At 35.2% G+C, this 72089-nt stretch overlaps 2 protein-coding genes across 2 annotated transcripts; both read left to right on the top strand.

Moving 5' to 3' along the window:
* The first annotated feature begins 20697 nt into the window (after positions 1-20697).
* LOC134238731 (uncharacterized) lies at positions 20698-22966 on the top strand. The gene is made up of 5 exons (XM_062720855.1): positions 20698-21403; positions 21768-21967; positions 22090-22183; positions 22333-22429; positions 22744-22966. The coding sequence occupies exons 1-5, from the start codon at positions 20698-20700 to the stop codon at positions 22964-22966; spliced, it is 1320 nt and encodes a 439-aa protein (XP_062576839.1).
* Positions 22967-23175: 209 nt separating this feature from the next.
* Positions 23176-44192, top strand: LOC134238739 (nose resistant to fluoxetine protein 6-like). The gene is made up of 10 exons (XM_062720861.1): positions 23176-23233; positions 31212-31308; positions 31442-31534; positions 39618-39777; positions 40030-40109; positions 40269-40391; positions 41400-41517; positions 41695-41881; positions 43621-43763; positions 44023-44192. Exons 1-10 carry the CDS (start codon positions 23176-23178, stop codon positions 44146-44148), a joined length of 1185 nt encoding a protein of 394 aa, XP_062576845.1. The 3' UTR covers positions 44149-44192.
* The last annotated feature ends 27897 nt before the right edge of the window (positions 44193-72089 follow it).

The raw sequence follows: 72089 nt of genomic DNA, 5'->3' as shown, positions 1-72089 counted from the left end.
GAAGCGCATTGAAGTGATAAAATTCTCCGTTTGGATGAAAAGTTCTGAGTCATGTTTTGAAGGTCAATTATAACATAATGACACGCCCATATTTTTAGAAACGAGAAAGTAATATTCGTCGTAGTTTTAGGACATCCCATTCTTCGCGACAAGCATCATGAGTTACACTGAAATGGAGCTTTAAAAAAAATAGAAGAGGGAGTTAGATACTACCCGCTTCTGTTAAACACAAATTGCAACGAATATGTACATATTTTTGAACTTATCATGTCTATTGAAGTTACCATAACACATGTTTTGGTCGAACACGTGTTTACTCGGTGTTTATTTAGACCTCAATTTGATTGGCTATTATATTTATGGAAAACCTGTTCTACAGGTATTTGAAGAAACAACTTGACCGTTCTATCAATTTCTAAAGAAATGGGCGTGTCAAAAGATGACAATAAACACTCTAAATATAGCTCAAAACGTTCCATTCGAACGGAAAATTTTACCACTTCAATGCGCTTCATTGTAGGTGCTTGCACGAAAAAGATCCCTCACTGGCCAATGGCCTTTAGTGCCGAGTATAGGACAAAATTTGCTCTTCACCGGTGGTGTCGTCTCCATATGCGTTAGGAATTCTCGAGAGGGAAGTTAAACAACATTGAACAATCACAAACCGTGGCACTGTATCAGATTTTAAAATTCAAGCGAAAAATGCCTTGCCATCAAATTACTAATTAGACTCTGCCCATTATAATTAAGAGTTTTTAGTCTTGATTACTGATACAGATAATTTTCAACTTTCTCTATTTATCCCCCCCACCCCGATTGAAAAGTGGGAGGGTATATAGTGATTGAGATGTTCGTCCGTCTGTACAAATGTACGTCCGTTCGTCTGTTACGCTTTGGGGAACCCATCTCTTATCCGCAACTCCTTTGTTACCACTGAATGAAATTTCATGAGACTTTAACCGAATCTTTCTTACATAATGTCATTGTGCACCTCCAATATTGCTTTTTGAACTGACACATATTTTGGGTTCTTAAAGCAATACATGGACACCGCCATTCAACTTTAATGTGGAAGGGTACTCATCTCTTATCCGCAACTCCTCCTAAACCACTGAATAAAATTTGATACTTTGTGAGATTTTTATTACATATTGTCTTTGTGCACCTACTATTTTACTTTTTTTATCGGACACTAACTTCGGGTCTCCCAGATCATCAGATGGACATTGCTAGTATAACCATATTGGAGGCGGGGTACCCTTTAGTAAACTCATTGCTTACAATTCCTTTATAGTTTTATTCTAGTCACCTGTGTACAATGAACTCATTTACCTAAAAATTAACATTTTGTTCAAAAATTATTTTGTAGAACTGAATTACTTTTTTAAAACCTTCAAAATGTATTTTAATGAAACGAATATGAATCTTTTGTAAGACATATGAATGAAACATTTGGAGATAACGAAAAGTATTTAAGATCAAAAGTCCATAAAACTATACAAGAGGCCCACGGGCCTTATAGGTCACCTGAGTATCATGTAACAACTTTCCAGCGATTGTATTTGGTTCGTGTTTTAAGCCAAAAGCCATGAAATTCACAAATTTTGAAAGAGGCACCATTGCTTATCAAAGGGCAGATTTCAAAGCATTAATTTATTTTTAGTCAAAGTACCCCCTTGGTACCCCTGACCCAGCACTCCTGAAATTATCTATTTTGAAAGAGGACCCTTTCTTCATTATAAGGCCAGCATTTTTTTTTTATGTTTAGGTTTGAGTTATGAACATGAGAATAAAAAAGTCCCGAAGGAAAAGGAAATAAATTTTTTTGATAAATCAATTATTAACATTTGTACATTCTTTTTTTATGCTATCCTAATAGGCTCTTTACCACTGGACACATAATGCTTACAAATAGGAAAGTAGAACATTTAATTGCTTATTTCATCATCTGCCAGTTTGGGCCAGTTATATAAATTTTGTGATGTTGATCAAAATATATTTTTAAAAATCAATTCTTTAAAAGTCTTTCAATACATCTTCATTTTCTTAATATGTGTTAGGTGAATGTGTAGACATTGTTCTAAAATTTACTTGATGCCTAAAATTATAATTCCTATCATAAAACAGACAGGAAGTATTGGGGAGTGGGTCAACATTTTTTCAATTAAGTGTAAAATAATTTTTCTGGCTGATACAAATGATACTACATATATTTGTATATTCTTGCCTTTTAATAGTTGAATTCTTTTTTATTTCTTCACTTCAGGTTATTGTTTATTTCTTCCTCAAATGGACTTCACTTCTCCCACAGTTTTATTCATTACATCTGATGCATAAGCAACAATTTTCTGAAGAATGATGCTTAGACTGTAAGCTATAACAGAGACCTAAACAATGTCCCTGGCAATATGCAATAGCTACCACGGGCAGTTTAAAACCTGGGGGAGGAAAATAATTTACAGTTACTTTTGAAACGAATACATAATTATCTCACCAGCATGTCATTGTGCAACAAAGTTAGCATTTTATTTGTCCTTTGAACGGGTGAAACGTTTTGAATGGCACTCTTATCGATGAATTTTACACTAAACCATGCCAAATTCTCTCTTTATTTACCCGCCGTTTCAGGTCTAAAAACCGGAAGTGCGAGTTCGTAAATTTGAAATCTTGATCCCGACTCAAATTTGACATCCGAAAGAAATTTTTTTTTTTCTAAAAGTTCAAAACCTTGAGCGGGGGGGTTGTAAAACTGAAAATAAAATAAATCCTGGCCCCAGATATGTAATTAGATCATTAGCATATTAACCAAGAGCAAAGGATAAGATGTTCAAAGAATTCATACATTTCACTATATAATCATTAGAGCCCCACCCTAAAACAAGAACCACTGACCCTGGGGCCATAAAATTCACAATTTTGGTAGAGGCACTCTTGCTTATCATAACTATGTTCTTAGTTAGTTTATTTAATACCCAGGAGCAGAGAACAAGATTTTCAAAGAATTAATGTATTTTCACTATATAATCACTAGAGCCCCGCCCTAACACCAGAACCCCTGACCCTGGGGCCATAAAATTTGACAATTTTGGTTTTTATTAGGCACTATTGCTCATCATAACTATGTACTTTTGGTTTATTTAATACCCAGGAGCAGAGAAGAAGATTTTCAAAGAAATAATGCATTTTCACTACCTACTTATTTAGCCCCGCCCTAGCACTAGAATCCCTGACCCTGGGGCCATGAATTTCACAATTTTGGTAGAGGACTCATTGCTGATTACAATCATGCAAACAGTTTGACTGCTTGATGTCCAGGAGTAAAGAAGAAGATTTTTAAAGATTGCACTAATTTTAGTGGTTTTGGCCCCACCCCTCAGGCCCCAGGGGGGCAGGGATCATAAAATTCACAATTTTTGTTCCCCTTCACCCATAGATGCTTTGTACCAAATTTAGTTGAAATTGGTTCAGTGGTTGCAGAGAAGAAGCTGAAAATGTTCAAATGTTAACGCACGACGAACGACGCACGACGAACGACGACATACGAAAACAGATAGCAATAGGTCACCTGAGTTTACTCAGGTGACCTAATAAAATAGGAGCAAAGCAAACACGGACCTTAAAAAAACATCAGAGGGGGGATCAGATGCCATGGATGGGTGAGCATCCCCTGTTGGCCGGTTACAACCGCCGTGTGCTCCTTGTGATGATCGGGAAATAACGGAAAAATCCGTCATCAATTGAGTGTATAAATAATGGACTAACAATTACTATTAAAAAACGTTAGTCAGCATTTCACTCAGTGATAAATTGTATTTGCTGGGAAGGTCATTCTATCGACCGGAGAACTTACGAAATGATGACTTGAAACGAGACTACTGATAATTTTGTTTCATAAACTTGTTTGTCGAAAATATACCTCGTTTTAGAAATTTTTCAAACGTAGACCATGCTCTTGCGTATCGTATCAACTGAGATATATATAAACTCTGTATGCAAATGCTGCATAAATAAGGGAAGTTGACGATAGAAAAGTTTAAAGCCATCACGTTTATCATAGAGCTCGGTTGGTAGATTACCATTAACGTCTTTTTCAACTAAAATATCCAAGTATGAACCAGATGTGTCAGCCTCTGAGGTATCTTTTATCTCGACGCACCAGGATATATCGTTTATATCGACATACGAATGGAAATTACCATTTTTAATTGACAATCTCGTCGATATATCTAAATTCTGGAATTTTTTCTAAGTCCAAGGGGCATAACTCTGTCCGAAATGGTCCAATCATACCGAAAACAGAACTTGACCTGGATATGCTTATGATAAATCTGTATAACAAATTTAATTTTAATATGTTCAACTTTTGCGAAGAAAATGAACGGAAACTGCAATTTTTTGGAATTTTTCCAAGTCAAAGGGTCATGTCTCTGTCCAAAATGATCCCATCGTACCCAAATCAGAACTTGATCTAGATATTCCTATGATAAATCTCTTTTATACCAAAATTCATTTCAATATATGCAACCTTTGCAAAGAAAACTAGTGCTAATTGTAACGGGGACCGTTACAGATGTTCCCCAAACGCTCCCCAACTCCCTTTTATAGTCATATCCCCTGTAAGCGTAATTAAATAAGACAAACTTTATGCATTTGAGACTTTAACAACGTTTACCCAAAAGTGTACCATGTTCATTTAAATTTTATCATTGCACACTTGCGCATGTGAATGCATGTGCGTAATGACCATATCATATTGTCTACACAATCTATATATTTGAATATGCTAAATATTAACGTATTTAATCCAAAAGTATTAAAAAAAATGCTCCTTCAAGTGTATTTTAGATTTTACCCATTTCACGTGCACGCACGGGCATACATGAGCACCATACCTTCCTAAAGTCCATTACATCTATCTATGTTTTAAATCCCACCCTGTTTGGTTGAAAACCAAGGGAGTGATAGCTGTTTAAAGTTTCAGTCAATCAGATTGCAGCGCACGTACTTGCACGTGTATGCGTGTGCATGGTGACCAAACCTTCTTGTAGAAGTCCATTATATATATCTATGTTCCAAATCCCAACCTGTTTGGTTGAAAACCAAGGGAGTGATAGCTGTTTAAAGTTTCAGCCAATCAGATTGCAGCGCACGTACTTGCACGTATGCATGTGCATGGTGACCAAACCTTCTTGTAGAAGTCCATTATATATATCTATGTTCCAAATCCCAACCTGTTTGGTTGAAAACCAAGGGAGTTATAGCTGTTTAAAGTTTCAGCCAATCAGATTGCAGCAGTCGTACACGCACGTGCATGCATGTGCATGGTGACCAAACCTTCTTGTAGAAGTCCATTATATATATCTATGTTCCAAATCCCATCCTGTTTGGTTGAAAATCAAGGGAGTTATAGCTATTTAAAATTTCAGCCAATCAGATTGCAGCGCACGTGCATGCACGTGTTTTCATGATAATTGCTATATATCATGTTGTATGATATCCTAATGCATGGCTATGTTCAAAATTTCAAATGATTACGTCAAAAAACAAGAAAGATATTGATACTTTAGTTTCAGCCAATCAGAGCGTAGCATACGTGCATGCACGTGAGATTTCGTGAAATTTTTTCATATTATATTGTAGGATATCCTAATTCATGACAATGTTAAAAATTTCAAAGCATTTCGTCGGAAAACAAAAGAGATATTGAGATTTTTGTTTCAGCCAATCAGAGGAAAGCGCACGTGCATGCGCGTGAGTTCATGCTAATTTGACAGTGTCATATTATTAACACTTTTAATATATCCTTATGTAATGAGTTTCAAAGCATTTCATCAAAAAATGTAAAAGTTATAGCTATATTAAGTATATCAGTCAATTCACTCATTTCACGCGCACGCACGTGCAGGCGTATGCGCGCAAAATGACCTTCGTTCCGCACACCTACACTACACACCTATTAACCCTAAAAAGGTTTTAGCTCAGTTGGGTGAACAGTTTCTGAGAACACTCGCGGACAAAAAAGTACCGGAGAACAAATAAGAAAAAAAACTAGAAAGTCTGCTATTGCAAGCAATAGCATATGTCGCCCCGTATTAGACAAGACTTTCATTTTTATCATCACTAAAACAAAAGTCCATAAGCTAAGTTTGAACAACCATTGAGTTATATCAGTCCTTTCCATTGGAAACGGAAGACCTTAATTCGGTACATCCCACTCATTATTTTTAGAATCGGTAGGAGAAGAAAGTAGTGCAGGAAAATTACAAGTTCCTCAATTTGCAGACTTGCATAAAAGAAATCTGGCAGATGTACTGAACTGAGCCTCATACTTGTTAATTGGCAGTATCTTTCCTATGATAAAAGCTTGGGAAATGTAATTTATGAAGAAGATCAGCCGAATTATTTTGTGTATTGTAACGCCAGTGAGAACTCTGAAATTTCCTTCTTTCACTTTCATTTTAGAGGTTCTACCGAAAAACGAATCTGACATGCCACCATCAATTCGAGCATTTCTGCATTGCAGAGAGCTGATGTGTGTTATGAGATAATAAATCATGTGTGAACTTTCTCAGTTTAGCGGAATCATGAACATTTTCGGCGAGATGAATGTTTTGTATACAGTGTAGGGCTGCCACGGTTCAGACATTTTTCGGTTCGGTTCGGTTCAAAAAATAAATTCTCGGTTTTCGGTTTTTTCGGTTCGGTTTTCATTTTGAGAATTTAAATAAAACATCTTTATATATATCAAAGGATAATAAGGATTAAGGACATTGTAGCAAGTACTATTTTGCTGACACAAATTTCTATCCATTTTATTCAACAGAACAAGTTGTTAAATGTAACCAAAAATAACAAAGTAATAAACTTCTTGTTTAAAATAAAATAAATATAGTTATTGACTAGAGTTATTGTGTTGTCAACCACGTCCCCTACTTTCAAAAACGTTAAATATTCCCACACTTGTGATTTGGTTTTCCTTCCACATGTGTATGCCATGTTTAAATGTCTTCGATGTTACCTGTATTTTCATTGGTTAAAGAACCCTTCATTGAAATAAACAACCAATCACAACGCGTGTTGCAAGCAAATTAGTATTATATAAAAGATAAAAAAAACCGAACCGAATTCCGGAAAACCTGACTCGAACCGAACCGAATGCCATTTCGGAGCGGTTAACCGAGTTTTCGGTTAACCGTGACAGCCCTAATACAGTGGTGATCAAGGCTTTGCGAACCATCAGGAGCGGATCAAAGAATTTATGAATGAATGAAAACTATGGAAATGACGTACCAATTTTTTAATTTATACTTGCACTATCTAATGAAATGAATAATATACAAGTGATAGATATACAAGAAAACGCCAAATGATAATAAATGCAGCTGACAATCGTTATTTTTTTTTATATAGATAAAATAAAATATTTATAAATTCAAGAGACAAAACAGAAGGAGAATGAATGATGGCAAAATATCACATGACGGGAACTGAATTTTATGAATGAAGATTTTAAAAAGTTACTTGTAAGTTGTATATGTTATATCTGTGTATTCTACTTGGCTGTGTGCTTCATAAAAAGAGGGGGGGGGGGGGGCGTCTTGAACATAGTAAATAGCCATAACGTTTGAACGGTAAGTACTAGGGCTTTCGTATTTCAAATATGTAATCCTTGTGAAAAGAACTTTTATTGGATACGACGAACTTTGACCCTTTGACCTAGACCTTGGAGAACACATGTGTACATCTGAATTTTTTTTTCTGTTTCGTTTCTATGGCAACCGTGAGCGACTCATTACAATTATTTTGAAAGTAGAAATCACTTTGACACATTGCAAGGAATAAACATTGAAAGTTTCAAAACGATTGCCTGAGTAGTTATTGAGAAAATCGAAATTAAAGAATTTTAACTTTCACCTGGTTTCCATGGCAATAATCGATTATATGAAAATTTTAAATACGAGTTGCAGAACTACAGATACTAATCATTAAAATAAGAAAAGTTTCATGACGAACGTTTAAGGGACCAGAGAGAACACTCTCGGACAAAATTTGTCGCTTTTTACAGGTTTCCATGGCAACGGTAGACATATTGGAACTGAACGACCTCACTGCACAACTACAACCAGTGATCGTCCTTGAAGGAAAGTTTCAGGAAGATTGTCCCAGCCATCTCCGAGAAACAGCCTGGATAAAAAAAACATGCGTACAATATCAATATGTCGTCCCCGACTTCGTTCGGGGCGACATAACAAGTGCTAATTGTAACGGGAACCGTTACAGATGTTCCCCAAACGCTCCCCAACTCCCTTCTCGTGTCATATTCCCTGTAAGTTTCATTAAAGAAGGCAAAATCTATGCATTTAAGACGTAAACAACGTTTTCCCAAAAGTATACCAAGTATTTCAAATTTAAGCAATGCAGGCGTGCGCATGTGATTGCATGAGCGTAATGACGATATCATCTTGTCTACACTATTTTACTCATTTGCACGTGCACGCACGTGCATGATGACCATACCTTCTTGTAGGAGTCCATTATGTCTGTCTATGTTCTTAATCCCATCCTGTTTGGTTGAAAAGCAAGGGAGTTATAGCCATTTAAAGTTTAAGCCAATCAGATTGCAGCGCACTTGCATGCGCGTATTTTCATGACAATTATTATATATCATATTGTGAACATCTTAAAGAATGTTTATGTTTTAAATTTCAAAGCATTTTGTAAAAAAACAGAAAAGATATTGAGATTTTTGTTTCAGCCAATCAGAGCAAAGCGCACGTGCACGCACATGCATGCATGTGAATGGTGACCATACCATCCTGTAGGAGTCCTTTATGTCTATCTATGTTGTAAATCCCATGCTGTTTAGTTGAAAACCAAGGGAGTTATACTCATTTAAAGTTTCAGCCAATCAGATTGCAGCGCACGCGCATGCGCGTGATTTCGTGAAAAATTTTATATATCATATTGTAGTACAACCTAATGCATGTCTATGTTAGAAATTTCAAAGCATTTCATCATAAAACAAAAAAGATATTGAGATTTCTGTTTCAGCCAATCAGAGCAAAGCGCACGTGCATGCGCGTAAGTTCATGCAAATTTGACCAAGTCATCTTATCTTCACTACTTATATATCTTTATATAATGAGTTTCAAAACATTTTATCAAAAAATATAAAAGTTACAACCATATTAAATATATCAGTCATTTTACTCATTGCACGCGCCCGCACGTGCATGCGAATGCGCGCAAAATGACCTTCGTTCGGCACATCTACACAACATGCCTACTAACCCTAAAAAGGTTTTAACTTAGTTTGGTGAACAGTTTCTGAGAACACTTCCGGACAAAAAAGTACCGGAGAAGAAATAAGAAGAAAAAAGAATAATAATAATAATAACTAGTGCTAATTGTAACGGGGACCGTTACAGATGTTCCCCAAACGCTCCCCAACTCCCTTTTGGTGCCATATTCCCTGGGAGCTTCATAAAATAAGACAAACTCGATGCCTTTGAAACTTTAACAACGTTTATTAAGAAGTGTAGAAAGTTCATTTAAATTTTAGCATTGCACGCGTGCGCATGTGAATGCATGTGCGTAATGACCATATCATCTTGTCTACACAATCTATATATTTTAATATACTAAACATTAAAGTATTTAATCCAAAAGTTTTAAAAAGTTAGCTCATTCAAGTGTTTTTTATTTTGCTCATTTCACGTGCGCGTACGTGCTCGCACGTGCATGCATGAGCATAATGACCATACCTTCTTGTAGATGTCCGTTACATCTATCTTTGTTCTAAATCCCATCCCGTTTGGTTGAAAACCAAGGGAGTTATAGTTGTTTAAAGTTTCAACCAATCAGATTGCAGCGCAAGTACATGCACGTGTATGTATGTGCATGGTGACCATATTTTTTTGTTGTAGTCAAATATATCTATCTATGTTCCAAATCTCATCCTGTTTGGTTGAAAATTAAGGGAGTTATAGTTATTTAAAGTTTAAGCCAATCAGATTGCAGCGCACGTGCATGCACGTGTTTTCATGATAATTGCTATATATCATGTTGTAGGATATCCTAATGCATGGCTATTTTCAAAATTTCTAAGGATTTCGTCAAAAAACAAGAAAGATATTGAGACTTTATTTTCAGCCAATCAGAGCAAAATGCACGTGCATGCACGTGAGATCTTGCTATTTTGACCATGTCATATTGTCTATGCTACTAATATATCCTTATATTATAAGTTTCAAAGCATTTCATCAAAATTTTAAAAAGTTACGCCTATATCAATTAAATCGGTCATTTCACATATTGCACGTGCACGCTCTTGCAAGCACGTGCGCGCAAAATGACCTTCATTCCGCAAATCTACATAACATGTCTACTGACCCTAAAAACATTTCACCTTGGTCGGATGTATAGTTTGCGAGATCATTCCCGGACAAAAAAGTACCCAGGAAGAAGAAGAAGAAGAAAAATAACTAGAAAAGAAACTCGTTGCGAGCAACGAGAGGTCTTCCGTCCGATTCTGAAATAAAAAACAAAAAATCTAGCAGAAAAAATCATTAAAAAAGTCGGACATTCGGTGGAGCGAACCCGGGTCGCCCGCGTGACAATCTAACGCGCTAACCATTCGGCCATTGAAAACACCGCTTCAAATTTTGAAATGTGAATATCTCGAAATTGCCTTTTTCGATTCCAAAAAAAATTACATATTACGCATTTGCAAATAAGTCTCTATTAAGATTAAAAATACCAAAGAAAAATATTGAAAAACAAAAAAATTGAAAATTTGCATCTTTTAAATGTACTTCCGGCAGAAACCGGAAGTGCTGACGACGCACGAAAAGGCAATTCTGCAAACCACAAAGTCATGATCTATCATCTCCAATAAGTCTCCAGTTTATATTCTCAACCATTTTCGATAAAAGTGCGCGACAAAATCGCATTTTAAAATCAGGAAATTGTCCATAACTTGGCACCAGAAGCGAATTTTCCGAATTTTTCTTTGGATGTAACAACTTTATATAAAGACACATATTTTGTGAAAGTTTCATTGAAAACCGCTGAATAGTTCTCGAGAAATCGCCTGCACAAAATATGTCAAAAAAGAATAATAATAATAATAATAAGAAACAATAGAATCACTATAAGGTCTTCCGTGAAGACGGAAGACCTTAATAATAATAAGAAACAGAGTAAAAACAATATGTTCCCCAACTTCGTTTGGGGAACATAATAATAATAATAATAATAATAAGAAACAGAGTAAAAACAATATGTTCCCCAACTTCGTTTGGGGAACATAATAATAATAATAACTAGAGCAAAGCTCGTTGCAAAGCAACGAGTAGGTCTTCCGTCCTGTTTGACCGGAAGTAGCTTTGATTTTTAACAAAAATGAGAAATAACGCCTCAAAATGGTTTGAATCCTCTAAAGCTATGTTAATTAATTCAAATATAAGATCTCTTTGGCAGCTTCCGGTTTGACCGGAAGTGATGACGACGGACGGAAAATTAATTTTTATGCTCCCAGACACATATGTTACCTAAAAACCTGTCAAAAAGGGCAAAAACACGCGTTTTTCGACTACTTCCGGTTTGGCAGGAAGTGACGATGCCGGACGTAATTTGACGACTCCTGTAGATTAAGCTTGACATTTTGAACAACTTTGCTTCTTTGACGTATTACAAATTCTAAATACGTTTTGAGATATAAAGAAAAAACTTTCGGCCCCTCTAGGCCCTTAATTTTAGGGGCCAGCCCTTTTTCCGAGCTATCATTTGAAAGATCTTTAAATTCTACACTTCTTTTGTTATACATATTTTAACAAAATATTTCTAGGTAAAAAGCTATCGTTGAAAAGGTGTCAAAATTTTTAAAATTCGCGATAGGACTATTTTTTGGCCGTAACGAGCTTCCATACAAGGCAATTTCGGTAAATATGAAATACGTTCCGCACAACTACATTTATTGCTCTATTATCACTGAAAATCTCAAGTTTCTATCTTGAGCCGTTTTCGAGAAAACTCGCGGACAAACTAACCCTGTAAAATTCACTAAAATGCAAAAATTGCGGAACCGGAAGTGACGTCATCAAAATAAAAAAATATATGTCTAGATTTTTTCATGTTCCATCATCTCTGAAAGTTTCATGAAAATCGAGCAAGCCGTTTCCGAGAACTCGCGTGCACAAAATCGGTAAGAAAAAAAAGAAAAAAACTGTGGAAAAGAAACTTAAGAATAACAGAAAGCTTAATAAGAAACAGAGTAAAAACAATATGTTCCCAAACTCCGTTTGGGGAACATAATGAGCGGAGATTGATGGTGGACCGACAGACAGCAGCAAAGCAATATGCCCTCCCTTCGCACGGGGGCATAAAAGGATGTATTAGCTATGACAAAAGAATTTACCTATAGGAGAGAAAAATTTCCCGTAAAAAGTGACAATTTAAAATTAATATTTGTTGTTTTCTACCGTATACATGTATTTGTCTAATCTTTTCAAATTTGTAATTTATACCTAAAATTTATCATTTACAACTTTACAAAACCTCCAAAGTTGGCCGATACACCATTTTGTTCGTGAAAGCGTTGATTTTTGCATGAATTTTGACCTAGAAGTCCTTCAGGGCAGGCCTGCCCCTAAATAAAATTTTGATATTTGGACAGATTGGGATGTAAGGAATAATTCAAGATAGGATTTTTTAGGGGTACCCTTGCCCTAGGGTCGTAATTAAGAAAAAAACCTACAAACCAGAAGTCTCTGTCGAGACTGTAAGTCTACTGGTTTGTACTTATAACAAAGGATGAGAAAAGAAGCCATTGCCATTAGACCAAAACTGTAGAAGGAGTAGCGTTTTAAAGGAATTTCACAGACATTTCTATTTTTAGTAACAATGGAAACACCGTTCATCGAAATCTAAAATCGATGCACTATTCCATGCATCTTAGTGTAGTCTACTTGTGTGCCAAGTAATATTGAAATCAGACCAAAATTGTAGGAGGAGTAGCGTTTTAAATGAATTTCAAAGAAAATTCTATTTTTAGTAACCATGGCAACACTGTTCATCGAAATGAAAAACCAATGCACTATTCTATGTATCTTAGTGTAGTCTAGCTGCAGATCTGTAGCGTTATGGTTGGTTTTATATATTTGTCTTTGACCATAACGCTACAGATCCCGTAGTGCAAAAAAGGTGCAATTTACGGCGCAATATTTTTTGCGCTCTTTTGGGGGAATTTCTCTACTTTCTAGCATTGATCAATCAACTACCTTTCACTCCCTAATTCTAGACACATTCTGTAGCCAATATGTATAGTTTGTCCACCTCCCAATCATTTATAGTTGTCTCTACAGGCAACAAACTCGCTGGAAGTGAATTTTCAGTAATCTAACAAATAATTTTAATCAAGCGAGTTTATCACTTGTAGAGACGACTATAAAGGGTGGCTAATTGTATTCGGCGCGTCGGCGCGCTCGCGCAACAGATTTTGTTTAATGAATTTATCGCTTATACAACATCGGGCTCGATATCCTCCACTAATTAAAGTACTGAAAGTACTGATATGTGTTGATTTTAGTGACGGTTTCAATAAAATTTAATGTTTCACACTTTTTTCACAACCTTTTCAAGTTATGTTCATTTATGATCTATAAGGAAGTTTGTTAGAATTAAATAAAAAAGAAAATGACGCGATTATACAGAGTCAAAAAAGGTAGGTTTGTTTTGATCACACTATAACCTTAGAATGTTAAACCAAATAGTATAAGACTTTTTCTTGTTCAATTTTTTTTTTCAATAAATTAATAAGGTATTTTTCTGATCAAAGTTTTTCAAGAGGGCTATTGATAGCAAAGCCATTTCTTTTACTAAAGTTTCTCCCCATCCTCAGACCTCTCTAATAAAGACAAGGTAATTCTTAGTAGTACTATTAATTTAAAACGTAACAAGGAATATGTTTTAAACACTGATACCAATGTATGGCAGCTTAAGTCTTTAAAAGTTTAAACTCTAGAGTCTAAGGTCATAACTTAATACTGGTAAATTTTAATTTGATACATTGGCGTCTGAAGCAAATTGAAAAGGCCGGGGGGGTGAAAGAGAAAAAAAATCGAACCTGAAAAATCTTCACAAGCAAAAAAAGAAAAAAAAAGAAGGAAAAATGTATCTATTGTCCAAACACGAAAATCCTATTTCGTTGGGGTGAGGGGGGGGGGGTGAGGATGGAACTTTTTTCAGTACCGATTTTTGTTCTTTCAAACACTACTACTTACCCTTCTTCGACTACACTGCAACGTGCAAATTGAAAGGGGGGGGGGCTAGACCTACGCCCCAATGTTTGATATGATGTCTATCTGTGTAAGCCCCCTCACCCGGTTCCTAGGCCTATATATATGTTAAACATTAAATAAATTTATATAAAAAGCACTCAATATTTTTAAATTCTGTAGTTAAAGTTTGGAGATATATTATATATGAGAGAGAGAGAGAGAGAGAGAGAGAAAGAAATCGAAAGTAGGCCAATATTCCAAAATTCAGGTAAATTTCGGATTACTCTTGCACGAATTGTGGTAAGGCATGCATGGATCAAAGGGCAGTTAAACTAACATAGTAAATTTAATAAAGATATGCCTTGGACCTCTTCCCTTGCGATATGAGCCACCACCTCCTAGGGAATTTTTTCTGGATCCACCTAAAAAGAAATGCAATCGGGCTCGGGCTGTCGACTTGAATATAAGCGATAACGCTTAAATTATAAAGAAAATCGCTGTCATTTGAGTGTTTTAATGCAGGTAGAAAATACTTTTGTGATATTGGGATGAGATGCCGACGCCGACGCGCCGAATACAATTAGCCTAAAGGGTTGGGAGGTGGATGAAATATACAGATTAGTTAAATAATGTGTCTAGAATTAGGGGTTGAAAGGGAGTTGATTGAACGATGTTGGAAAGTGGAGAAATTCTCCCCAAAAGAGCGCAAAAAATATTGCGCCGTAAATTGCACCTTTTTTGCACTACGGGATCTGTACCGTTATGGTCAAAGACAAATATATAAAACCAACCATAACGCTACAGATCTGCAGCTACTTGTGTGCCAAGTTATATTGAAATGAGACCAAAACTGTAGGAGTAGCGTTTACAAGGAATTTCACAGAAAATTCTATATTTAGTAACCATGGCAACACCGTTCATAGAAATCAAAAACCGATGCATTATTTTATGTATCTTGGTGTAGTCTACTTGTGTGCCAAGTTATATTTAAATCAGATCAAAACTGCAGGAGGAGTAGCATTTTTAAAAAAAATTCACAGAATATTCTATTTTTAGTAACCATGGCAACAACGTTTATCGAAATCAAAAACCGATGCACTATTTTATCTATCTTACTGTAGTCTACCTGTGTGCCATGTAATATTGAAATCAGACCAAAACTGAAGAAGGAGTAGCGTTTTAAATGAATTTCAAAGAAAATTCTATTTTTAGTAACCATGGCAACACCGTTCATCGAAATTAAAAACCGATACACTATTTTAGTCTACTTGTGTGCCATGTTATACTGAAATCAGACCAAAACTGAAGATGTAGTAGCGTTTTAAATGAATTTCACAGAAAATTCTATTTTTAGTAACCATTGGCAACACCGTTCATCGAAATCATAAACCGATGCACTATTTTATGTATCATAGTGTAGTCTACTTGTGTGCCAACTAATATTGAAATCAGACCAAAACTGAAGAAGTGTAGTCTACTTGTGTGCCAACTAATATTGAAATCAGACCAAAACTGAAGAAGGAGAAGCGTTTTAAAGGAATTTCACAGAAAATTCTATTTTTAGTAACCATGGCAACACCGTTCATAGAAATCATAAACCGATGCACTATTCCATGTATCTTAGTGTAGTCTACTTGTGTGCCAAGTTATATTGAAATCAGATCAAAACTATAGGAGAAGTAGCATTTTAAAGGAATTTCACAGAAAATTCTATTTTTAGTAACCATGGCAACACCTTTCATCGAAATCAAAAACTTATGAACTGTTTATTATATCTTAGTGTAGTCTACTTGTGTGCCAACTAATATTGAAATCAGACCAAAACTGAAGAAGGAGTAGCGTTTTAAAGGAATTTCACAGAAATTTCTATTGTTAGTAACCATGGCAACACCTTTCATCGAAATCAAAAACTTATGAACTGTTTATTATATCTTAGTGTAGTCTACTTGTGTGCCAACTAAAATTGAAATCAGACCAAAACTGAAGAAGGAGTAGCGTTTTAAAGGAATTTCACAGAAAATTCTATTTTTAGTAACCATGGCAACACCGTTCATAGAAATCATAAACCGATGCACTATTCTATGTATCTTGTGTAGTCTACGTGTGCCAAGTTATATTGAAATCAGATCAAAACTGTAGGAGGAGTAGCATTTTAAAGAATTTTCACAGAAAATTCTATTTTTAGTAACCATGGCAACATATTTTATGTATCTTAGTGTAGTCTACTTGTGTGCCAAGTAATATTGAAATCAGACCAAAACTGAAAATGGAGTAGCGTTTTAAATGAATTTCACAGAAAATTCTATTTTTAGTAACCATGGCAACACCGTTCGTCGAAATCAAAAACCGATGTTTATGTATCTTAGTGTAGTCTACTTGTGTGCCAAGTTATATTGAAATCAGACCAAAACTGTAGGAGGAGTAGCGTTTTGAAAAATTGTTTACAGACAGACGGACGGACGACGGACACCTTACAATCGCATAAGCTCTTCTGGTCTCTGACCAGTAGAGCTGAAAACTAGAGGTACTGTGAGCAATGAGAACACTAAATGATACCCCCGCCTCCCATATGATTATAATGGTAAAGTCCATGTTTTGCTGTGGCCGGGAAACCCAAAATATGTATCGGATCAAAAAATAAAATAGGAGATGCACAATGGCAATATGTAATAAAGATTCTGTGAAAGTTTCATTAAATTTCACTCAGTGGTATAAGAGGAGTTGCGGATAATAGATGGATACCCCAAAGCGTACCAGACAGACGGACGGACGGACATACCGATTACAGTATACCCTCCCACTTTTCAGGCGGGGGGTATAATAAGGAAACCTGATTTTGATAATCTGCTTCAAATTTATAGCGATCTTTATTATATTCAGACTGGCTCAGTTGACATATGCGCTGACTTTTACATCGTGGAATCTTTCTTTTTAAAGTCGGGGGTTCGAGTTTCAAGTTTTAAATTTCGCCTTTTCAAAGACTATTAAATTTTTTTATAGACTTGTTTATTATACCCCCCGCTTGAAAAGCGGGAGGGTATATAGTAATCGTTAATTCCGTCCGTCTGTACGTCTGTCCGTCCGTCCGTCCGTCCGTCTGTTACGCTTTGGGGTACCTATCTCTTATCCGCAACTCCTCTCATACCACTGAATGAAATTTGATAAAACTTTCACAGAATCTTTATTACATATTGCCATTGTGCACCTGCTATTTTACTTTTAGATCCGACACATATTTTGGGTTTCCCGGCCACAGCAAAACATGGACTTTGCCATTATACATGTTACTATATGGAGGCGGGGGGTATCATTTAGTGAGCTCATTGCTCACAGTACCTCTAGTTTTTCTTCAATTATCTATGCTTTATGAATGTCCATTCTTGATATAAGAAACACTAAAAAGATATTAAATCGTAACAATCCAATGTACAGTTGTCAGTCCGGCGGAACAAACCTCAGTATAAGCACACTTTCTCCGAGGACAAGAATAACTCACTCTGTGTTACTCGATACAGGTATTCTTGGCAGCATTGAGCTGCGATATACTCCCTTGGATTTCATATAGGCCTATATAATTTGCACACATCCATGACATTTTTTATATCCACGGATATATAGCCTAGACATAAAGAATAGAATTTCAGAGACAGTAGACATTACCATTATGCACAATAAGAAGTAAAGACAAATATCAAGTACTAGTATTACATTTGGGGATAACAAACTCAAAAAATCAATGAAAGGGTTCCTCCTACCTCTACTCAGTGAAATAAAGATTTAGGATAAACAAATTGTTTTATGTATTCAGCCTAATGTCATTAATGAGGACGGAAATCGAAAAGCTTTTCGTATAGAAAAAAAACCAAGCCCGGTCCTATAGGTCAGATCCCTGTTTATAATGAAGTGATCCTTACAATCAACCAACTCTTTAAAAATTGATTAAAAATACATCAATCTTTATCACTAGTTAAATGTTGTTGTTTTTTTTTATATTTATCTATTTATCAGAACTTCTATCTATTTATCAGAACTTTTATTTTGTACACAATTAATAAAAAACCTATCACCATTAACAAGTATTTGCATCAACCTAAATTGTATCTTAAATATTCAAATGTTCCAAGTGATCTATTTTGTTATCAGAAACAGTTGGAATATTACAAACACAATTAATCAGTTTAATCGGAAATTATGGTCCCGATTATTTGCCTTCTGAAGCAATGTGTCGGATAAAAAAAATAGCGTGTATATAAGTGTGTAAATAGTCCCGAATATTAACTTTGTACTGCAATGAGTCGGAATACAAATCTTATTTGTAATTTTTAAAAATAGATTTTTAAGGCTTACGTACAGGTTTAGATTCCAGTTTGTTGAAATCATGACTCCTGGTTTTAGGATGGGACCATATATTATGGAAAAAGTAATGTTTACATGGGTCTGTTTAAGTAGGAAAAATCTTCTCAAGAACAAGAGTGCAATGTGTTATTTTTAATATGAAACATCCTTAGGGAGGATAGATTCCTGTATGTTCAAGTTGTAACTCTCGTGGTACATGTAAGGTGGGGTCCCAAATGAGCAATTTAAGCTTGACGTAGAAACAAAAACATGAGAGAAAATCTTAATTCTATTATAATTATATGGAAATATCCCCAGATTGTGTAACTTTAGGTTTCTTCAAAGCATATGACCCCTGGGTCCAACGACAGAGTAGGGCCAACAATTGGACATCAAAATACAGTAAAACTCGGTTATAGCAAAGTCACTCGGACATATGAAATTACTTCATTATATCCGTTTTAGGAATTCTTATATTTGTATAGGTGGGGATCCAAGATAACCGATATATCCGTAAATTTGTAATCTCCGTGTTCGTACTAAACGAATTTTGACTATATTAACTTAAAACATTTTTTAATAAGAATTTTTCATCAGAACAGCGAATTACGATTGGTTATATCTATGTGGAAGCCTCCTTGGTTATAGCTGCAGAACTGTTGCTCTCCGAAAAAAATATTTTGACAGACCGGAGAGCTACAGTGCCATTGAAAAAACTATATTTATTGCGCACAAAAAGGTGCGCTGTTTCTCGATTTATTTCCCAATGTATTTAAACAGTCATCTCAAAATAGTATGAACCGTGTGTTTCTAACATATTCTCTCACTGTTTCCACAACAAAACATTCCTCATAACTGTTGTTAATAGCCCTCCTCTCCCTGAAATTTTATCCATTTTTACTACCATTTTGATTTGCAAGATAATTCGGTCTAATGCACTTCGTGAACTAAGCGCAAGTTTTTGTGCGCAATAAATAGACAGTTTTTACAATGGACGACACTGTAGAGCTCCGGTCTGTCAATGTATATTTTCGGAGAGCTACAGTTCTGCAGCTACCTTGGGTAGTGTAGATGAAAGTTTGTTCAAATCATGACCCCACTTGGATAGGGGATGGATTTTGATTTTACTTGGCCATACTTTATATAGCAAACGTCTTCAAAAGGAAAAGTTCAAGAACAACAAATCCGTTATCTCTCATATTTATAAAGAAGGCTCCCCATTTAGTGTAGATTCAAATTAGTTCAAATTATGAATCCGTGGCAGGTTTGGACTATAATGGGCAATAGAAATACTGACGAAAAATATTTTTCAGAATAAGAAAGCCTATATTTGCCATAGTGACATGGAAGCTCCTCTGGCAGTGTAGATTTAGATTTTAATCATAATCCTCTTTGGGTAGGGAGGGGCTAAAACGGGTGATCAAATTTTTACATTACAGTAAATAGGATGAAGAATATGCTGGTGCAGTTACTCAGGTGATCGTTGTACATGGCCATTGGCTCTTTTAAGTAATGCAGTGTGCGGTGTGGGCCATTGGTTCTTGGATTTAATCATTTTAAAATCCATTGTGTCAAACATGTGAAAAAGAATATTGCAAATGCAGTGAAATTGTAGTGAAATCTCAAAACAGTCATGTTAATTTATAAAATTGACTAATGTTAACATTTCGAAAATATCTATATCGGATTGGTTACGAATAAATCTGATAAAAGGTAATGTTATTGTTAAGTAGCTGTTGTTTTTTTCTCTGTATCGGTAAAAATGCTCCTAATTTTAACCTGAATTTTAGATATACATGTAGATACCCTTATTTCATACATAACGTATGTACTACATTTTACCTCGCATATTCACTATCAATAGTATTATCCATTAACACCTCATATCATATATATTTATAGCCATAAATGTACTCCATTTTACCTCGCACACCCTCTTATCAATAGCATTATTCATGGCTATTACACGTGATTTGATTAAATGCATAAAGTGTCCGAGTATATTTGTGAATATATAACTAAATCTACTATAACTGAGAAACGTAACAAGTCGAAATACTTGAGCAACAGGTAACAATCAAAAATGAGGAATATATTCACACAATGCTGTGTTATACTTTTTGTCTTGTTATCGAATTCCCACTCATTTGCACAGGATGTAGAAAGTTACGCGAACCATGTTTCTGATGCCCATACCAAGCACCAGGCTTTGCAGAAACTGAATCAATTTCTACAATCTGAAGATATGAATTCCTGGAAAAGTAGTTTTTCCAGGGAAAAATTACTTCGAAGAGCAAGTACAGCAGCTGGTAACATTACTTCGCTTAACAACATGCTCCAAACAGTACTCGGTAACAACAAAGTTCAGACAATTTTGAAGGAAATATTTCCACAACTGGCTTCTGTTTCTCATTCTCAAGAAATTTCTAAACTGTTGCAGGGTGTATTGAGCAAAATAATAAAAAATGACACAATAGGACAACAAATTCAGCTGTATTCGGACTTGATGAAAGGGAACATTACCGGACTTATGAAGGACATAGATCCAAAGGTTCTTCAAGGTGTGATCAAGTCAATAGCTGCAAATTTAACGAAAGGCAATCTTAATCCAAGTCTAAATACACTTCCAGGAATTTTAAGTAAAGGACTAAATGCCGAAACGATTGCTCCGTATATTCTTAGTATCTTGCGCTCGAAAATCATGTCTATAAAATCTTCCAATCAATGTAAAGAAGATATTATCAATACAATATCAGGGCTTTCAAAACGCCAGTCATGGGCCTTAAAAAGTAAGTATTCATAACATTAAATTTTAAAGTTTCAGAAAATGGTCCGTATTAACGGAAGGGCAGTCTATTTTGAGTTTAACTGTACTGTATTACTGTACGACTTCCTTTGATATAACAAACATTTGTATCAGACATTCGCTTTATAACAGTCTTAATATTATTAAATAATAAATCGATGATAAAAATAAACATGTAGAATACACATGTAAATCACATTATTACAGCGAAATACAAAATACCATTAAGTTTATCTGAATACATTTTTTCATGGTGTTTGATGAATAGAGACAACACATCATAGCATAATACAATGATTTTGATAATTATGATCATTATAATTTATTGGAATCAATTTCGTTTATAGTGTTGGATGCGTCTGCTAAACTTCCACCCGATATACTTGATGTCAATATCAACTGGTATGGGTCCTATGATGAGTGCATTGCAGATTCCTCTGTTCTTGACCAGGCCAATATTCTACCAAGAAACCCCTCTATCCCTGTGGTTAAGCCACAGTATTGTACCGTTAGTATATATCCACCGGTGCCCCCAGCAGCGAGAGGGGTAAGAACCAAATTGAATGTAAAAGTTCCTAAAAACTCTTCCTATTTCTCCATAAACGCAACGAGAATAATATTTACAGAAATACATATTTAAATATCTAACCTAATTTTGTTTTCGAACAGTTACTCGGAATCTTCGGTGGAGGACTTATCAAGGCTGGAGTTTGTGTTCCGAAATCGTGCAGCAACAATGATATTCTTCTTTTGTCTAGTCAATGTACGCGAGATATTCTACATAATTTTCTTTTTTTCCCTTAACCATGACTTTTTCAAGAGATAATATCAGAAATAAGAAACTAAAATAATAAAGTTAAACTAAATTATATATTACATTTCTTAATAATTTATTTCAATATTATTTAAAAGTTCTCGACTCTGTTCCGATCGGAAATCAAAAATTCTATGCAACAAATGTGGACTGTGTGAAGGACAGACCGTATGAAACAAGGGACATCGCTGTCATGTAAGTCAGCCTTTATACTTGTATCACGGTACACTATAAAAAAATAACATGGTTGTTCGTTTAAGTTGTGGAACTTGAAACATATTCCTTTCCGTCGAACGAAGTAACAAATTAATCAAGTGTTTAATAAAATCCCCCCCCCCCCCAAAAAAAAATAATAATAATGATTATAATAATTTTTTGGTTCGTAAAAGTTTAAATGATCATTGGAACTCTAACAGTGAGTGTAAAATAAATATTTAAAAACTTTATTAAAAAACATTTTCCATTAAACATAATTCACCTAATTTAATCCTCATTTAACTTTTTTGTAGAACGCTCCTAGGAGTTTTTCTTGTTCTTATGATTCTTGGAACCCTTTATGACTTTGTCAACATTCAGTATCCAATATACAAATCAGGAAAAATGGATGAAAAAACTGTTAACAATTCAATGGATTCCGATGGCATTTACAAATTGAAATCATTTGATGAAAATCCGACCAATGTGAATACAGACAAAAAGGATGACAAAAATAAAGACGGTATTAATTTATAGACAAAATATTACTTAAGTAGAATCCTGCCTTAATTCAAGAACCACAATACAAATTTTCACATTCTTTTCACAAGTTCCTTATCTCCTGAACAGGCGTTTTTGGAAAGATTCTATTATCGTTCTCAATCTACACAAACGCAAAGAAGATCTTGAACACATCACAGCCAAAGGGAAGTTTGACAGCAGTGAATGGTATTCGTTTCCTAAGTATGAGCTGGGTAATCCTAGGACACACCTGGGCCTTCACAGCCACCAGTCAATTTGGCTGTAAGTCTTACAAATTATAATTCATATCATTTACTTAAGCTGCAGAGGGTGCAACAGGGGTTATTATAACAAAATATTTAATGTAGAAATCTTTCTTTTGGAATTTTTTTTCTGTATAATATGCTCGTGGAAGAAAATCTGCTTATCGCTTTTGAATTGTACATCGAACTACAATATAATTATGGATGTTATTTAAAGTCCATGCAATGATTTTGCACAATTAAAATGCAAATTTTTTCCTCATCAAAATCTTGAAGTGAAATAAAAGTAGTTTGTTATGCGCTACACAATCTCCCTTTAGTCTAAGGAATATTCCGGTTAAAATTTCTAATATTATTCTTATTCTAAAATCATTTTACCATTTTTTATAGTAGAATTTATTTCAAAATTAGGGCCTCATGGGGCATGACATACTAGTATAACAATTATGATTCCATATATATAGACATAAATCATATTAATACAATTTTCTTATAACTAATTAGCTCATTGTTCAGTTTGTAAGGTAATTTAATGGTATGATGACTAGATATAGTGTGACTCATTTAAACAACTCACTGTTCAGCTTTTATATATAATGCAAGATGCAAAAGAGACAAAGTCAAATTTATAATGTTCAGTTTTGTTTTAAGACACTTGAACAGGCACATCTAAATTTATATGGATAATAGAAAATAAAAACAAGTTAAAAACCATTAGATAAATGATTACATAGATATATGCACTGTAAGAAACTGGATTCTTTTATTCTCTCTTAACTTTATTCATCAAGTATCATGAGTAGTACAGGTGATATAAAGGTGATGGATCCCAGATAGGGAAACACTGGTACATCAGAACGTCCTCAACAGACAAACAGACTAGTGTGACACTGTAGAATTGACTGATCTATAAAGTTCTTCTCTACAGGAGTCTTTGTTTCAAAAACAATTCACAAATGGCGCACACGAGAAAAATAATCTCAATGACCAATGATGACCAAGTTTTGACATTAATTCAAAAACTTCTCTTTCAAAACCAATATCATATTCTAAATGGAAATAATGTGAAATATAAGTTACAATATTTTCATTACTATGAAATTACACAAAACCTATTATACCTAGTTGCATTATTTGGAGAGTATACAGATTAAAAAAATTTCATTACGTAACATCTTTTCAATGACACTGAACGTAATCCGCAGTGGTCAAGTGGTTAACGCAGAGCTCCTTGAACAACAAATCACGACAACCCTGGTTCAAATCCCAGTCGTGGTAAAAACTTTTTTTTTTTCTTTTCTATATATATACATAAAATTTGTTTTAAAATATACAACTCTTACATATTCCCCCACTTTATTTTTGCTGACCACAGCAAAAGAATAACTTGAAATACTCAGGGAACAAGAAGAAAATTACACTGAAACACCCAATGTGTGTCTATAAATGTCCATTTAAGACGATGTCCAAGCCTCACTCAATTTCGTAGCTAGTGTCGATCCTAAATTGGTTATGGCATCACTAAGTTCTTGGAAACTTTTCGTTTTCACTTCTTGCAAACACACTGCTGACTTCGGCAAACGATGTGGATTGGAATGTTTTCCGGCAGTGGTCCTTGTTGAACGTCTGATCGGCTTCACAGAGGGCTCAGAATTTTGTGAAACTTCATCTGTCGGATCACAACAATCTGGGGTCGGTTCAGCTTCATCCTGACTGTTGGATTCATGTTGACTCTGTTGGATAATGCCAATAAATGATTCCTCGGAATCAGAGTCACTAGAATCCGAATTAGTAACAGGAATTTCCTCTTGTACTTCGTTAGGAATGACCTCACCAGTGTCCAAGATTTCGTGTCTTGTTACATTTTTCACAGGTCCTGATCCATCTGCTAACTGAATTGAATACACATTGTCTCCTAGTGAATCAATCACTTTGTATGGGGTCGAATCCCACATGTCCTGAATCTTATTTCTACCTTGGATTCGATTACGCTTTAACACACGGGTTCCAACTGGAATTGGATGCTCGTTCGTATTGCGGTTGAACTGTTCTTTTCGTTTTTCTGCATTATTCTCCAAGTTTCTCTTTGCATTCTCGAAAGCTGTTTCAAGTTTATCCTTGTGTTTGGTTACATATTCACTAACATTGAAGGTATTTGTTGAAGCAGAACTGGTATCGACAATTCCTAGTAAATGATCTATAGGTAGAATAGGATCACGGCCAAACATGAGGAAATAAGGTGTGTATCCTGTGGAAGAATGAATCGTCGAGTTGTAAATGTAGACTAACTCGGATAGGTATTCTGGCCATTTCCGCTTCTGTTCTACAGAGAGAGTTCTGAGCAAGTTGTGCATAGTTCTGTTGTAACGTTCAACCTGACCATTGCCCTCGGGATGATATGGAGTAGTTCTACTTTTCGCTATATGATACATGTCGCACAATTCCTTCACAATGTTACTTTCAAAATTCTTCCCTTGATCGCTATGTATACGACGAGGAATGCCAAACTTGGAAAACCAATCCTTCAACAGTACTTTGGCTACCGTAACCGCTTTCTGATCCTTGGTAGGTATAGCCTGTGTAAACTTACTGAAAATGTCAGTGAGAACAAGAACATTTTCCCTTCCATCTGAAGCAGGTTCCATGACAGTGAAATCGATTGCAAGTATTTCCTGAGGTTGGTAAGCTAACAAATTGGAAATTGGCGTCCGAATGTTAGGAAGAGGAGCTTTAGCTATCAAACATCTTTCACATTTCTTGCAGTGTGATTCAACATCCTTAACCATGGTCGGCCAGTAACAGCGCTTACGAACTAGAGATAAAGTTCGTTCGTTTCCTTGGTGTCCAGCGTTATTATGTAATGATTCTAACACATGCTGTTTCAACACTGTTGGAAGAACAATCTGTTGAATAGGTCCAATTTCTGATTCCATCCTTCTATACAAGATGTTATCATCAAAGTGTAACCGATCTCGCTGTTTCCATAGCTTCCTAACGTCCGGTTTTTCCAGTTTTAATTGATCAGCAGATGGTTTGATAGAACTTCTCAACCAATGAATGACTCGACCAATCACAGGGTCAAATTCTTGTAGTGAGGTTAATTCAGCGATCTCATAACCAGGAAATGAGTTGGTAGATTCTATCGTGGCTAATTCTGCATGAACAGAGCTCATTCGCACAGTGGTAACAGGTAAAGGTCCATCCAAGACATTCTTAAGAGGGAAACTACAAACAATATTCTGAATTGTTGCTTCAGAATCACAAGTCACAGTCCTAGACTTCGGAACAGGTCTTCGACTCAATGCATCTGCATTACGATTCGATTTTCCAGAACGGAATTTGACCTGAAAGTCAAACTGTGCTAACTGACTTGCCCATCTCATCTCAGTAGCTCCCAACTTAGCTGTCTGTAAGTAGTTCAGTGGATTATTGTCTGTATAGACTACAAAACGAGATCCTAACAAATAATCCCGGAATTTTTCGGTCACTGCCCATTTCAAAGCAAGTAGCTCCAACTTCATTGAGCTGTAGTTGTTCATGTTCTTTTCTTGAGGTCTAAGAGTTCGTGATGCAAACGCAATGACAACTTTGCCTTTGTCTTGTTGCTGGGATAAGACTGCACCTAGTCCATCCATACTAGCATCAGTTTCTACGATGAATTCACGCTTGAAATCTGGATATCCAAGTATTGGCGAGGATGTGAGTTTCTGTTTCAAGGTTTCAAATGCATCATCACAATGTTTCGTCCAAGATTCCTTAATTGATGTTTGTTTTAATTTCTTTCTCTTTGATGACTTTCCACCAGATACAAGTTCATGCAATGGTCTAGCAATTTTGGAAAAGTCTTTCACAAAGCGTCGATAGTATCCAGCTATTCCTAAGAATGATCGTAGCTCTTTCTCACTAGTTGGTTTAGGCCACGATTTGACAGCATCAATTTTCTCGGGATCTGTAGAGATTCCTTCAGAAGAAACAATGTGTCCGAGATATTTTACGGATTTTTGAAACAGTTTGCACTTAGACGGCTTCATTTTAAGTCCATGCTGTTTGAGTTTCGTAAATACAATGTCAAGTCTTTCCATATGCTCTTCAATGGTGTTAGAAAAGACTAAAATATCATCAAGATAGAGTAACAGAATTTCAAAGTTTTCTTCACTAAAACAAGCCTCCATAAGTCGCTGGAATGTCGCTGGAGCGTTACACAATCCGAAAGGCATTCGTAAATATTCGTATAACCCTCCAGTGCCCACTCTGAATGCTGTTTTCTGAATTGATTCTGTGTCCATCTCCACTTGGTGATACCCTTGAGCTAAGTCAATAGAACTGAAGTATTTGGCGCCGTGTAACAGGTCCAGAGTCTCTTCGATTCTTGGAAGCGGATATGCATCCTTAATGGTCTTCTTATTCAGTTGTCGATAATCGACACATAGTCTAATACTTCCATCCTTTTTGCGTACAATTACGATAGCTGATGCAAAAGGACTTGTGCTTTTTCTGATGATTCCTTGGTCTAGAAGTTTACGTATATGTTGTTTAACTTCTTCCAATTGATTAGGTGGTATCCTTCGGTGTGGTACACGGATAGGAACTTCGTCATTCAATTTGATGGAATGTTTGATCAATGAAGTTTGTCCTAAATCAAGATCATCTTTACAGAAAGAGTCGGAATGTTTCTTCAATAGAGCGTCAAACATTTTCCTTTGGTCTTCAGTAAAGTTTACATCACCAATGTTCAGCTTGATGTCAGATTTCACATTCTGTTCACATTTTTCTACAGTCATTTTGCGAATTACCACTTCCTTGTCGGTGAATTCTATATCATAGTTGTCACTTGTTGACCTCAAAGAATCTACGCTGTGTAATGTTCCAATTCTGCTCTTGGCTTTCAGCCAGACATCTTCACTTCCCATATTGACAATACGCACAAACACTTTTCCCATGCACACATTACTTAGAGTATCTATTACAGAAATATTTCTAGGTAGGGCTCCTGTCGATCCCTGAATAGCTTGAACTGCTGCTGCGTATTCTTCTCCTGTCTTGTTGTGCCGTGTTGACCCAATAACGACTTTCATTGAGTAAGCAGGTATACGTACATCATCCTTCCCTGCGACCTTCACAAAAGCTATACGATCACACTTACTGTCCATTTCAAAAACTGTTTTCACTCTGTTCCAATTTTCCTTATCGGGGAAATTAGTGTCATCAGTGTCACATATTTCATTTGTAATGTATTTCAATATGTTACAGCCAAGAATTCCTTCGATTGGTTTAGAACTAATGTCTCTGGAGACTAGAAATCCAACATTGTGAAATTTAACGCCACAAACTTCAAGATCAAGTTCGATATATCCTAAATAAGGAATGTCAGTATTGTTGGCTGCTACCAATTTCAGAAGTTGCGTGGTGTCATTGATTTTCACTGATGAAAAATGTTTCTCATATACAGTCTCCGGAATGGTCGACACTTCTGATCCTGTATCAAGAAGAAAAGTCATTTCAATCCCGTTGAGATTCACTTTTGCTTTTGGACATTTTGAAAATACATTATTTGCATTCTGAAGTTTATTCACAGTTTTTGAGTCGGTGTGATTACATTGCCACTCATCAGTATGACTCTCTACTGTGAGTGTTTGCCTTTTGGGTCCTTTGATTCTGTTTTCCCCTTTGAATCCTTGTTAGGGCACTCATTTTTCTTGTGTCCTTCTTGTCCACATCCAAAACATGTCACCACGAATTTTCTTCCTCTGCCTCGTCCACGACCATATCCTGAAAACTTTCCTCTATTTGACTGAGACATCTTGGTTAGAATGTCAATTTGTTTTTGTTGCTGTTCCAATAGATCCTGTTGTTTCTTCAGAATCTGTAGAAGTTCTTGATTTGAAGTCAAACACTCGACACTTTGTTTGTTTACTTTCGCTACTGTTTCTGCATTCGGTTTGTCGTCAACCCACTGAAGAATTTGTCCTCTGAATTCTAGAAATGGCATTTTGGAATGTTCGAATGCAAACTTTCGTAATTCTCGTTTTAACTGTGGATCATGCACACCATCAACAAATTTGTCTATTAGAATTTTATCAAAATGTTTCATATCACTTCCTTCTTTCTTAGCGATCCTAGTTGCCATCTTCAGTAGAGCTAATGAATACGTTTCTATGGTTTCATTTTCTTTCTGTACTCTTTCGTAGAAAGTTTGTCTTAATTGCGAAACAGTTTCTTGTACGAGATATACACTTTCAATGATCATGAAAATGTCGTCTGGTGTTTTCTTACTCTCTGCTGGTCTAAGTCTCACTTCGCTTTTTGCGGCTCCTTCCAGATGATCTAGAATAAATTCAATTTTCTTTTCATTGGATTGAATACTTTGTAAATGTTCACGCATGTCCATTAACCAGTCCTCGACATCTGGATCAGAGTCTTTTACAGGTCTTCCAGAGAATTTCGGTAATTTTCTCTCAGTCCTTATGTATACAGGTTGTGGAGGAGGTTTAGCACTTGCCAGGTCCCACAATTGTTTCTGTAATTTTTCCACTTCAGCCTGGACTTGTTCGACTTCCATTTTGAGTGAATCAATATGATAGACAGTTTGTGCGAAAATGTCAAAATGGTGACAATCTAAATTACTCACTATATGTAAGCTAATCTAAATCATGATTATCAATATGAATGGAAGAATACAACAGAGTTCAACATCAGTATTATGCTGCTCTGGTCTGTCTCCTGGTCCACCAGTCACATCACCATATCTGTACCTCTGAGAATCCCACCGCTGCCACCATTGTAAGAAACTGGATTCTTTTATTCTCTCTTAACTTTATTCATCAAGTATCATGAGTAGTACAGGTGATATAAAGGTGATGGATCCCAGATAGGGAAACACTGGTACATCAGAACGTCCTCAACAGACAAACAGACTAGTGTGACACTGTAGAATTGACTGATCTATAAAGTTCTTCTCTACAGGAGTCTTTGTTTCAAAAACAATTCACAAATGGCGCACACGAGAAAAATAATCTCAATGAACAATGGTGACCAAGTTTTTACATTAATTCAAAAACTTCTCTTTCAAAACCAATATCATATTCTAAATGGAAATAATGTGAAATATAAGTTACAATATTTTCATTACTATGAAATTACACAAAACCTATTATACCTAGTTGCATTATTTGGAGAGTATACAGATTAAAAAAATTTCATTACGTAACATCTTTTCAATGACACTGAACGTAATCCGCAGTGGTCAAGTGGTTAACGCAGAGCTCCTTGAACAACAAATCACGACAACCCTGGTTCAAATCCCAGTCGTGGTAAAAACTTTTTTTTTTTCTTTTCTATATATATACATAAAATTTGTTTTAAAATATACAACTCTTACAGCACAAAGAAAACAGCAGGAAGTAACAAGAGGCGATGCTAAACACCAGGTATTCCACATTCACTTAGAGCTATATTCCAATGTTACATATTTCCAATGTTACATATACATGTTGAAATAAAATTACATAAATAAAAATCATACTTAAAAAATCATACTTAAAAAAGGTATTTAATAATACATGAGACGCCTGGGCATGGATTTACAGCAAAGAGCAACAAAAAACGGTGCTCCAGTACATATTAGTCCACTCTTGCGGAGTGCAATTAATACATAAACAACACATATTGATAATGTATAAAATCCCACTACATGACTTTGTGATATATACATGTGTATCATAAAAAAAATCACCCATAACTTATGAGCCTAGCAACTGACAAGGTATGCAGAGAATATGATAGTCTTCACAATTCAATAGCCAATGAAATTTATTAATATTTTGTCAGTGTTAAATCATTTAATGAGTAACATTTCTTAAAAACCATGACGCTACAAATCTGCAGTTATACATAACGTAATCATATATACTTATACTCGCTTACATGGAATAACCTTTCACATTAAACCAGCAAAAATTTTCATTTATCAATTTATTAATATAATGTATTTTTTAAAGCAAACTTTGGGCCGTACGTCTCAAACTTTTTCAAAAGAAGATCAGCTCAGGCAATCCTGAATGCCCTTTTTTCTGTTGACACATTCTTTGTGTTGAGGTAGGCTTACATTAAATAAAACATTCTGAGGAAACTTTATTTCTGGCACAAATAAAGCATGATTCTGAAATTAAATTTTCAGAAATATGTTCAATATTTCTTTGTTCTTTAGAAAAAATGTTTTGTTTTCCAGCGGACTACTAACATCATATTTGACTCTGAAACAGATGAGTAAAGTAAAGGGAAAAATAAACTGGTTTCTGTTTTACTTTCATCGCTTTTGGAGGTCAGTCTAAAAAGCTCAATTGTGTTCTTCAACCAGATTTTTTTTTTATTTCATTATTATTTTTTTTCAATTTTTCGTCTACGATTTCCTTGAACAAGAAAACAAAGAACCACGAACGATAGTATTGTTCTCCCGTCTACCTGTAAGTCAATTCTCAAAAGTTAACATATTCGAATGATTTTCAAAGTTTTTATAGATATTTATATGAATTTTCATAAAACGTTACTTATTTGGGATACCAAAGAGAGATAACTCTATAATTTTGGTAAAACTTCTGTTTTCCACTATAGAAATCAACGAAAAATGGAAAATATTTTTAAAACATCTTCCCCCCCCCCCCCCCGTGAAACATAAATTCCTTTTTACAGGTAATATGGACTGTTATTTTACAGATTTTGGCCAAAGCTTTTTGTGTTTCACGGGGGGAACATATGTTTACAGACAAAAAACGACAAAAATGCTGATTTTTCACCAATTTTAAAGCTATTTACAAATAAATTATGGTATTTTATTAATTTATATATGTTTTATTTATTTGCATAAAACATAAGAAAAGATATGAGAAACATTTTATCAGATTTAAGACTATTTAAAAATATGGTGATTCTTGAAAGTTCGATTTCACTAGAAAATATCGTCTACCCCCCTTTTTTCGAGAGCTTGAATTAATAATAATTTACTACCTAGCACTGGAATTAAAATGATTAATCAATTACCATAGAAGTATACTTTGTATTATACAAAGAATTAATGGCCATATTGCCATTAACATTGAATTTAATGGGTGCAAAATGTAGGCGGGAATCAAGAGTTAGAGTTCGTAGTTCTTGCCACAAGGCCTGTCTCGTACATGTATGTGTTTACCACTGTCGTATTTGACGTTTATATTATTCTTATTACTTTAAAATTCTCAATGTTCATATTGGAGTTTTTTAGGTCACCTGAGTAAACTCAGGTGACCTATTGCTATCCGTTTTCGTCCGTCGTTCGTCGTCCGTCGTGTGTTAACATTTGAAAATTTTCAGCTTCTTCTCTGCAACCACTGAACCAATTTCAACCAAATTTGGCACAAAGCATCTATGGGTGAAGGGGAACAAAAATTGTGAATTTCATGATCCCTGCCCCCCTGGGGCCTGATGGGTGGGGCCAAAACCACTAAAATTAATGCAATCTTTAAAAATCTTCTTCTTTACTCCTGGACATCAAGCAGTCAAACTGTTTGCATAATTGTAATCAGCATTGAGTCCTTTACCAAAATTGTGAAATTCATGGCCCTGGGCTCAGGGGTTCTAGTGCTAGGGCGGGGCTAAATAAGTATATAGTGAAAATGCATTATTTCTTTGGAAATCTTCTTCTCTACTCCTGGGTATTAAATAAACCAACTAAGTACATAGTTATGATGAGCAAGAGTGCCTCTACCAAAATTGTGAATTTTATGGCCCCAGGGTCAGGGGTTCTGGTGTTAGGGCGGGGCTCTATTGATTATATATAGTGAAAATACATGAATTCTTTGAAAATCTTCTTCTCTGCCCCTGGGTTTTAAATATACTAACTAAGTGCATAGTTATGATGAGCATGAGTGCCTCTACCATAATTGTGAATTTTATCGCCCCAGGGTCAGGGGTTCTGGTGTTAGGGGGGGGGGCTCTATTGATTATATAGTGAAAATACATGAATTCTTTGAAAATCTGCTCCTAGGTATTAAATAAATCAACAAAGTGCATAGTTATGATGAGCAAGAATGCCTCAACCAAAATTGTAAATTTTATGGCTCAAGGGTTCTGGTGTTAGGGCGGGGCTCTATAGATTATATATAGTAAAAATACATGAATTCTTTGAAAATCTTCTTCTCTGCTCCTAGGTATTAAATAAACTAACTAAGTGCATAGTTATGATGAGCAAGAGTGCTTTTACCAAAATTGTGAATTTTATGGTCCCAGGGTCAGGGTTTCTGGTGTTAGGGCAGGGCTCTATTGATTATATATTGAAAATACATGAATTCTTTGAAAATCTTCTTCTCTGCTCCTAGGAATTAAATAAACTAAATACATAGTTATGATGAGCAAGAATGCCTCTTTTAAAATTATGAATTTTATGGCCCCAGGGTCAGGGGTTCTGGTGTTAGGGGGGCGGGGCTCAATTGATCATATAATGAAAATACATTAAATCTTTGAAATTTTTTTTCTTTGTCTGTGGGTATAAAGGGCCCTACTCTTGCAGAATTGTGAATTTCAAAGGCCCAGGGTCAGGGGTGGGGTGGGGGCTCTACTTATATACTGAAAATGAATTTATTGTTTGAAATCTGCTCTTTTGTATTTATAAAACATTTATTTATTTTTTGATATTAAGGGTGTCTTTTTGAAATTTGTGCAATGTGTGGACCTAGGGTCAGGGGTTTATGTCACAGTGTTAGGGGCACTACTGGTTAGTTGGAATGCATTTTTGTTCCCCTACCCTGCATATGGGTATTCAGTAACCAAGCTAAGCAACTGCTAAGTGTATTGTTATGATGATCAATGGTGCCTCATTCAAAATTGTGAATGTCATATAGCATCTGGCTTAAAACATGAATCAAATTCAATAACTGGAAAATTGTTGCATAATGCTCAGGTGACCTACAAGGCCCGTGGGCCTCTTGTTTTATTTACAATCGACGATTGACTTCAGAATCTGCAATTACACGGTGTAGTACCTAAACAGTTGCTATCGGAACAAAATAGCGTTCAGTGTTGCTATTCGAAATTTGTACGGCTACTATCAGAAATAAATATGTTGGAGTCTCTTGGAACAAGTTGTAAAACTATGAAATCGTGACCCCAAATCAATATAGCCATTGCAAAAACCAGGTGCACGGAACAAGTAAGGCATTTCTATAAATGTTGCCATGTGTATTTTGCAAAATTGTCCTCTAATAATTTAGAATTAGTAAAATCTCTGAAGTCTGTATCAAATCTCAAGTCAATACTCACACATTTTTAATGCGTTTTTAAATCATCTATTATTCAGGTTGTGTTAATTGTGGTATGTGAAGATGCGTCAATTTATAATAATACTTACATATGATTAAAAATATTTAAAAGTGTATTTTGAAAGAGATTTTTGGATGAAATTCGATTTTTTAAAGTTACGGTTGCTATCAGAGTCTTAGCATATATTGCACCGGCTATAAACTGAAAACATCTCATCGGTTGCTATTTGAAAATTACTCTTATTTCCATCAATCAAATATTAAATAAACTTATGGTAGCAAATGCCTAAAATATACATGTTAAATATCCCACATAGCATGTGAAATACGATTCCTATTATATATACAATGGACTTTTACCAACTTAACTCAGGGACGTAACTTCGATTTTGAAAGCCGGGCGGGGGGGGGGGGGGGGGCAGAAAAGTTCAAATCTATAAAAGAACTGACATGGAAAAAAGGAAAATTGTCGAACTTCTTTCAGTAACATTTTTTTTTCACGCGCTAGCGCCTATCCTTCTTTGATTATACTGAAATAAAAAGGTTGTGTGTGTAGGGGAGGGGGTAACTGTATGCTTGAAGAAAGTCAACAGGCCTTTCAATAAACATTTTAAAAATAAAGGTTATGCTTTGAACAAAATGGGGGGGGGGAGGGCGGATATGCCTGTTACTCGAATGTATACACGCAATATTCAAAACATCGATCCCCCTCGTCCTATTAAGATTTTCTCGAGTTCTTTAATTTACCTAGGTAAAAAAATGAAAAACCCAGTCCTCCCCCCCCCACCCGCCCAAAAAGAAAGAAGGGTTTTTAAGATAGACGGCTTCCACTTCTTTTTGACGTCAAATTTCTTGTAAATTGACTTAACATTTTTTCAATAAATACATAATTTTGGACTTTTTGAGAGTTGGACAATACTACAGCAATTGTTTAGTTACAGAAAATGTTCTTAACAAAAAAAGGGGAAAGAGGGGCAGACCCCCCCTCCCCATTTTCCTTAAACAAACATGTACATCATATGAACATACACAAAACGTGGACGATAATGTAAGCTAATATGTAAATACATTATTGTCTACGTTTTGCTCTTATGTGTATTGTGCACTTTACTGGAGTAATTATCGACGTTGGACACTGATCAAAACTTTATGTGAGGTTTATTCATTTTTCAATTCAGATTTTTTTTTTATCAGATAGAGATTAAAAATATGTAGGTTTATGTTTGGATATGTAGGCTAAGTAAACATTCCAGAAAAAAGAATCTCCCCTGGTTTGTGGTTCGATAATTATGATTTTTTGAATTCCAAAACTTTGTACTGTTGTTTTTTTTTTATCAATTTGACTAACACTTCCTATTCGTGGATAACAAAATGTTATCAATCCACAAACCTTAAAAATCCGTGCATTTTATCAATCTGGCATAATTACACAGTTGGAATATAATAAATTCAATGGTCACATGAATTAATGCTAACAGTTTTGCGCATGTATCATAGGCGTCGGAAGCAAATTGAAAGGGGGCGGGCTAAACAAATAAACCATAGATTCGCCCCAGTTTTCAATGCCTATTAGGCTATATTATGTATACATGTATCTTTACAAAAAAGTGGGAAGGCTAAGACCCCCCCCCCTCCCCGTTCCGACGCATATATATGTGTACAGTGTGCATGTACATAGAAACTCCACTTTTCAAGTCATACATATAAACATAAGATCGAAAGTAACATATACATGGCAAGTCAATCATTTAGAAAGAATATAGAAGGAACATTTAGAATATAGTTTCCTTAACTATAATTGCATAACAGATGTAAATTGAGGATGTGATTTCATAAAATTTGAAAACTTAAACCTTTTCCAATAGTAACCGGTGCTGTTGTCTAATAGTAGCCGTAACATGAGTTTCTCCTAATAAAAACGCTCTAGATTTTAAGAAACCAATCAGAGAGGGCAATGTTATAAAATAACCAATAACATTAACAAATACACAACGAACTGTCGATTCACTTTTAACAAATATCTAAAAATTTTGACGTAATTTCAATATATTTCTTACGTGCATGTAAATGTTATCAACGCTTTCGACATTTTTCGTCTTGTATATAAGCAATCCTTTAATTCATTGAAATTCTAAATATACACGTTAGTTTTAAAAGTTATGTTGCGTTCCGTAAGGTTGAAATACCAAGCAGCTAAACTTTAATAATTGAATTATTAAACATTTTGTTGAGCCAGCGAAGAAAAACACTTACAATTTCGTCCATTTTTTTCCACTAGCAACCGCTCAAATTTCGGATAGCAGTTAAGAACGCGCAATTTTTTCTGATAGCAACCGTTTAGGTACTACACCGTGAATTAAAAGGGACAAACTCCAACTAATAAAATAGTATATTAACAAAAACCAAAGGCTCTGTCAAGACTGTAGCTCTACTGCTTTATACTTATAACAAAGGATGAGAAAAGAAGCCATTGTCATCAGCCCAAAACTGTAGAAGGAGTAACGTTTTAAAGGAATTTCACATACATATCTATTTTTAGTAACAATGGCAACACTGTTGTTCATCGAAATCAAAAACCGATGCACTATTTTATGTATCTTAGAGTAGTCTACTTATGTGCCAAGTAATATTGAAATCAGACCAACACTGTAGAAGGAGTAGCGTTTTAAAGGAATTTCACAGAATATTCTATTTTTAGTAACCATGACAACACCGTTCGTCGAAATCAAAAACTGATGCACTATTTTATGTATCTCAGTGTAGTCTACTTTTGTACCAAGTAATATTGAAATCAGACCAAAACTGTAGAAGGAGTAGCGTGTTAAAGGAATTTCACAGAAAATTCTTTTTATAGTAACCATGGCAATACCGTTCATCGAAATTAAAAACCAATGCACTATTTTACGTATCTTAGTGTAGTCTACTTATGTGCCAAGTGAAATCAGATCAAAACTGTAGGAGGAGTAGTATTTAAAGGAATTTCACAGAAAATTCTATTCTTAGTAACCATCAAAATAATAAACTGATGCGAAATAGAAAAAAACTGATGCACTATTTTATGTAACTTGTGTAGTCTACTTGTGTGCCAAGTTATATTAAAATTAGACCAAACCTGTAGGAGGAGTAGCGTTTGGAAAAATTGTTTACAGACAGACAGACGGACGGACGACGGACACCTTACTATTGCATAAGCTCTTCTGGTCTCTGGCCAGTAGAGCTAATGAAGACACATACTCATATAATAAATTAGAAAGCAAAACAAAGGATGGGGTATTAGCCTCTGTCTTTAAGCCTATCCCCCAGAACCTATACAAAGAAACACGCAATGCATATACAAAGTATGGTGTATATCTAGTGCAATAAATACAAAACACTTAAATTATCGTGTTTTTAGCTCTACTGGTCAGAGACCAGAAGAGCTTATGCGATAGTAATGCGTCCGGCGTCCGTCCGTCTGTCTGTCTGTAAACAATTTTTCAAAATGCTACTCCTCCTACAGTTTTGGTCTGATTTCAATATAACTTGGCACACGTAGACTACACTAAGATACATAATTCTGTGTATCGGTTTTTGATTTCGACGAACGGTGTTGGCGTTGTTACTAAAAATAGAAATTTCTGTGAAATTCTTTCAAAATGCTACTCCTCATACAGTTTTGGTCTGATTTCAATATAACTTGGCACACAAGTATACTACACGAAGAAACATAATTCTGTGTATCGGTTTTTGATTTCGACGAACGGTGTTGGCGTTGTTACTAAAAATAGAAATTTCTGTGAAATTCTTTGAAAATGCTAATCCTCCTACAGTTTTGGTCTGATTTCAATATAACTTGGCACACAAGTAGACTACACTAAGATACATAATTCTGTATATTGGTTTTAGATTTCGATGAAATGTGTTGCCGTGGTTAGTAATTATAGATATTTCAGTGAAATTTTTTCAAAATGCTACTCCTCCTACAGTTTTGGTCTGATTTCAATATAACTTGGCACACAAGTAGACTACAATAAGAAACATAATTCTGTTTATCGGTTTTTGATTTCGACGAACGGTGTTGGCGTTGTTACTAAAAATAGAAATTTCTGTGAAATTCTTTCAAAATGCTACTCCTCCTACAGTTTTGGTCTGATTTCAATATAACTTGGCACACAAGTATACTACACTAAGATACATAATTCTGTGTATCGGTTTTTGATTTCGACGAACGGTGTTGGCGTTGTTACTAAAAATAGACATTTCTGTGAAATTCTTTCAAAATGCTACTCCTCCTACAGTTTTGGTCTGATTTCAATATAACTTGGCAGACAAGTAGACTACACTAAGATACATAATTCTGTATATCGGTTTTTGATTTCGACGAACTGTTGGCGTTGTTACTAGAAATAGAAATTTCTGTGAAATTCTTTCAAAATGCTATTCCTCCTACAGTTTTGGTCCGATTTTATTTTAACTTGGCACACAAGTAGACTATACTAAGATACATAATACTGTGGATAGGTTTTTATTTTGATGAGCGGCAAGGATCATTTTTCTTTTTATTGCTTTTTTAAATTTTCAGGTCCCAACTACTACATTTCTATTCCTTTGTTTTAAGTATAAACCAGTACAGCTACAGTCTCGACAGAGACTTCTGGTTACTGGTAGTTTTAAGAGAATCCTTGTACATCACGATAATGATTTCTCTTCTTGCAGCCAACCCTGAACAATTAATACAATTCAGCGGATTTTTCTTCTTTTTTGCCTGCAAACACTACTTAATATTTCATCACGCTTTCGTTTACAAATAGATCATCGAACAACATATCTATTTAATAAAAAGATGCGATAAACATATTTTGTCCCCAAGTAACATCAGAGCTGATTAAATGTCGATGAATTTGATTTTTCAACAGACTTCCAATTACATAAATTTGTTTTAAAGTTGGAATTGGTTCCTTTGAAATGTCAACGTCAGCTGTGGAAAGTAAAATAAGTCTGATCATAAAACTTTATTACAGTGTGCATGTATTGAATCAAATAAATGGCACCGGGTATAATTCTTTTTTTATTGTAATTTCTTGTAATATCCACCACCATTAATAAACTTTCTTACTTAATTCAAATATCTTGAAGACTGACACCAGCTTACATGATGTTAATAGCAGTAGCAGTGGGAGTCGCACACCACGTGGTTAATGGACCAAATGCACCAAAACCCGATACAGTCTGTCCTAAATACTGGTGGTGGAATCTCCTCTACATCAACAACTTTGTTGACAGTTCCGCAAATCTGGTGATTAAAAAAATCAAACCAAATAGTCTCGCTTTACCTTGCTTCTAACTTTGGGTTTGAGTAAATAAAGCTTCTATGAAACTCAACATGTTAAGGAATTAAATTCTAAAGCAATACAATATGTTATTTCCTATTTCAGTTACTAGCTGTAATTAATAATTTCAGAAATTTAAATGAAAATTACACATCATTGCTTGTTCAAAGTACCTTTTCTTGTAATCAGTCATTTTTCTTGTGTTGTGCATGTTGTAGTGTTTAGGATGGTCATGGTATCTGAATAATGACATGCAGTTCTACATCTTAAGTCCAGCTATGATTGTACCGTTGTTTTTGTAAGTTGTGAGATCTATAAATACTTAATATGAGTACACTATATAAATATAAAAAAAATAGATTATTTAAATATAATATCCCTACATCTCTTAATGTCAAAAAAAAAAATAATACTGAAATATTTATCGCATAATGTTATGATATTATACATCTTACAGTAAAGACATAATTGGTATCATCTCCTGTGGTATATTTCTTGCGGCTACGACGATCACCACTGGTGTGTTAAGTCACCACTACAGCTGGAATCCCTTGGTTGTTGGGGGTGGCAAGCATCCAGGGTACGTCACGATGAAGTGTCTGTTTACAAAATAAACCATCTGAATGTTAGACAGTAATAACTCTACAAAAACTTTAAATTCAAAACAATTATTTTAGTATTTCTTTATAATTAATAGGGATGTCAAATCGGTCAATTTTCAATACTCGGTTACTCGGACGTCTTTCCGATCTAGTACCCTTGTACTCGGTTAAAGTGTAAATTAATATAAACAAGTAAATTGATGACAGCAAAACATTGCAAACTATTGTAGAAATAAAACCACACGCCCTGAAAGGAGGTTTAGTACCCGTAAATGTATTTCTATAACAATGATGAGCTTTTTGGCAAACGAAGTTTGTTATAAAATTTTGTAAGTTCAATTTATTTATCAGATAAACACAAGAAATAAAATCATCAGTGGTTCACGGTGTTTTTGTTTTTAAAATAATAATATGCTCCGTAACTGTTTGTTGCGTTTGACGTCGTCAGAGCTACGTATGTTGTAACAACTTGAACTTGATCAAGTTCTCCTAACAGAGCGGATTTACGATTTTCGTACACTTTTTCGATCCTAGATTTATAGTATTACGGGACGGTATTTTTTAGTTTGGTGCAACGATGTACAACAGTTTTATAAAGTCTTTGCCCTCAACCATTTGTATCGGCATGTAATCAAACACAACCATATCAACAATCGCACGTGTAATATCATCTGTTTCTTTTCCTGAGAATTTACGGCTTCTCGGATAATTGACAAAATTATTTAATTTATTTAAAAATAATAGACCTGAAACGATGTTCAGGGAAAACAATTTAAGCAAACCAAAAATTGGGTAGAAGATGGCCGAAGGTGAAAAAGCCAGGTAGCAGGCGCTTGGTCACGATAATTACTGTATAAACACTGCGGCAGGCGCGGTTAACCGGGTTCTCGTTGACATCCCTGATAACTAACATATTCTTCACATTCTGACAAAATTATAATGTGCAAGATTAGAGTATTCTCAGATTGCAATTGTTTTCCCTCCAGTGGTGATGTATTCAAGGACTACTACATTAAACCCTACTGTAGAATGGGTCCATATATTTGTGGAATATTTACTGGATACCTATTGTACAAATTCAAGAATAAATGCCAAATCAATATTGTAAGTACCTAATACCCCCCCCCTAAAAAAAGGAGAGAAATTCATAAATTCAAAAAAGAAAATTAGAGATAATTTTAGTACAATGGTAATAATAAATTGTTATTAAGATTGAAATTGTTGCTTTGTATATTTGCACTAAAAAATTCAATGATCTTTTCTTGAAAACCTTTTTTGCAGTTTGTAAATCTAGGAATTTGGGGAGTGGCAACAGCTTGTGCATCAGCAGCGCTGTATGGACTTTATGATGCTTTTAATGGTCATCCTTTATCCAACGAAGTTTCGTCTCTTTATAATGCTTTAAGCAGAACTGTTTGGGGTGCTGCTGTCTGCTGGGTTATCTTTGCATGCGCAACCGGAAATGGTGGTATGAACATATTAAATGTACATGTACTGATCTATTTTAAATTATAAAGGCTTTCAAAGGAGAATTTTAATTTTTGAAAATTCGTTTTTATCTTGATTATATTGCTTTAGTGCAATACGTTAATGTACTTTGAAGAAGATTAATGTATTCTTCAAAGTTCATAAACCCTCGAGCTCTGCTAACTCATATAAAATGTTGTTTGAACATTAATGATATTCCAAAAGAAATGTATTTAATGAGTAAAATACAAACAATTATAGCATAGCTTGCGTGATTAGAAAAGACACTTCAACTTGGCAAATCTATAAACGAATAAATGTCATTTATGTCATTAAGAGTTATCTCTCATCAGAATATTAATGAACCTTAATTTGCGAATATCTGTTATAAAGACATCCCTGATAAGTAAATACCTGCAAGATGAAGATATTTATTAGAGATCCTCATTTATTTATTTTTACTACTTCTGTTTATATTTTAAGTCGAAATTTTTATGTAAACTTTGATTCATTCAAAACTGTTTAAAGATATGTATGCCGTATTTTTGCACAGCTGAAACCAAACAAAAATTTCTGAAGTATGATAAGCTATCAAAAATGAAGCATTCTCTCAAATTCGACGAAATATTATTCGGTATTAACAAAGTACTGGTCGGGAAAAACACAAGATTTTCTCATGCATATTTATGAAGGACTGACGTTTATATTGGATCTGCGCATGTGCGCGGGAAAAGCATCACGAGAATCATCCGGTCGAGGAAGCTATATTTTGTGACGTCTGTTCAGCGAGGAACCAAAAAGACTGACAAATCGACCAATCAGCTCAATGAGTTGTATTTAATGCATTTATGGGTTACTACTCAGTACATAAATACTTCATGTGATTTTCGAACAGGCTAGTTTTTTTTAATAGCTCTTAACAAGACGTGGTACATTTCCCAAGCATTTACACGCTTAATGCATTATGTACATTATCATATGAAAATCCCATGCTAACATTTGCATACAAATGAACAATGATAAAAATAAGAGTTTCCCCCACTCTATTGTACAGGTCCGTTTGTTTACAATTTCCCCGTGCTCTACTGACAGTAAAAAGACAATTTCACGTGACTATACTAGTATATTCCTCGGTACAAAAAGCAACTAACTCTGAGGTGTGCTCACGTATTGACAATGTTTACAATGTGTACAACTTCGAAACATACAGTATGCTAACAAGAAAAACTGCATTTGTTTGTTAATGTGAGCATGGGAATTCTCAATTAGTAACTATTCTTCCTATTTTTCGAAAACAGGTTTTTAAAAAAAAATATAAATTGGCTTTCCAGCCGTCAATTGAACTCGCACCGTACAATTCCTTAGCCCACGTGTTTGTAGTGAAAACGTAGTAGACCATCATGCTTTTCGGCTCATTCACTAGATTGGACCATTGTTTGCTGTGAGCATGCGAGACCACGTGTTCATGAATATTTCAATAAGAGGCGGTTTAATATCCGATTCGGAGAGAAAATAATTTTTACAAAATAATATTTCATAACTTTTAAAAGTGATGGTGTGGAATTGTCTTAATTGCAGAAATTACATAACTTATGTAACTTGATGAGACACCACATATATTTATTTCTTTAGCAATAAAACACTAATACGGCATATATATCTTTAAACTATTGTTAAAGGTAAACTAAGCATAAAATCAAACATAAATTTTTATTATTTATATGTACGTTGCTTAAACAGGGCCGATCAATACGATCCTTTCTTGGAAAGTATTGGTGCCATTGTCCAGACTGACATACTGCGCCTATCTCGTACACCCATTAATAATATACGCCTACAACGGGAGTCACCCTCAAACAATCTATCTAAGTGATATTGACCTCGTGAGTAATATTTTAATTTTAAGTTTGATAAAAGTTTATTTCATAGTTTTTCATTTTGAATGTAAGCACATGTACATGCGGTTGACGAAAAAGATGCAATTCATTTATACATGTTCACCAGACATGGTTCTTTGTTAAGATGTCTGTGTCAAATGCTTTGCTCCCGATTTGCATTGTCTCATTGTGCCTTGAGCTTGATAACTATTCACATCATATTCCATCCAAATTTTTGCTATTTTTTTTTGTTGTTTTATTTCAGATTTACAAGTTCATAGCAAACCTCGTGATTTCCTATGGAGTTGCGTTGGTTTTCTCGATATCTTTCGAGTCTCCTTTCATGGGTCTGGAAAAGGTCCTGCTGTCTGGTTTTTCCCAAAAAAAGTGAAAACAATCAACCTAAAAACAAAGTAAATGGAAATGCTGACATTTCTTGCAGTAACTTGAAGTAATTTCATTCAATAACGCATGCGTGTCGAGTTTTTTTTATTTTCAGTTTGAAAATCCATTTGATGAAACAATATATTTGAAATTAAAAAAATGTGTATATTTTATATTTATAGTAGGGGTGGGACGATACACAGATCTTGCGATACGATACGTATCTCGATATATTAGCACGATACGATACGTATCTCGATATTATGATATTAAACTATTATAAAAAAGTATTTTATTTCATTTTCTGTCTTGACATTAATTTAACTGTTACATGATAAATTATAAAACTATGCAAAAGAATTAGTATTTTATTTCAATTTGACATTAAATCAACAAATTATTCTTAGACTATATAAAATCATGTGTGCTTTGAAATTAATACTTAAAGTTCATCAATTTCATTGATTAAAACTTTATAAAAACAATAATACGTGTACAAATTATTGTTACCAAATTTCTATAAACAAGTTGTTTACAAACAGTTGAGTTGTTCATCAAAGAACACTGACTAAAATTTCCTACAAAAAACAGCATATTTACATTTTAATCAATTCCTGCATGTCTGTAGCCTAGTTAAGATTACAAAAAAGCACGAGATGGACTAACAATTAGTAATATCAAATGTTCTGGAAACGATGCTTTCTGTGTATAGCACACATTACATACTAAACTTTTCTTGTTCAATCTTCCGAGGCTGCTTAAAAGGGAAAATGTTTTACCCCTAATCAACAACTTATTAGTTCAACATTATGTTTTCAATATCATCATCGTCTTTTCGCTTCGTACAAGCCGCCATTTTCCAAGGACGAGTACTTTCATTTTCAATCTTTGGATAGGTCGTTCGTGTATCGTTTCGTACCGATATTTGAATGCTTGTATCGTAAACCGTATCTTAGAGGAAATCATTCTTTTGTTTCTACACTCTCGTATTTCAAAGAGGGTACTAGCTATAGTCCAATATTATTGTCAGGAGTACAATAGTATATCTAATATTGTACTCCAAAATAATACTGGACTGTGTGAAACAAAGGATTTTGCACAGCGAATGAAAAAGGGAGAATATAAACAAATATTATGCTTTTTATATAGAAGTCAACAATTTATATAGAAATCAACAATCTCGTAATCCAATTCAAGCAATGGAGCAATCAACATCTCGTAATCTAGTTTAAACTTTGAAAAAACCAATTTATGCAACGAAACTTCAAAATAGGAGTATCTCAGAAATCCAGTAGAATTTACACTCCGTCCAGACAGGTCACGAATTGTGAAACAACCGACATTGAAGCACTTATCTTAAACTTGTGGTTTTTCCGAAAACACATCCAAATAAATCCACGTAAAGTGGTCCATTGTAGAACATTACATTCGGACAAGTTTACACTCGATCTGTTAATATATCCCGTAGAACTCCGATTTTTTTTAACGGAAATTTTAATTTCACAATATATTTCCAAATTCGTTTACGTAAAGATGTGGTGCTTTCGATATCCAAGGGACAAAAACGGCACTTTAATTCCTGGAATTTATTTGCCTAATGGTCACTTACAATCTTCACACGTTAAAAAAAGATCCTTCACAATACTCTATGAATCGCTTATTATCCTGAAGTTGCTCAGCTCTTCTTAATGCGTCCGTAGAGTGTCGCAATGATAAATAATATATAATTGGGGTTCAATAAAGGTTTTTAAATCAAAATCTATTCATCCCTTTGAAAGAAATATCTGAAACCCTTAAGCACCCCATCCATCTGGTTTGGTCAACGTCACAAGTATCATACGAGGGGCGTTCAATAAATAATGTCATTGGGGCTCAGAAAGAAGCAAACGACGCTTTTCAATGATTTAGTTTCATGATTTTACTTATTAATCTATTTTAATTCAAACACATGTCCGTAACATTTTTTATCCAATTTCTGATTGTTTTAGAACTCATTTTTGGGTATGACCCTTAGTATACTGGAAAATGGCAGATCCAATGATTTCCTGGACTTGTTTTTCCTTCTGAAAGGTGTTTTATTCAAGTTTGGAAATAGAAACAAGTCAAAAGGTCAAAGATCTGGCAAATATTGTTAATGTGAAAAAACATTAACTTTCTGTTTATCCCGTAAACCCCTTTACTCTTTAGGGTATGCGGGTTTAAACGCTGTCATGAAGAAATTCAATGTAGTGGATTCCTGATTCTGGGTCCTTTCTCTGATAAACCTTTCGATTTCTTTGCAAAAAAACTGCTTTCTAGACACCTCCAGATATTAAACTGTCTCCCCGAATACGAATTTGAACAATAATACCACTAATATTTAACAAAATTGCATATAAATCTGTTTTTGTGCTCTTGCATACCTTTGCTCTTGACAGACCTTCGCCGTTTTTATCAAGTACATCTTATGGTAAATTTTGTTTTAATGCTTTAAGCAATAGATTCATGTTCCAATATCTGTTTGAATATAAAACAAACGTGGATTACTACAATTACTGATATTTTAAAATAATTGTTAAGACTTTTGTACACGCTGTCGTTTTCACTCATTTTTCAAAATACAGGGTGACCTTAGAGTACCAAGCTTTATTACTGTCAAACGTTTCTTAAAAACAGTGTAAACTACTCCCGATATGATGTCTATCAAGTTTGCTATGTGTCTTAAAGTCAATCATACAACATCAAATATTATTTGTTGAAATTTGGCAAACAGTACATAAGTTGTTATAATTTTTGTTGGCAAGGAGGGTACCCATTTTTAATTGCCATTATATAATTTTTTATCTTTGAAATCCACCTGCTAATTTGTCTATAAAACAGGCATCGGTTGCTGTAAATGTCACATATTTCAGTGAATATTTCTTTGGGATTTTTAACAAGTTTTACAGCAGCTTTAATGTAGCTTTTATTTTCACTCTAGTTTACTGATTCTTTACCATTCATTTATAATGCAGTGTCTCGAATAGCCCTTGTTTCCCAGCTTCTCACGATAAAACTATGTGATGAAAAGTGGTCACATAAACTGTTATAAATTCATTAAAGATTCAATAATGAGAGAAAGTCAAGCTTTATGTCATATGACTACTATGTTGTACGTCATCGAGCTAATGACATTATTTATTGAACGCCCCTCGTATTATGACAATAGCAATACAAAAGTGCATTGAAAAAATGTTTTAAGTAAGATACAAAACTCAGATGGTCTATTATGTCAGATACGGGACTGAGACTCGGTGCTTCGCACCTCTTCCCAGTCCCGTATCTGACATATTAGACCATCTTCGTCTTGTATCCCTTACTTATGTGGCGTTTACAGCATATGATTATGACAGTATCTGGTAATGCATCTAACCAAACATAAAAGTACACCAATATAGATCCTACATTATTAAGAAAAACTTGCAATTTTTTTAACTCATGAGTACTACAAAAGTCAATCTCCCATATAAACAATGAACACCTTGACTTCAATGAAGAGACTTTTTAAATAATAAAAATATCTTTAAATTAAGTTAAAAATACTTCTTCATGTATGCCTATAACATCTGCATACTTATTTGTTACATACAAAATGCTGCAATTATGAATGACAAACTTTCACAAAATTTTACTTACATTCACTCTTGATAATTTTCCGCCAACAATGGCTAGGAAATTACAAGGTGTGATCAGCATGCAACAGAGTGGCCCATGTGACATCATTGAAATCATCCTGTCACAAGGACTAAGTATGTGAAGTGTGAAAGCTCTAGCCCTTATCCTTCAAAAGTTATAGTCAAGGTTTGTTTTAAAAGTCAATTTCCAAGGTCAAGGTTCCTGGTATCCAATGAAAGGTCTTCTCACAATGATTACAAATCTGAAGTATGAAAGCCCTAGCCTTTACCATTCAAAAGTTATGGCTAAGGTTAAAGTTTTTAGTAAACTCAGGTGACCTATTGCCATCTGTTTTCGTCCGTCGTCGTGCGTCGTGTGTTAACATTTGAACATTTTCAGCTTCTTCTCTGCAACCACTGAACCAATTTCAACCAAATTTGGCACAAAGCATCTATGGGTAAAGGGGAACAAAAATTGTGAATTTTATGATCCCTGCACCCCCCTGGGGCCTGGGGGGTGGGACCAAAACCACTAAAATTAATGCAATCTTTAAAAATCTTCTTCTTTACTCCTGGACATCAAGCAGTCAAACTGTTTGCATGACTGTAATCGGCATCGAGTCTTCTACCAAAATTGTGAAATTCATGGCCCTGGGGTCAGGGGTACTTGTGCTAGGGTGGGGCTAAATAAGTATATAGTGAAAATGCATTATTTCTTTGAAAATCTTCTTCTCTGCTCCTGGGTATTAAATAAACTAATTAAGTACATAGTTATGATGAGCAAGAGTGCCTCTACCAAAATTGTGAATTTTATGGCCCCAGGGTCAGGGGTTCTGGTGTTAGGGCGGGGCTCTATTGATTATATAGTGAAAAAACATGAATTCTTTGAAAATCTTCTTTGCTTCTGGGTATTAAATAAACTAACTAAGTACATAGTTATGATAAGCAAGAGTGCTTCTACCAAAATTGTGAATTTTATGGCCCCAGGGTCAGGGGTTCTGGTGTTAGGGCGGGGCTCTATTGATTATATAGTGAAAATACATGAATTCTTTGAAAATCTTCTCTGCTCCTAGATTTTATATAAACTAGCTAAGTACATGTACATAGTTATGATGAGCAAGAGTGCCTCTACCAAAATTGTGAATATTATGGCCCCAGGGTCAGGGGTTCTGGTGTTAGGGAGGGGGGCTATATTGATTATACATGTATAGTGAAAAAACATTAAATCTTTGAATATTTTCTTCTTTGTACCTAGGTTTTAAGCAGATGAACTATCTATATAGTTATGAGCAAGGGCCCAAATCTTCAAGAATTGTAAATTTCAAGGCCCCACGGTCAGTTGTACATAGGGGGGGGGGGGGTAGGACTGTACTTATATACTAAAAATGAATGAATTGTTTGAAATGTGCTCCTTTGTATTAATCAAATATTTTTGAAAAGCATGAATGCCTTTCCAAAAATTGTACAATGTGTGGATCTAGGCCTTAGAGTCCAGGGTTCATGTGTGGTAGCGGTACTACTCATTATTGCTGAATATTACTGATTTGTTGAAATGCATTTTTTGTTCCCCTACCCTGCCTATGGGTATTAAGTAACCAAACTAAGGAACTGCTAAGTGTATAGTTATGATGACCAAATTTTAAATGCTATGGCATCTGGCTTAAAACATGGATCAAATTCAGTCACTGGAAAGTTGTTGAATAATGCACAGGTGACCTATAAGGCCCATGGGCCTCTTGTTATCATAAGTAAGGAAATCGTCAAGGTCAAAGTTGTTGGTATCCAATGAAAGTTTTGCCACAAAGAATACATACATGAAATGTGAAAGTCTAAATATCTACTGATCAAAAAATTATGGCCAAAGTAATAGTTTGGAATTTTTGTGTAAAAGCGGGACAAGCTCCAAAGCCAAGGTCAAATTTGGTGGTACATATAGAAAGGTCTTTTCACAAGGAATACACATGTAAAATATGAAAATCATAGCTCTACCGAATCAAAAACTATGGACAAAGATAAAGTTTTTGTGACATTTGCCCTGATTGGCTTAGTGTTGCACTTAAAGAAATTCCTAAACACGAACTCAAATTAGCTTTGTATCGCTGAGTTCACTCAAGTTTTTCTCATTCACTGAAGAAACACGAACTTCCTTACGCGATACAAGGGCACTTTTATGTAAATGAATTGAATTGGAATGTTTCCCTGCTGTTGAACGCGCTGATCGTCTACGTACAGTGTGTTCCATTTCATCTTGACCGTCCTCTTCACTCGGACCACTCGAGGTGTCAGATTGAAACATTTCTCCTATTGGAGGGTTTCTAATTGTGGTGTGATGTCCATAGGCTGGTCAACAATAACATCATCATCATCATCACTATCTGACTTGTCTTCCACTTCATTATCTGATTCCAAAATCTCTGTCCTCGCTATACATTTCTTTGTTGGTCAATTCCCGTCTTTATGTTGGATAGTGTACATTTTCTCCTGGCCTAGCATCCACTTTGTAAGGTATGGATGACCACCTATCCTGAAGTTTGTTTCTCCTTAACACACGGTTTTGAATTAACACTCTTGTGCCAATTTTGCCTGGTGCCTCTTTAGTATTCTTGTTCTGAATCACTCTAGTAGGTTGAGCATTTTTCTCTACCTGTATTTGTAGCTGGTGAATGCAAAGGTTCGCTAAGTCTTTTCTTATGTTTATTAGAGATATACACGCTAAATAAACGCCGATTTTTGTGTGAAACAAAATGATTTGAGACGCATGTAGTTTAATGAAAAATTAACACTATCTACAAAATTTACAATAGAAATCGTTGTAATCGTCAAAAAAAAAGCATCCGGAAAATAAATTTCCCATCCTCAACTATATAAAAAAAACACCAGGATGGCAACGTGTTTTGGGGGTACCCACGAAAACAAATAGACCTGAACTTGGCCACACAATTTTCGCGACTAATTCAATATCAAAGTCCAAAAAACAATACAAAATAGGAACAGAGCAAACACAGACCTCTAAATCATCTGAGGTGGGATCCGGTGCCATTGAGGAGTGGATTGAGCATCCCCTGCTGACCAGTCACACCCGCCGTGTGCTTCTTGTCATGATCGGGAAATAACTGAAAAATCCGTCCTTAATTCAGTGTATAAACAATGGACTAATAATAAGTATCATGAAATACGTCAGTCAGCATTTGACTTAATGATAAATTGAATTTGCTGACAGGGTCATTGTATGGACCAAAGAACTTACGAAATGTAGACTTTAAACCACGATGCTGATATTCTTGTTTCATCAACTTGCTTGTCAATAATTTACCTCGTTTTAGAAATTGTTCATACGTAAAGCATGCTCTTGCGTATCGAATCAATTGAGATATATAAACGCCGTATGCAGGTGATGAAAGTATATTGCTGCATAGGTAAGGGAAGTTGACGATAGAAAAGTTAGTGCCATCACGTTTATCATAGAGCTTCGTTGTTAGAATACCATTAACGTCATTTTCAAGTAAAATATCCAAGTATGAAACATGTGTCAGACTCTGCGGTATCTTTTATTTCAAGCTAACCGGGATATATCGTTTCGACATGGGAATGGAAATTACCATTGTTAATTGACAATACGTCGTAGATATATCTAAATGTCGAGGCCACAGCAAGTGTATTCTTCTTTTCACACATGAAATTTTGCACAAAATTCTGCTTCATATGAATACAAAAATAGGTCTGCCATTAATAGAAGTAGGTATTGCATGATTGACAACGGCAATTTTTTATTAGGTGACTTAGGGGACGACCATTTGATTCTAAGGGGGGGGGGGGCTGGCAGATTTTGGAAATAAATAATCTGTCCCTGAAAATGTTGAAAATAAATAATTTGTCCTCCTTTGCAAAGAAAAGAAATAATCCGACCTTGACTTATGATATTTAAATATTGTGAAAATATCTTTTTGTTTCCGTGTAATTTAACCTCAGAATCTTCAATCCAGAATTTTTTGGCTCGCTTCGCTCGCCATTTTAGAACCCAATAGTATTTAAAATCAGATTACCAGACTGGATACTTGTAGTCAGTTGATCAGCATGGCAAAGTGCACTCAGTAGATGTGAATTGAATCACATACAAGCCAATTCTTAAACACCAAAAAAGATAATACCCCCCGCCTCCCATATGAATATAATGGCAGTATGCATGTTTTGCTCTGGAAAATCCGAAATATATGTCAGATCAAAAAGTAAAGTAGGAGGTAAAGTAGCAGGTGCACAATGGCAATATGTAATAAGATTCTGTGAAAGTTTCATTAATTTCCTTCAGTGGTATGAGAGGAGCTGCGGATAAGAGAGGGGTACCCCAAAGCGTAACAGTCGGACGTACAGACGGACGGACATAACGATTACTATATACCCTCCCACTTTTCAAGCGGGGAGTATAATGAAATGTATACATTATGGACAAAGTGAATCAAATGAAAATTCATTAATAATATGAATTTATGTCTTTAATGAAATTGCTCATTTTAATTACAATCAATCATATAATCTTTCCTATCATAAGAGAAATACTATAATAATATGGATTTATGTCTTTAATTAAACTTTTTTTGGAAAATTACAATCAATCAACATATGTAACCTTTGCCATCGAAAGAGAAGAAAGGAAAGGTTATGTGCAAGTGAATGGAACTTGTCTGTATATTACTTTATATATTTTGTAGATAATGAGTTGATATGATAGAAGTCATCATTAATCACTAGGAATTTATTTGAATCTAAGAATTTGATGTTTCACACTTAAGGAGGCTTGGGGGTCAACAAATTAACCATAAGATACAACTCCAATTTTAAGATATGATATCTTAAGCTGTCAAGTATCATTTGGAAAATAAAAAAAAAGTTTTAGTTTTTAAAATTTGATCTTTTTTGTATGTTATGCAAACTTGGTACAAAGCATCCTTGGGTAATAGGGAGTTTAAATTCATGAATTGAAGTGCCAAACTCTGTTACAAGGGTAGATAATCAAGAGATGACAAAAATAAGGTGGGTCATTAAAAAATCTTCTCAAGAACCACTGGGCCAGAAAAGCTGAAAGTTATTTTGAAGCATTCTGATGTAGTATAGATTCTCAATTGTCAAAATTATGACCCCCAGGGGTAGGGTGGGCCCACATCAAGGAATCAGAGTTTTGCATTTAAATAAACATGTATTGGGAGAAATCTTTACCGGTATATATCTTCTCAAGAATCAATAGGTCAGAAAAGCTGATACTTACATGGGAGTATCCTGGGGGTGATGCAGATTCTGAATTGTTAAAATCACGACTTTTTGGGTGGGTAGGGGTGTGGGTGGGGTGAGGACTGATAGGGCATGACCACAATAAGTATTATATACAGAGGGAAATCTGGTAAAGATTAGCATCACCAAAGTTTCAAAGGTGAGCAAGGTGTATTTTTTCTACTTTTATGTAAATTTTGCTGAAATTTGCCAAGATCAATGTAACTTAATGAGTTTACGTAACAAAAAGGTTATTTTTATGAACAGTATGATACTTACAAATGTATTTGCAATACATGATTTGAAAGTTCTAAAATAAAACTCCTTCAAGAGTCACTAGCATAGAAACTATTTGAAAAATTCTTTAAATCCTATCAAAATCTGAATGTGTAATTTTACAATCGTCTAATAAGCCATATTTCAAACTACGAGAGCAAAAATTGTGTGGTCAAATTTGTATATTATAATATTTGTATCCTAGAACAAAATATCAAAGTTTCACAAAATCAAAAATGAGAGGAAAAAATTGGCTTATCTATTGTGCTCTACATTAAGATTCCTTTAAAAGAAATAAATACATATAACTCTTTAAGTAGTGTTGAAAATGTCTTAATGATATATAAATCTATAAACGATGATCAATTAGAGTCCATTTTTATCGAGGAAAAATTATCTGCACAAAGGAATGCTGAGAAAAATAAGTTGGCTGCACTGTCTTGTATACATCTGTAGGAATGGCGAAATTGCAGTACATATGGTCTAAAAGGGATCCTGAGATATGTGTTGGACTGTCAATGATCTGTTGGAAGCCATAGGATGCAAAGAATGTTTCCAATAGTTTCTGCGATGGTGACTCTTGAAGGAGATTTACATTGAAATCTCCAGAAATAAGAGTTGGTATGTTTAGATGAGGAATGTTTTTCATAACATTGTCCATGTGGGTTAGGTAGATTTCTAATGTTTGATTTGGAGGTCTGTATGTGACAACGAAACAGAATCTCAAAAATGAATTCCTATTAAATAATACAAGAGCAATGCACTCAACAGGTATATGATAGACCTGGCAAATAAATTCTACACAATAATGATCACTAACATACACAGCTACACCTCCATGAGCAGAATGCTGTGTTCTAGATGTTGGAGGAGTTGTATTTTCCAAGGTGTGGTGTCTGTCTTTGCGGAAGATATGGTGATTTTTCCAACCATAATCACTGTCGCTGTCAGACGGCATTAAGAATGTCTCTGTAACTCCTAAAATATGAGCAGATCTGGCAGATGGATGGTTGATAACATCAACGAAATGTCTGTGCAATGATTGTGCATTGACTGCTGATATGCTGATCATCGAGTTGGAATCTGGTAGATATGATAGGGTATCAGGAGGAAAGAACTTCATGGAGTTCATGAGCCTTTCCATTTCAGCAATGGTCTTGGCACTGGTTTTGATTTTTTGGCTGTCAAAATTCACAAGATACAGGCCATTCAATGATTTTACTCTACTTAAAGCAACATAGAGCTGTCCTGGCTGGAACTGGCCATTGCAGTGTATAACAATGCTGTTCAATGTCTCTCCTTGCACCTTATGAATAGTGGTTGCCCAAGCGAGCGTGAGAGGAAACTGAAACCGGACTGCATGCACAGTTGAGTGTTTGCCTAACTGCACTTGAACCTGTTGTCGAACAATAGGTACAACTGTTGACTGATGCTGAAGAAGGCGTCCGTATAAAATCCTGGTCTGATGTCCAATATTTGGGTTGTCAAATTCAATAAGAATAAAATTTGGTGTGTAGTTGTCATCTGCAGTAGTTGGCGGTGTTGGTATGAATCCTTTCACTGTTCCTTTAGCTCCATTTACCAAACCATCAGCTGTACTAACATTGTATGTCAGCATGATTCTAGCTCCTACAGCTAAATGAAGAGTTGAGCGTAAGCCTCCTGTTTCTGTTGCCTTATCTGAGAGATTTACAGCAATGGCACCTGTTGTAACATCCTTCTTTGAGTCTTGTGCTCTCACAACAAATTTTGAGGTTGAAAGTGATTCCAGTTTCTTGTTGTTGTAACTGTCTACTGCTTTGTTTGTGGTGTAAACATGGAGGATGTCTTCAGGAGGGTCATTTGTTTCCCTTGTACACAGTGTCGATACATCATCATTTGTGTGCTGTCCACTTCTTACACGGTTCAACAATCTGGCAAAAGATAAGTCATCTCTCTGTCTCATGATCTGTTGAAGTTCTACAACTTTAAAATGATTTTTCCATAGAGATCCATATAATCTTGCTATCTCTTCAGAAGGTTGATCAAAAAGAGCTCGCTGTGCAGGTGGAGGTAGTTGAAATAAATCTCCAAAGGTGAAGATGCTGAGTCCACCAAATATTTCAGAACTCCCTGTGATTTCTTGAAGACGGCGGTGTAGGAACAGAAGCATGTCAGCGCTTACCATTGATATTTCATCTATAATAATGACCTTCAGTGAACTAAGTTTGCATCTGAGTGTGTTCAATTTTTCTTGTGAGAGAGGCTTATATGTTGAAAACCCCTTCATTACAGGCAACAGAAAAGCAGAGTGTAAGGTCATGCCAAACACATTAAAAGCTGCTGTGCCCGTAGGAGCTGCTGTAAGGACTGTTATTTCATCCGAGGTTTCTGTGACAGGTCGGAGTAGACGGAAAGCTGATTCTTGAATGGTTTTAATGAGATGAGACTTGCCAGTTCCTGCTCCGCCGCTGACAAATATGTGAAAAGCATCAGGTTTTGGAGGCATCTTTTTACTTTGACATAACCTGGTACACCATGTGACAAAGAAATTGTGAACCAGAGTTTGCTCCTCATTCAGCGAGTGGATATGCTCTCTCCACTGGTGGTCTGTCAACCTGGAAGCTAGTACTTCATAAATGACTTGGGGAGATTCAAGTGATGGGTCTCCATTGGGAACTCTGTTTCTTCCTGGATCCATAAAATCAGCATTTTCATCATCCATAGAACCTTCTCTAGCAGCATCAAGGTTTGCTTGCACTGTTTCTGGGGCCAGATGTCCCCATGCATCAGGATCAGGAGGACCATTTTCTTCAATGTCGTCTAGTGCTTCTTCTATTAACTGTGCATGTTTTTCAAATCTCAGCATCATAGCGTTGATTTGTTCAGTGTACATTGTCAATTTTTTCTGGAAAAAATCTCCTTCAAATTCACAAGGTCCAATGTCTTTTTCCTCGTTTCTCCATGGGACATATAGCAACAATAATGCATAGGAATACTTCTCAGGATTCTTTTTCTGTGAGACCTTGTGTGTTCGTATGACTGCTGTCTTTTTTCTCCTCACCATTTTTTTTCCATCTGTTAATGTGATGTAGTGTGGGGATTCCAGGTCATCCGCTATACCAATCACCTCTGGATTTGTGTCCTCAGAATCAAAATTTGAGTAGGATGTTGTGTATGTTACAGCAAATTCTGCTAAGCATATGTCTGACAGATAAAGTGGTCGCATAGAGTATTTGTCAAGAAGACCAACTTGATAGATATCTTCATCATCATCTTCCATTTGTTCTATGACAGCTCTGGGTTTCAATAATTTCACTCTCTCTGTAGGTGGATTAGTTGAAACAAATATTCTTTGCCTGTCAAAATAGCACAATGGAAGTGACAACACTCGAAAAGTTGCCTCTTGAGCACTGACTTCTCTATGGGTCAGGAACTTGCTTGCTACAGTTCTTAGCTGTCGTGTAATATCCATGTTAGAACACTCCTTACTAATAGACTTCAGGAGATCTCCTAACGTTCTCTCTGCTTTGCTTATATATGAAGCAATATACATGATGCATGCATATGGGTTGCAGACAAGTTGGATGTCCATATTGGCCTTCCATAGTTTAAGAAGTGTAGGGTTGTAGTTGTTTACATACTTCTGGCTGGGTTGTCGTTTCATAATAATAGCATCTGTTTTTCTGCACTGAGAGAGTGCAGAATAGTAAAGTTTTTCTGGAAGTCCGATTTCTTTCAGTAGATGCTCTGTGGTCATATCTTCTCCCAGCTCATCCAGTTTGGCATATACGAGAGATAGTATTTCTTTCACTTGAGCATCTGTCATGTTGGCTGGTTCACTGGATGGCTCTTGTTGATTTTCATCTGTCTTTTTCACTGTTTTAATTATAATGGTTCTATCTGTTGGTGGCTTGGGAAATGAAAATCTACAGTTTTTGCCTGGTTTCCTGCATGAAGGAGAATGTACATGACTCTGAACTTTTTTTACCAATTCACAAAGCTCTTCATCATCTGTTGGTATATCACAGCTGACATACTGATCATGGAAATTTCTGATTTCTTCATCAGTGGAATTCTCAAAGTCTGGTGTTCCTTCCACCCAGAATGCCATATGTGCATGGGGAGATCCCCTCTGTTGAAACTCAATTCTGTACATGTACATGGTGACTTTCCCAACAGGCTGCTGTGGACTGAGAAGGACATTTTTGATGAACTGCTTTAGTCTATAATCAAAATGTCTTGCAATAGTAACTGGATTTTGTCTGATCCATCTGCATCTCTCCTCCCATGTCATGTCTTTTACATCCTGGTCTGTGAAATTGTGTCCATATTGTCTTCCTATTATCTGTATCCCTTCTGGCCATTGCAGATCTGCTGCTGAGAGTGTAATAAACCATGTGAATGATCCCAGCTGCTTAACACAGGCAAGTAGTTCTAACAACATCTTGTCAAAGTATGCTGGAGAACCTCTGATTTGAGTAAGGAATTTGTAGCCATGATCTTTCAGAATCAATGCTGATAGCTGTGATGGATCTTTTGCAAGTCCAGCATTCAATTTTGAAGATGAAGCCTTCCTCATGGCTACAGATATGGAACCATTGATGTGTTGAAGATCTCTAATGTGTTGTGCGTAAAAAATGTAATCCGAGTTGCGAGCAAATCTGCCATCTCTATGTAAAAGTCTGGCATTAATGTATCTACTGAGTGATAATTTAATTTTACGTTTTGTATCAAATCCAAATTTTCCATCTGGAAACAGTTTAGGGAAGGCAAGAACTTCATTGTTGTCATCGGTCAGAAGTGACACAGGAGTTTTTCCTTCACCAGGTGCAATTGATATAATTTCATTTCCTCTGTACTCTTGCTGAATACATGTATCATAAGCAATGCCTCTTGTTTGAGATATCTCTTCAGCATTCAACAAATCATCATCCTCTCCTGACCATTCATCATCGTCATTTCCTAAAGTACTGTGTTCATAAGCTCCATCACTACCATGAGTATTGTCTTCCTCATTATGTGGGTCTGTTCTCTGATCAGGATTCCCACTGTCATCATCCACTGATTCATTCTTTTTAGTATGTGGCTCTGTCAGTCTTTCCCACAATGATGGATTATCTCCAGCAGCAAAATCTTTCCAATTTTATAAGACATGAACATCTTTGTAAAATTCATTGTTTTCCTTCAAAAACAGTAATGATGATATTACTCTGTCTGGAGATATATGCTGAAACTCAACATGACCTCTGTATTCTAGCTTTCTTTTCAGTTTGACTGGAATGAGTCCAGAGTTGGTGGGAAGTCTGGGTAACAAAGTACATGTCTGTGAACTATCCACAGGAACATTTACCACAGTGCCGTGTACAGCTTTTTGTCTTCCACGGGGTAGGGCAAGTATCTTCATGAATATGAGTCTTTGGGAAACTAGTCTGGCCTCAAAATCAGTTAATGATATCAAAGGTTCCTTGAGCTCAGTGAGGTGAAGTTCATTTACTGTTGCTTGTCCAGGTATTTTCTTCTTGTGCAGTGAAAGAATACATGTTTTACATATGTAACTAATCTCTTTCTGATCAAAACACCAGCCTGGCAGTGCCTCATTCAAAACATCTGGATCAACTGTTTTGAAAGTATTCTTGGTAATCTTATTTACAGTCTGTTCATAGAGAAGCCGATTACAACATATGCATACAAACGAGGGTCCAGATTTGATTTTGTGAAGGAATGTCTGATATGGATTTTGAAGGTTTAGTTTTTTATTTACTGATTTTCTCTGCTGATCCCTTGTTCTGATTTCATTTTTTTTCTCATTAGGTAAGTGTTCTCTTTTGTCCTGTTTTCTCTTTTTTTCAGATGCCTTCATGGTCTTCTTGATTTCTTCAGGTAAATGCTCTCTTTTTTCTTGTTTTCTTTTTCTATCTGATGTCTTTATGATTTCTTTGGTTTCTTTAGGTAAATGCTCTCTTTTTTCTTTTTTTCTTTTTCTATCTGAAGCCTTGATGATTTTTTGGTTTCTTTAGTTAACTGCTCTCTTTTGTCTTTTTTTCTCTTTTGATCTGAAGCCTTGATGGTCTTCTTGATTTCTTTGGGTAACTGCTCTCTTTTGTCCTGTTTTCTTTTTCTTTCTGATGCCTTGATGAACTGCTTGGTTCCTTCAGGTAACTGCTCTCTTATGTCTTTCTTTTTGTTTCTATCTGATATTCTGACAGAGTCTCTCAAATCAGAAGGCATTTTTTGACGATAGTTGGACAGCCGTTTTCGCTCTTTTGCTTTTAAAATGGTTTTTTCTTTATCAGGTAAATTCCTTCTTTTGTCCTTTTTTCTTTTTCTATCTGATGTTTTTATGATTTCTCTGGTTTCTTCAGGTAAATGCTCTCTTTTGTCTTTTTTTCTCTTTTGATCTGATGCCTTGATATTCTCCTTGATTTCTTCAGGTAAATGCTCTCTTTTGTCTTTTTTTCTCTTTTGATCTGATGCCTTGATGGTCTTCTTGATTTCTTCAGGTAACTGCTCTCTTTTGTCCCGTCTTCTGTTTCGATCTGAAGCCTTTATGATTTCTTTGATTTCTTCAGGTAACTGCTCTCTTTTGTCCCGTCTTCTGTTTCGATCTGAAGCCTTGATGGTCTTCTTGATTTCTTCAGGTAACTGCTCTCTTATGTCTCGTTTTCTTTTTCTTTCTGATGCCTTTATGTTCTCCTTGATTTCTTCAGGTAACTGCTCTCTTATATCCCGTTTTCTTTTTCGATCTGATGCCTTGATGTTCTCCTTTATTTCTTTAGGTAAGTGTTCTCTTTTGTCTTGTTTGCTTTTTTTATCCATGTCTTTTCTTTCTCTTTTCTGTTCATCTGACATTCCTTGTCTATACTTGGCCATTCTTTTCCTTGTTGATTCTTTTTTCCTCTTTGTTTTCCATTCATCTTTTGTTGTCTGACCTGTTTCTGACTGCTGTGATGTCGAATGGAAATCTTTTTCATTTGCGGGGTCATTAAAACTATCAGTAGAATTTTTTTTTTCTTCTTTTTGATCAGTCTGCTTTTTACCATCTTGCATCATGGTAGGATCATACTTTTCTTCAGTGTCTGCTTTTAACTTTGTATCATACCCCATCTCTGTATCTTCATTAGTTCTTTGAGTGGCATACAATCTCATTTGCTGTAATCTGGACCGATAGCTCTTTCTTTTACCTTGTTTTGGCATATTTATTGACTCTAAAAAAGGAGGGAAAAATAACTAAAATTTCAAAATACATGTATGACAAGCCCAAGGGGTTGAATGGCAATGATCAAGGGTGAACAATATGGAAAATTTGGTACTCAGTAGCAAATCATAGAGTACATCTATTTCATTGATCAGCTGATACTTGCCATTACTAACTACAGTCACATTTGCCACTTCAGAAAACCCATCACATTTCCTCTAAGACTTGGACTCCTTAAATAACATTTATGCATAATGATCTATCACCTATATCTTTAAGTATCTAATATCTATTATATACAGGTCTATCTTACCATTAAACATGATAAATGCTATGAAGAGTTTTAGCATTTTACATTAAAACTTGTACATTTTTTTAATTGACCTATAAATTGCATTAAAAAGTGATTAATCATAACAGATGAATAGCAAAGGGTAATAATTTATCTCTAAAGAGTATAAATTTTCCTACAATGTCAAAAGAGCACTTCCCAGCAACATAATACTTGATCTAGTCCAAAATTTCAAAAATCTAGTAAGTAATACATTGCTAGTTAGAATTCCAAATGATCAAAATGTACCTATAAAATGTAAAAGGCCAGGAAGGCCAACAATAGGTTAGGTTTCCCACCTGCTTACTACTGCAATTTTCAAGAAGTATTTGCAAACTGAAGACAGCAAACTGATGATATTAGTATGAATACAGTTAATTTTCATACATAAGTAGGTCAAACTCCAAGGTCAACGTTGACGGGTAATTTTTTTTTTGTATTTCAAGGAAGGTCTTGTTAGGAGGATTATATGTGTAAAGTATGAAAGCCCTAGAACTTACCATGGAAAAGTTATGGCCACTTTAAAGTTTTTTCAAAGTTAGCACTTGATTTTTAAAAAAAAAATGATAGCAATACCATTCTGTTTTAATATTTTATTACTAATACAGCTCTCAATACTGTAGATCACTAAATTTTCGCGACACCTTATTTTCGCGAGATAGTCACTGATTCTTGATAAGAGGAAAAATTATGGTTATTGCTCTATATAATCTTAAAGAATACTATTATACGCAAGAATTTAATTTTTGCAAGCACAATATCTCATGTAATTACGCGAAAATAATTAAAGTTCTCGCGAATAAAAAGTGATAGACAGTACGTCACCTGGGCAAAGAGGAATTTTAGATTTGCAAATTTATCCAAACAATTTTTATTTCAACAACAAAAAGTTCACAACAATCAAAAGTTATGGGCAAGTATGGAGGTTTATATGCAAAATATCTGATTAAAGCCCCATATTGGCTTTATATACCACAAATAAAAGTTTTACTTGTTTTCTATAATACATTCTTGGACATGTGATAGCCAGTACACATTATGACATCATATTATGACATCATCTACCTCTACTACTTAAGTTTGTCAAGAACATCAACACAAGAACATCAACACATCGCTCACCTGAGCACTATGGCTAGGAAAAAGTAGAAATTGGTTTATTATTAAAAAGTTAAAATTTTGGCCCCGCCCTACCCCTGGGGGGTCATGATTTGAAGAAACTTGAATCTTCACTACCTGAGGATGCTTTCATATAAATATGATTAAATATGGCTTTGCTATTCTTGAGAAGAAGATTTTTAAAGAATTTTCCAATATATTTCTATGTAAAACTTTGGTCTGCCATTGTGGCCCCGCCCTACCCCCAGGAGTCATGATTTGTACAGACTTGAATCTACACTACCTGAGGATGCTTCCATTTAAATATGATGAAAAATGACTTTGTCATTCTTGAGAAGAAGATTTTTAAAGAATTTTCCTATATATTTCTGTGTAAAACTTTGGTCGGCCCTACCCCGGGGGGCATGATTTGAGAAGAAGATTATAAAAGAATTTTCCTATATATTTCTATGTAAAATAAATATGATGAAAAATGGCTTTGCCTTCTGGAGAAGAAGATTTTTAAAGAAATTTCCTTTATATTTCTCTGTAAAACAGTTCCGAATGTAAACATGTCAGGTAAATTTGTAGCGAGAGAAAAACGTTGAGAAAATTAATTGAATTTTCGTATTTATATGGATTATTTTGGGGATAAAAGGCATAAGCAATCTCAAAGGTTTGTTTTGATTAAATTGGTAGTTATTTCCAGTGCAATTCATTTTATATTCGTCAAAATCATTTCAGAGCGGATCCGCTCCGATTTGCTACATTGCAAGTATATGGGACATATTCACACTGTGGTGAGGGCTTGTACCGAGACACAGTTACATTATTCTAATTAGCATATTACCAGTATGTTTGTAACATTTACATGAAATAAAATCTTTCCTAGTTTTTACTTTACTCTTGTGTTACATCAAATTGTGGCAAGATATCCTACCACGGGCGAATTATTCAGATTTAAATGTTTTTTTTTCTAATAAAATTAGTAAGCAGGAAAACAGTATTCACCCTTTTAAATGTGGGCAGGTCCAGTATAATCACTAGATTTAGCTACGTAGGTAGAATTACCTACGTAGCCTTATATTACCTATCTGAGGAAGCTTTATATTAGCTATTTCAATATAACTATAGTTTACTTTACAAAAGTTTTCTTTTTATTAAAAACAGACAAAAAATAGCAATTAAATGACTATTGATATTTAAAGTAGGGAGGCTTAAAAAAAAAATCCAAAGCAGAGATAGTTTATACATTGCTGCGTTTGGACAATATTGAGCAAAACATGTAATTCCATTGTTTGGTTAATTGTCCTCTCTCATGCTTGTGGTGAGACATGGCTGAGTATTACTTCACATTGTGCTAAATTATTACCAACCTATTATCGTGTTAACCGGAACTGGACTTTTTTGTCATTTCATTCAAGAAGTAACTGTTCTAACTGTCATGCATAGCCCAAAAACTTTCAGAACTTTGTTTGCAATTGTGCAGAAAAATACACAGGTCCAGTCCAAAGACTATTTCTACCTACCCAAAGTAGCTAATTTTTTTACCTACTTTTGGTATCATCTACATTTTGTGGCGAAATGACTGAACTGCACAACATGGTGAATACCATAATTTTTGATACAGTCACACTAATGATGAATAAGACAAAATTTTGACCAAAAATTGATTACTTCCTGAATCGGAAATTTTACATTAGTTTCTATGCAAAATTGATAATATATGAAGTAGTAATCATTTTTTGGCCCAATTTTTGTCTTATCCATCATCAATGTCACTGTATCTAGAAATTCAGTGCTGACCATGTTTCGCTGTTCCTGCATTTGGCCACAAAATGCAAGTAAACAGAAGTAGGTAATAAATAGGTACTGTATAGGGGGAAAATAACTCGCGGTGTTAACATTCGCTATATTCACGGTGTTAACAAATCTGTGAATTCAAGAAACAGTGAATAAATTTACAATAATCTCCATGTTTTATTTGGAAAATTGAGAATAGACTACGATAGATTTATATAGGTGTTTGTGCAGTCAATGGTCATTTCAGTAGAACTACATAAAAAGTTTTGTTATCGTCCAGTAGTTTTTTGCTGCGTTGTATTGAAGATCTCGGGTGCACATGCACTCATCGGAATAGCATATAGGAAAGTCATTTAACGTTTAGGGACTATGAATAACTGCACTTGTGTTAATTATATTTAAAATCTAACAATTTTATAATAATTTACCCTGTTGTTCGTGAAATAAAGACATAACGCTGATTAATATTTCGTTTACATTTAGCTATGGTATGGATTAAATGGAGACAAGGAAAGTAACTTTTATTACGTACCAAATTCCGCAAATTCAAGAAATCGCAATCGTGTCAAATGAGAGAAAAATGTGAAAATTACAACCCGTGAAATTAATCCCCTATACAGTACTTTGGGTAGGTTTAAATACCTACGTAGCACATGTATTAATTGCTACGTAGGTAGAAATAGTCTTTGGACTGGACCTGATACATTTTTCCAAGAGAGATTTTTTCATGACTTGTTTTAAGATGAGTTCAAAGTTGCATCACAATATTTTCTGCACACCCTAAAAAATGCTTTTTATAGAAATAAATTGATATGATAGCTATATAAAGCTATTTAGGTAAATCAAGCTACGTAGCTAAATCTAGTGATTGTACCAGACCGGGTGGGGACTGATAAATGCTGCCATTGAAAGCTGCCTTCACTATCAAATAAAATTAGTAAACAGAAAAACAATCTTCGCCGTGTTAAATGTGGGGAATGATAGGCTAAATGCTAGTGTGGAAAACTGTTGTCACTGTGTGATCACCTTCGAACACAGTATTCATCCTTTGAACGCCGCCGTCACTATCAAGTAAAATTAGTAAACATAAAAACAAGCTTCACCGTGTAAAATGTGGTGTAGAAAACTATGGACTGATGGGCTAAAAGAAATGCTGCAGAGTGATCACCTTCGACACCACGGAAGCCATTTTGAAGGGTGTTGGTAAAATGGGACCAAATGGGAGGGCAAACCCAGGCCGGGGCAAATAAAAAATTGGAACAGAAAACCCAAAAGAACCCTGAAGAAACATAATCTAATAATTTCAGATAAAATGGTGGAGTTTTACCGAAGATATTTGAAATATCTCAAACTGCTCCGGCTTTTAATTTGCACCGGCCGTATTTGCCCTCTCGTTTTACCAGCACCATTTTGAATTTGTAAACAAGGAACCAAAACGGACGATTCGAATAATTCTGGACCGATTGAAGAAACATAATCTAACAATTTCAGATAAAATGGTGGAGTTTTACCGAAGATATTTGAAATATCTCAAACTGCTCCGGCTTTTAATTTGCACCGGCCGTATTTGCCCTCTCGTTTTACCAGCACCATTTTGAATTTGTAAACAAGGAACCAAAACGGACGATTCGAATAATTCTGGACCGATTGAAGTGGCAATGTCTATTTTTTTTTGCTATGGTGAACCCGAAATATGTGTCCAATAAAAAAGTGAAATAGGAGGTGCACAATGGTACTATATAACAAACATTCTGTGAAAGTCTCATTATATTTCACTCAATGGTATAAGAGGAGTTGCGGATAAGAGATATGTACCCCAAAGCGTAACAGACGGACGGACAGACAGACGGACGGACGGACGGACGGACGTACAGACAGACGGACGGACGGACGGACGGAAATCCCGATTACTATATACCCTCCCACTTTTCAAGCGGGGGGTATAATAATCCGTCTCAAAAAAATTTGCCAGCGCCCCCCCCCCCCCTCTCAGAATCAAATGGTCGTCCCCTTATGGATATCCCTTTTCGTCCTTCGTTAAGATTTGAACATTTTCAGCTTCTTCTCTGAAACCACTGAACCAATTTTAAATAATTTTGGCATATAGCATCTATGGGTGAAGGGGAACAAAATTTGTGAATTTCATGGTCCCTGCCTGGGAAGTGGGGCCAAAACCACTAAAATTAGTACAATCTTTAAAAAATCTTTTTCTTAACCCCTGGACATCAAGCAGTCAAACTGTTGGTATGATTGTTATCGGCATTGAGTCCTCTACTAAAATCTTGGAATTCTTGGCCCCAGGTTCAGGGTTTCTAGGGCGGGGCTATACAGATTCTATAGTAAAAATGAATTATTTCTTTAAAATCTTCTTCTATGCTCCTGGGTATTGAATAAACTAGCCAAGTATAATTATATTTTAATTGAATAAGGCTACCTCTTCCAAAATTCTGAATATTGTGATCCAAGGGTCTGGGGTTCTGGTGTAAGGGTGGGACTCTATTGAATAAATAGTGAAATGCATAAAATTAATTCTTTGAAATTCTTCTTTCTGCTCCTCGGTATTAAACCAATAAACTATGTCCATAGTTATGATGACAAAGGATACCTCTTTGAGATTTGTGAATTTCAGTGCTTCTTGGTCAGGGCTTCTTGTGTTACTAGTATTGCGGGGCTTTAATGTTTATATTGTGAAAATGCATGATTTTTTTTTTTGATTTTTAGCTCACCTGAGCCGAAGGCTCAAGTGAGTTTTCTGATCACATTTTGTCCGTCGTCCGTCCGTCCGTCTGTAAACTTTTCACATTTTCGACTTCTTCTCAAGAACCAATGGGCCAATTTTAACCAAACTTGGTACAAAGCATCCTTGGGTGAAGGGAATTTTAAATTATCAAAATGAAGTGCCGAGTCTCCTTACAAGGGGAGATAATCAAGAAAAGACAAAAATAGGGTAGGGTCACTAAAAAATCTTCTCAAGAAAAACTGGGCCAGGAAAGCTGAAACTTTTGTGGAAGCATCCTTGGGTAGTGTAGATATTAAATTGTTAATATCATGACCCCCGAGGGTAGGGCATGGCTGCAATAGTGAATCAAAGTTTTACATAGAAATATATAGAACAAATCTTTAAAAGTTTTCTTCTCAAGAACCACTGGGCCAGGAAAGCTGAAACTTATGTGGAAGCATCCTTAAGTAGTGTAGATATTAAATTGTTAAAATCATGACACCCGGGGGTAGGGCGGGGCCACAATAGGGAATCCAAGTTTTACATAGAAATATATAGAACAAATCTTTAAAAATCTTCTTCTCAAGAACCACTGGGCCAGGAAAGCTGAAACTTACATGGAAGAATCCTTAGGTAGTGTAGATTCTAAAGTTTTAAAATAAAAAAGGGAAGGGGGTTGTTGGGCATGATAGGTATAGCAAGAGGGGGAATCTGGTAAAGATCTGCATCACCCAAGTTACTCAGGTGAGCAATGTGGCCCATGGGCCTCTTGTTTTCCCTTTCTTCCTGGGTATTATGCCAATGATCTAAGTACATATTTATGATGAAGAAAGGTGCCTCTTCCAAAATTATTCATTTTCAGGTCCCTGGGTCAGGGGTACTTGGAGTTGGGGGGCATAGTCTGAAAATAAATTAAAGCTTTGGGTATTAATCAACAGTTTATGATAAAATAAAATTTATGATAAAATTTCCAAAATTTTGAAAAGTGAAGATTTCAAAGCATTAATTTATTTTTAGACTATGCACTCCACCACCCATATATGGCCCCAGGGTCAGTAGTTCCTTTGGGAATGGGTGCACAACTGGTTATGAAGTGGAAATGTATTTATACCCGTACTTTCTAAAGAAAGTTCGGGTATATTGTTGTTTCTCATGTCCGTCCGTCCGTCTGTCACACTTTTCTTCCCTGAACTCCTCCTACATATGTACCTTTTACACAATAGCATAATCATCTTTTGGGAGATGGTTGGTAGTGTCATTAAAGGTGCGGTCACACGATGCGACTTTTCATCAGATTTTCCATCCGATTTTTTCATCCGATTTGCTTTCGACTAAAATCTTACCGTGTGACCACCCAAGTCGAAAGTCGAAAGCAAAGTCTGAAAGTCGTTTGGAAATCGGATGGCCGTCAGATTTTCAATCGACTTTCGAAGAAAATCGTGACGTCACAATGACATTTCCCGCGACAAGAAGGCGAAAACTTTAAAATTAAATCTCTAGTAATGAATTTAAAAAGTACCACCCATGCAATGTATATAGAAAAACCAGGGTTTGAATATTTTATGCTTATTATAAACCGTTTCTATTAAATGCATTTCTCAAATAATAATGATAATAATAATTGTTTTTATATAGCCTAGCGCCTTTCTAGCATAAATGCTACTCAAAGTTATTTACAATACATTAATCAACACATATTCAATTTATCGCATATGACATGTAAATATTGATACTGAAAGGTAATCTGTAAACTAAAATGATACCTTTGGAAAATAATGAACAGAGAAATAAAAGATGAAATTACTTTACCGCCATAGTAACTTGACATTTTAATTTGTATTATTGATAAAATAAATTATATTTTATCGCATGTAGAAATACTTTAAAATGTTGTATTATTTCGAGTCTGGACTTGTATATTTTGACAATACTAGAGAACTAAACTTTTTACAGCTATTGGAAAAATGAAGGGAATTTCAAGAGTCAAACGGTAATACTAGGTAACGAAACATCCGTACGTGGCATATAAGTGGATACAGCTGTATATATGGAACATTTTGTCGCCGTTTTATTTTCGCCTCTTTCGCCCTCTTAATGATTGGGTGAATTAAAACAGTAGAACGTGCAACACAGTTTCTTAAACTGAACGAATTGAAAACGGAGCAAAATTGTTCGCAAGTGCAAAAGGGCGAAAATAAATCTGTGTATTTAATATTATATAGTATTCACAAATCCAAAGGGATCACTTGCATCTGGTTATGAGTTAATTATTTGTGGTAGTGTAGCTTCATATACATACGCTTAAATATCAATATATGTATATGAATTGGTTGGAAGTGAAAAAAAGGTGATTTATAAAAAAAAAAAAATAAATACATGTAATAAAAAAAAAGAATTTTCTCCAGATTCAAAAGGTAAATATTGTTATCTGTATATTTGGAGTGTCTGTCATTTCACAACTTGTTTTACCCTTTGGTTCACTCAACAAAGGGAAACAATCCTTTCAAAGAGGTTTTAAAAATGGCGACTAATTGTGAAAATAAAGAAGAAGCCGATATAGAACTTATAATGCAATACGAAGGCGAGCCTGCACTGTGGGATGTTACTTCAAAATTATACTCTGATAAAAATGCAAGGCGACAAGCAGTAGAGCGAATTGACGCATCCCTCCACCTTGGTGGTAAGTTTTAAAAATCAACTTCAAGTTGAATATACAGGCCCACATAAACTTCAAAGTATCAAATACACCTGAACAGGGTTACTTACATATGAATAAAAGCTGATCATAAATTTTATAAAGTGTGTGTATTTATAAAGTTTTTTCCATCATTATATGTCAAACTCAAAGGTCAAGGTCAAAGGGTTCAAACTGTTGATATCAGAAGAAAGTCTTGTCACAAGGAATACACATGTGAAATAAGTAATTCCTAGTACTTCCTGTTCAAAAGTTAATTGCCAAGGTTAAAGTTTTTTTTTAAAGTGGTTCAAACTGTAATGTCAAGGTCAAACATATTTATACCTGTTGAAAGTTCACAATAAATTCGCATGTTAAGCAAGAAAGCCCTAGCACCTACTGATCAAATTTAGGCAAAGTTAAAATTTGGTATTTTTCTTGTAAAAATGTCTAAAAATCCAAGGTCAAGCGATCAAGAGGTCAAAATTCATGGTACCCAAATAAAAGGTCTTTCCACAAGGAATTAACCTATGAAATGTAGAAGCCATTATGTGTATAGCCCAACCCACTTAAAACTTATGGGCAAGGTTAAAATCTACAATTTTGGAGTCACAAGATCGTTTGTTATTTCAGGGACAGGGGTGGTTAGGGAGATTGCCCCCCCCCCTTGAATTAATAAGACTAAATACTGAAGCGGATAAAAAATGACTTTGGACATACTCCCACTTACTTAGAAAACATTGACCCCACGACCCCACTATCATTGTATTTATTTTGTTTATTTGTTTTCAGCTTTTTCTCCTGCTTGTCAGGAAATTCTGGGCTTGAATTTTTTGACTGAGATGTGAACCCCCCCTCCCCACTCCCGAAAAAAAATCTGGATCTGCACAAGTATTGGCAGTAACTGAATGTCACATCGACAACGGGAGATAACTTCACAATATGAAAGTCGTACAGTGTGGCATGCGATGATCTTTGACCCTTTTTGAACTTTAACCTAATCAATTTGGTTTATTTTACCCCAATCTATACTTAAACTTGTACTTACCAACTGTTATAGGTCCTGTCAACTTCATGAAATATAGTTATAACACAAAACGAATTAATCCAATGCACACCAGACTGCAGCGTGTGCTCTATCCCATTCGGCAGACTTTGGTCGATTCCGTCGCCTTATCAGATGAAGTGTGAATCGGCCGAGTGGTGCTTAATCTAAAAATATGATAATGGGTGACGCAACACAGTGTGATGTAGAAATTTTCCAAAAGGTGTTTACACGTAAACAGGTATAGTACAAGAACAAATTCTAAATTACTTCATAACAAACGATGTTTTAACAAAACTTATCCATCTAGCCTATTCAATAAAAATAACACAAAACAAAAAAATTACGTATGTGCCATGTGTTTGTGATGTCGGGGGCCGGGGGGGGGGGCATTAGTAAATTTAAAAAGGTCCTATTATGAGCAAAACATTTATCAAAATCTAATTAAAATCATTAATTAAATTCAAACTGGTAATGAGGATATGAGTCATATAGGTTACATGGTCACAGGGTCTGATAATTTCATACTCAAATTGACGAATACATGTTCCGTGTACGTGTAAATTATAGAATTATTTAATCCTTTTTATTGGAATTAAAGCCCAATATGTAGGAGTGTATATTTAGAGGCAAACACCCCAGTGCGGGTATTACTGTCTCTTGACAGCATCTAGTTTCTCTTTGTTTTTTTTATCTACGTCTGGGTATTAAGTAATCAAAGTAAGCATGGTAAGTGTATAGTTACGATTAGCAATGGTTCTTCTTTCAAAATTGTGAATTTCATGGCTTTTGGTTTAAAACACGAATCAAATCCAATTGATAAAAAGTTATTTAATACTCAGGTGACCTATAAGGCCTGTAGGCCTCTTGTTCTTAATGTCCATGGGGAAGATAACGACCTTGACCTGACCTTGCCTCTACTAATTATATAGAATGGTCAAATTTAATCTAACTGATACCATAGGTTAGTGATACTCTTGGTTCTGTGAATATGTCATTAAATTTTAAGTACAAGAAATATGAGAAAAATCCTACCTTACAAATTTTGCCTATACATTTCCCGAGGGATTCTTGGAAGATTTCTAAAAGATGCCATTTAATTTTTCTAATATATTCTTTCATGTAATAATTATCTCCCCTTGGAAGAACGCGTGGTCTTTCATTTGGACAAACTTGAATCTTCTTTACCAAAGGATACTTTGTGTCAAGTTTGTTGGAATTGGTTTCGAAGTTCCAGAGAAGTTGAAATTGTGAAATGTACATGTAAAAAACGATATTCAATGGACAGATATCGTTCATGATTGATTGTTCATTGTTTAACGTCCCTCTCAAAAAGTTTTCACTCATATTGAGACGCCACCTCTTGCCGGTGGGGAACTGCTAATGTCCTATACGGTCTCATCCGAAGGACTAGTCTCCACGTTCCACAGTGGAATTCAAACCTGCGATGTAACTCCTTACTTCGCGACTCTTGAGCAGAGGTTCTAAATATTTCGACCAGAAAAGCTACATGTACAGTGTGTCTTTGGTTCCGGTTAGAGTTAAACTGTGTTAAGTCTGTAGTAAAAATGAAGTATTATTTCCTTCGAAATCTTTTTTGCTTCTTGTCATATAAGTAAACTGTTGCAAACACAATAAGAACTATATTTTGTACCAGATTTTTTAACATACACCAGTATATGGACGATATGGTACAGGTCAGGGCTACAGATGCATAGTAATTTTATTAAATTATTACCCTAGGCAATGCACCTTCAAGTTTCATAACAAAACACTGGAAATCATGTTCTTGAAATAAAAATAATTAAAGTATGCATATGATTGATCATTGTATGATACATTATGATCATGTATCCTTGTAAATAAAATAAAACACACCCCCCCCCTTCAATAAAATAAAAATAAAATATGAACAAAAAAAAAAAACATTT

The sequence above is a fragment of the Saccostrea cucullata genome, unplaced genomic scaffold (assembly GCF_032062105.1).
Source record: "Saccostrea cucullata isolate Sc308-1 unplaced genomic scaffold, CSIRO_AGI_Scuc_v1 ctg163, whole genome shotgun sequence".
NCBI classification, from domain to species: Eukaryota; Metazoa; Mollusca; class Bivalvia; order Ostreida; family Ostreidae; genus Saccostrea; species Saccostrea cuccullata.
The sequence above is the reverse complement of the archived record's forward strand: the minus strand, read 5'-3'. Positions and strand labels throughout refer to the sequence as shown.

What these genes read in the sequence shown, in the direction of transcription:
- LOC134238731 (XM_062720855.1), top strand. Translation starts at nt 20,698, where the DNA reads ATGAGGAATATATTCACACAATGCTGTGTTATACTTTTTGTCTTGTTA. An exon ending in CCAGTCATGGGCCTTAAAAA is followed by an intron (nt 21,404 to 21,767) that starts GTAAGTATTCAT and finishes TTTCGTTTATAG; the next exon opens with TGTTGGATGCGTCTGCTAAA. An exon ending in TGCCCCCAGCAGCGAGAGGG is followed by an intron (nt 21,968 to 22,089) that starts GTAAGAACCAAA and finishes GTTTTCGAACAG; the next exon opens with TTACTCGGAATCTTCGGTGG.
- LOC134238739 (XM_062720861.1), top strand. Translation starts at nt 23,176, where the DNA reads ATGAGCTGGGTAATCCTAGGACACACCTGGGCCTTCACAGCCACCAGT. An exon ending in ATAAATGCCAAATCAATATT is followed by an intron (nt 41,518 to 41,694) that starts GTAAGTACCTAA and finishes CCTTTTTTGCAG; the next exon opens with TTTGTAAATCTAGGAATTTG. An exon ending in ATGCGCAACCGGAAATGGTG is followed by an intron (nt 41,882 to 43,620) that starts GTATGAACATAT and finishes TTGCTTAAACAG; the next exon opens with GGCCGATCAATACGATCCTT.